Here is a 72,089-nt window from a genome sequence, read left to right as displayed (position 1 = left end):
GGACCCTTCACCTTGCTTCCGCTCCTTCATGCGTGCGAGCCATTGCTTGTCGGTAAGGAGCTTTTCGCCGACGGCAGGGGATTCTACCGGATCGAGACGATTCTCCACCGCCTTAAGCCTCCCAGTCACTTTCTCCAACGTGAGCGTCGAGAGATCAAGAAGAGTCTCAATGGACAAAGCAATCTACGAAAATCTCTTAGGAACTACTCGCAGATATTTTTCTACCACCTTCTGTTCTTCCATCCTTTCTCTGAGCGTGGCGAGGTTGGTGATGAGGCCGGAGAGACGCATTGCGAAATCGTCGATCGTCTCCTCGTAACGGAACGAAATTACCTCGAATTCCTTCCGTAGCTATTGCGTCGAGACCTTGCGGGCACGATTGTCGCCGACACGCATCGATTTGAAGGCGTCCTAAGCCTAATTGGCGCTCATTTTGACAGCGAGTGTGCATATCATCTCTTGGGACACGGCGTGGAGGATGGCCTCCACCGCCATGTCGTCTTCCTGGAAATCCGCATCGTCAAACTCCACTGCGTCTCAAAGGTCGCGAGCTTGCAGCATGACCTTCATGAGCAGGCTCCAATTGGCGTAGTTGTTCCATGTGAGGATTGGGTACGACGCGCCACCAACCTCCTTGACCACACGTTGGACGACCGCATCGCGTCCACCGACATCTCGATGTCGCAATCATCGTGGCGGTGGCGATGGGGAGCTGCGGCGGTTGAAGTGCCTCCGGGGACTCAAAGCCACACCACTCGTAGGAGTTGACATCTTTGGGATTGATTAACCCTAGCTCTGATACCAAGTGTTGAAATCGATCATACAATAGGTGTTGTAACATTATAAGAACACACGCGAGCACACACTGAACACAAGAATTTTGTCGCTGCTAACAACTTTTGATGTATTTAGAAAGCATCTAAATCATACTCTAGGGGGGTCAGCCATATACATATGCACAGAAGTGGCCTACTGTAGCTGTAGCAACTGGCATATTGTCGCTACAGTAACCGCCATACTGTTACAAACAAGGATGCTGATTCTACAGTAACCGGCAGAAAAAAAAAACCTACACACAGGGATTACACTAACATGTTGCACCTAAATTCAGGTTTGAGCTTTCTTGGTTGAACCAGGAATCCTTTGTGGATGAAGTTAATAAAATTTGGTCTGAAGATGTTTCTGGAAGGAACATCTTAGATGTCTTCCTGGCAAAACTCAAAGGTTGGGGTGTAATCTGGCTGGACAGATTAAGAAAAGAAAGATTGTTTTAAGAGAGGAACTTACCACTCTGGAAAGATTAGAGGAAGATGGAAGATGGGCTTCTTGACAGTTGTCAGGCCCTCAAAAAAATCAAATATTATCGCTGAGTTGCAGAAGCTTATTTTTTAGGATGAATTGTTTTGGTTTAGATGCTCCCATGTTATCTGGTTGCTTAAGGGGGGCAATAAGGACTTCCACAAAATTGCTAGTGGTAGAAAAAGGAAAAACACTAATCTGCTATCTCTTCAATGGTGATGAGGCTTTATTACAACATGCAACTAGTTATTATAAGAAGTTGTTTGGTGATTCCTCTAATTTTGTCCTTTCTCTTGAGCCCCAGCTGTGGATTGATCAGGAAAAGCTTAATGGTTTGAATAATGAGGTTCTTGATACCCCTTTTACTGAATCAAAGATAAAAAAAAAAAGCCTTATCTGAGATGGAAAATAATAAAGCTGCAGTCCCTAATGGGTTTCCTGCTGAGTTTTTTAAATTTTGCTAGGATATTGTGAAACAGGACACTCTTAACCTGTTTCATGCATACTTTGAGGGGACTCTTAGTGTAAGTAGGTTTAACTATGGTGTAATCGCTCTTACCCAAAACTTCTGATGCTGTGAAGATTCAACAATTCAGACCCATATGTTTACTGAATTGTGTCTATAAGTGGATCACTAAAGTTTTGACCATTAGAGTAGAGCCTTTTATGGACAAGCTCGTAAGCACATGTCAAAATGTGTTTATCAAAAATAGAAAACATTACGTATGGGATTTTGTCCCTTCATGAAATACTTCATGAAAGTAAGAGGAAGAAGCAAACTGGGATTATCCTGAAACTTGACTTGAAAAAGCTTATGATAAAATAAGCTGAGAATTCATTTTTCAATGTCTGGATTTTAAAGGTTTTAGCTCTAAATGTGTGATGGTACTCTTAGTGTCATTCTTAACAATCAGATTTGTCCTTACTTTAAATTAAAAGCTTTAAAGGGGTGAGACAAGGTGTCATGCCCGATCTTCCCCTTCCCTCCTATCTCTCCTTCTCTCTGCCTCTCTGTTGTGTGGGATCCATCCGTCAACTCCATCCTCTTCCCCCACTGCTCTTTCCTCCTCTGGCACACGCCCGTTTCAATCCCGCTGAGCCCGCGTACAATCAAGCCGATTCATTGCCGAGTAATGCTACCAAAAGGAAACCATCGACCCTCCATCAAAACAAGATCATTGTGGCGAAGGAAATCGACGGGAGAAAAGGAAACCGAGCCGTATTTTTCGCCGCCGCGTCAAGACTCTACTATTTGATTCAATTCACCCTCCTCCCCCTATAAATCTTCGATTCACCCCCTTGGCCGAGTTTCCTTGCACCTTATCGCGCCCAAAGCCCCAAGTTTCTTTGAGTTTCCTCCAACCGTGAGCTTCCGCGTCGTCACCGAACCTCCGCCTAGCCACCTCACCGATGTTGTGCTGCTCCAAGCCTCCCCGGCGCCGTCCGAGTGCGCACCCGTGTTCAACAACCGCATTTCGTCGCCCACAACCGTTCGCCGTCGAGCTCCGAACACCGCACGAAGCTCCATAGGCCACCAAAGCTCGCCGTTGAAGCCCCGCTGTCGCCAAGCCTCCCCAGTCTTCCCTGAAGCCCGACAAGCCATCAAACAGAGTTGCTGCAACCTCTGCTTCCTCTTCCACCGCTCGTCGACGTCGTCCGACCACCTCAGCATCATCTCCGTCGTCTCCGGCCATCCTCCGTCACCCCGAGTCGTCTCTGTCGTCGTCGAATCGCTGGAGAAGAGGTAAGCGCCCCCTCTGCCGTTCAATCATCGATGATCGGCTATGATTAGAAGTAGCTTACCCCTTCGCGTTGAATGATCTCGGTCGTCCGATTGAAATCGTGCGTGTAGGATTTAATGAGTCTCACGCCAAGTCTGCCTAGCATAGTCAGCAGCCACGTGTGCATCCGTGTCCGACGTGGCTAGTCCAGTCAGCGCTTCTAAGCCGAGTCAACAACCCGGTCAGCGATGACGTCAGCGATTGTGCAATAAACTCGATTTTCCTTTAGAAAATTAATTCACGATAATTCTAATATTTCGAAAATAGGTTTTCTTTATTAGGAACATTCCAGAAAATAGAAAATGCTTTATATAATTTTTTAATATGTTTTTAATAGGTTTTCAATTCTGTTTAATTCTGAAAAAATAGTTTTAGGGATAGAATAATGTTTTTGTTTGAAAAAATAGTTTAGAAAATATATATTAATTATGATAATGTTTAAAAATGAATGCTTTGATAAAATAAATGCTTTAAATTTGTTTTTATGCATATAAAAATTAGTTTATTTCCAGAAAAATGCAAATAAATTTCATAACATTGTTTAATCATTTCTATGCTATAAAATAATTCTACAAAATTTTAAATAAATGTTTTAGGCCTTTTAAAAATTAGGTTTAATTCCAAAAAATAGTTTTTGCCATTTCTAGTCGTTTAGAATTTTGTTTGGCTGTAGTTTTCGCTTTGTTGCTCCGATTTGGGCAGTTCTTGCGCTCAAATCTTCCTGAAAGTGTGCCCTAGCTTGCTCCAGTGTTTGTTTTATGTGTTTGCTTTGCTTAGTGTCTGTTCTTAGTGGTGCTTGTTTGTTCGCTTGTAGAGGAGTTTGTTCCGGAAGCGTTCGAGAACATTCAGGATCAAGACTTCGGAGATTTCGAGCAACTCATCGGAGAAGGCAAGTGTCCTTGAACATTTTGCGCCTACTTTTATAAAATTGTGTTTTACAAATTGCATGCTCGTCAAACATGATATCCCATTGTTAGGGTTTACTAGTTTTTCCTCAATCTTGCAACCGTAGATTGGTTTTCATGTTGGGTAGAATGTGCTTAGTTATGCTTACTCATGGGTAGCATAGACGAATTATGTTAATAATGATGAACTTTGGTAAAGGTGCTTCACCTAAGATAGTAGGGTTTAGGCAAGTTGGCATGTTAGTTGGCCTGTGGATGTGTTCCAGGAAGAATTGTTGGTTTTTGGATAATTGATTATTACCCTGTTGTTGTGTTGATGGTGGTCTTGCCTAGACCATGTTAAGGACCGGTTCGTGGAGCGACCACCCATGAAAACAGTACAATCACAAGTCTGATATGGGGCGGGCCTAACTCAGTAATTCGTTTTTCTCTCACCATTGTGAAGATCATTTGGTGGTACGGATGAAAAAATGTACTTTCTGGAACCGTAAGGCGCAAGAGGAGGCTTCTGGGGCGGAGGGTGTACTCCACTTATATACGGCGGTGAAACCTCAACGGGTCATGGCTTCTCGTCTGCTTCAAGTAAGTCGTAATCTTCACCTGCAATATCATCCCATAGCAAACACAAGCGGCAAAGGTGCGGTGACCCATCCAGAATCGGGACATCAACCCCAACCCTCGAATTGGGTCGATGTCCCGGGGTTGTGGAACATGCCTTCGACCCCAATCCTTGTGACTGGTGGGGATCTTAGTTTGGCTAAGGTTTATGTTGATTTATTTCATTGCCAAGTGGGATCCTTCCCATTAAATACCTTGGAGTTCCTATTAGCCCTAGCAGGCTACGTATATCTGATTGGATTAAGGTCGAGGAAAATTTTTACAGAAAAATGGATATCTAGAAAGGCGGTCTTCTATCCATTGGTGGTAGAACTACCCTTATTAATGCTAGTTTGTCTAGTGTTCTTACTTATCACATGTCCATGTTCCTATTACCAAAAACAAGTTATAAATAGAATTGAAAATGCTAGAAGGAAGTTTTTTTTTGGCAAGGTGGTGGTACTAACAGAAAGTACCATTTGATCAAGTGGGTTAAGATTTGTTGACATAAACAAAAATGGGATTTAGGCATTAAGGATTTGCGTGCAATGAATGTTTCCCTACTATGTAAATGGTGGTGGAAACTTGAGATTAGCAAAGGTATGTGGCAAGATATTGTGAAGAGGAAATATTTGAATTCATCATCTGTTGCTGCTGTGAAGCACAAATTTGATGATTCCTCTTGTTGGTCTGATCTTCTCAGAACTAAAATTGTATACCTTAAAAGGGAGGCAAATCATTGTTGGAAATGGAATTACTGCAAGATTCTGGGAGGATCATTGGATTTCATCCAAGCCTCTTTCTAATCTTTTCCCTATCTTATATGGGATCTGTCATGATAAGGAGATTTCACTTTTCTCTGCTTCCAATGTCCAGTGGAATTTATCCTTTAGGAGATTGTTTAACCAGGATCTTCAGAGACAATGGGACACTATTTTAAGTTGGGTCCATAATCTCCATCTCAATGATAAGGATGATATGGTTGTTTGGGCACCTAACAAAACAGGAATGTTTATTGTTAAGTCTGTCTATAATTGGTTAGTGAGAGATTCTCCTATCTATAGTTTTGCTCATATTTGGAAAGCTAAGATTCCTTTGAAAATAAAAAAATTTATTTGCCTCTTGGAGAAAAATGCTTTACTTACCAAGGGCAATATGATTAAAAGAAAATGGTCAGGTGATGGGACTTGTTGTTTCTGTACTCAAAGGGAGATGGCACAACATTTATTCTTCCTGTGCCCCATCTCTAAAGTGGTTTGGGGTGTGGTGGCTACATGTATTGGTGCTAATTCTATACCTAATTCCATTCATCAGTTTCATATGTGGATTTCCATTCACTTGGCCTATGGCAAACTCTTTTATGTGATTGATCTTGCGGTAATCTGTTGCGCCATTTGGAAAGCCAGAAATAAAGCTTGTTTTGAGAGGTAGTGAAATCATATTTCATGCTTGTTGTTTTTTGAAAATTTGGGCAGATTTGCTTAAAGGTATGAGCAAGTAAGATCTACTGAGGAGCGCTCAAGGTCTGCTTCATACAGCGATTCGGCTTCTGTCTTCCCAGCATCAAACACCAAGTTCATCAGCTGGCGGCCTACTGAGGATCCTCCCTGGTGCAGAGCATGAATCTGAAGATTTTATGATCCAGGACGATGAAGATAATGTGATTTAAACTTTGGTTTCTGGTGTTATTCATATTAGTCTTATTTTGATGCTGGGCTAGTTATCAGAACTATCTTGTTTCGATTTGGTTACCTAGTAGCTACTTTGCACTGTACCCTTTAATCCTCTGTTGCTTATCCCTGCTGTAAACAGTCTGCTGTGCAAACTGGATTCCAGTTATTCTATAATGGAAAAGGGGTTTCCCCGTGTTAAAAAACATCTTTATGAAAATCATTAGCTTCAACTTTAACATCTTTATGTACAGATATAACAAAACAAGATTGATAGTGTTATGACAGATGACATTAAAAATATAAAAACTTGCAAGATTTTGAGATTCAAGTCCAACAATCTACAATCTTTTGTCAAAACTTGGAGCCTAAAGTTTTTTTTTGCGCCAATATTTGTGGAACTGTGTACCAACTGCAAGAACTAACACATCCTTACACAGTAATGAAGCTTGGCATCTAGAACATGTGTCCAAATTCTGTGAGAAATCAGTTCAAGGATTGACAAGGTACAAAGGTCTCTTATCAACAGCTATATCGATTACCATCTTCACCAAAATTAATGATGCAGCAAATAAGAGGAATTCACAAGGATATTTAAATTCTATGTCCCGAATAATCGAGGTAGATGTGATAATTTGAGACAACAACAAACCCGCAGGCTTTCTTAAAAAAATATAATGCTACCATTTATTATTTGGATCGCCCACCTTTACTGAAGTATTTTCCCCGATTCTAGCTGGAATCAATTGCAACAATACTCACTGATGTACTTTCTCCAAACATAGCTAGAAATAATTGCAACAGGACATAATAATGTATACTCATGTTCATGTTTGATCACTTCTATGTTCCAATGTTACATAAATATCATTCAGTCATTCAGACGAATTAGTTCATGGTGTTGTGGTCCATTAATATACATGCTTCATAAAATTGACACACATGTACCCACCATGACTGAAAGATAAGCATCAATAAGTGCTTGCTTGCCAAACAGGCTAGCATGGCTTCTCAGGGCAGCAAACCAGAAGCTGCTTCTACAGAAGCTCCAGAACAAACAAGCTCTGAATATACATGCTTTCTGAAAGCCACCAGAGTGCCAAATGGATACTAAATTACCAAGCATAGAAAGGTAATCGAACAATACGTATGGCAAAAAAAGTTCTTAAGAGGTAGCAGAAAACTAGAAAAGAGTTTACCTTTAAAGCCAAAAGAAGCAAAAATGTTTCAACAGAATAAAACCCTCGGTCAACAAAATCCCCAAGGAACAGGTAGTTTGTCTTTGGGCAGTCACCTCCAACTTTGAACAGTTCTTTCATGTCATAAAACTGTCCATGGATGTCTCCACATATCTGAGTGCAAAAGTAATATTATCACACATTATGAACACATGTAGAATATCAATCTAGCAATTGAACATGTATTTTTACTGCACAGATATGAACTAGCAGCTTATAGTTACTAAGAAATCAATGCAAAACTAGCAGTTAACAATTTATGGCCCAAAGGCAAGCATTCGCCATATCCATGGAGTTCTTCAGTTGGAAATAAGCTTCAGCTATTTTTGTTATTGAGTAGCACTTGCAATCAGTATAAGTCTGGCATGAGGTCCGGACACCCTACCCACATTGGACTGATGTAATGATGTTACAGAGCACATCATATACATCCTCCATTTCACAATATAAAGTCATTCTAGTTTTCTAAGTTTGTTAAACATTGTGAGCCATTTTACATCTCCTGTAAAAACTTACCATTCTTTCCAACCAATACTGTTCACTTCATGGCAACAAGTCCATAATTAATGCCTCCTTGTGTGCCAACACATTACACATCTTAAATATGGTTCAATCTGGTTATTTGCATACATCTTAACAATTGCGCTAGCTGCCAAGAGCTAGAATGACTTATATCATGAAATGGAGAAAGTATCAAATAGTGGTTGTATCAACATATTCATCAGATCTCATGAAATCAGTTTGATGTGATTAATAACGCAAGAAGAATGCCAGTTTGTTAAACCTATTTCATGGGGTGCTCTTTTTCCTAGAGAAAAAGAGTGTCACTGCTACACCTTTATTGTGGGAAAACAAATGTTGGTGCAGAAAAAAATCGAAGTAGAGCATACAGGCTACTGTAACATTGTTCACCAATTGCCAACAAAATCTGATTAATTAAGATAACCATTGAGGCTTGGATCTAGAATAAAACTAACACTATATAGGCAAACATTCTGGTTTTCTGGGGGCGAATTATAGTACTAAAACTAAATACAGGTACCATTTACTCATGCAATTACATGAATAGCAAACCCCAATTAAGGAATTGTCACCAAATTAAAGAGAGGGATTACAATTAAGCCCACTGGAATAAGCACTTGACACATCAGTAAATCAATAACTTCGACATCTCAGGAATTTACACCCTTCCATTCATCGAAGCATAGCCGACCATGTACAGCAAGCACATAGAAGACACTACCTACCCAAGCCCAAATCATGTCACCGCCTGCACTTATACACGCAATCCTTGCCAAACTCTGAATATACAACAAGAACAACAAACCGACACGCAACTCCAAATGAACTGAGGTACTCAATGCACAAGTGTAGGCTGCATGACCATTTCAAGCATGCACATCACAGCATCTTCCTAGTACAACCGAGAAGAATAACAACTCTTTCTCCCAACAAAACAAGCTCCACGAGACATCTAACATCCCATCAGCAACCAAACCCTAGAACCGCGATCCGAACACAAATTATCGCAACACGGGCTCAACTAGCTACGAAAACTGCATAATCAAGCCCCTAGCACCCATCAACACAGCTTGCGAATGGCGTCGGTGGCGCAGCCTCCCGCATCAAATCGACGCCGCAACCGAATCGAGACGGAGATGGAGGAAGGGGGGGAGTGGTGTAGCAAGGGTGTCGGAGCGGGCACGTACGGTGACGGGGGCGTCGACGCGTTGGACGTTGCTCTCCTCGACGAGGATCTCCATGGCCTTGAGGCAGAGCGCCTTGACCTCCGCCTCCGCGAGCGGCTCGCACCGCTTGAGCTGCTCGATCTGCCGGTCCAGATCCGACGCCCCCATCGCCGCCGCCGCGGGGCACTCCCTTCCCTCCTTCCAGAAGCTTCCGGAAGCGCTGAGGCGCTCTCCTCGCCCGATGCTTCTCGAAGATTCTAGGGTTCGGGGGAGGGGAGGGGGGGGGGGAGAGGAGGGGCGCGTGCAAGCCGGCCGGCCGGGGTGGCGTGGCGTGGGGGGCCGACGGCTTCGGGGCGGTAAGGATACCTCGGTTTGACGGTTTACGCTTCCCGCTGCGGATGGGAGGAGGGTTTTTTTTTTTCCGGAAGTGCTCCCTTCTCATCACATATCCGATGTATTGAACGGACGATCCGCTCTGACAGTATTATTAGATCGATATAAAAATATTTTTGTATATTTAATGTTTCCAACATTTAAATTTATTGTTTTAGATGTTATGAAAAAAAATTCAGAAATTCTTCGAGAATGTTGCATCTCGGAATCTCTTGTGTGCAGATATGGATCTGAAAAAATTATGTTGTATCTCGGAATATAGGAATTAACTCAAATAGATAATTTTTTCGGATCCGGATTTGTGTGCTTTTTTTTTGCATTTTTTATGTTGCGAACGTTAATTTCAAATGTTGTAGATGTTACTATTTAATGTTGCGATAGGCAGTTGCAACGTTAGATATATTGAATGTCCGGACGCTAGGTTTGCCTTTTTTTCTCTCTCTTGCGCTGTGGAATGGAGCAGTGAGCTTACGGATCACCGTCGGACACTTCCGATTTTTCGCTCTCTTTTTTTTAGAAAATCTTACAAGGTTCATCGCGAAGGACATAAGACCATCTGCAACCATATTCCCTTCGTTTGTTCACTTCTCTGTTCCCTTCTCCATTCTCATTCCCTTGATTTTCTCTTATCTCTAACAGCTTCTTTTCAGGGGAATCGCGAAGGGAAAAAAGAGATAATTCTATCCTGAAGGGAATGATCATGGGAATCCTTTCGTGACGAAAACCGTGAAGAAAAACCGTTGAAGCGCTAAAGGAAACGGAAATCCTTTCACAACAGAATTTTCGCCCTCGAAGAAAAACCGTTAGACGTAACCCAAGACTTTCACTTGCATGTTGTTCGAACTCTGAAATAGTACCCTTGGACAAAGATGTTGATTTTGCAAAATGTTTATTCTGCGTCGTGGGTTTGCTTTATATCTCGAGTGATTTTTTGCTTTTGCTTGTCTAGGTATGCTGGATTTGCGTTGAGATCTATTGATCTTTTTAGTTAGGCCCACAAAGAACGCACAAGCATAGAATTTGGGTGCTATGGTTTGAATTTTATTACTCGGTATTTATTTGTTTTGCAAAACAAATTCAAGTGACCCTTACTACTAATTATCATTACAGTGCGAAAAAAGCTATTTTATAGTTACTTTTCTCTCCTATTTAATCTCCTACTTAAAAAGTAAGTAGTTTTACTTTCTCCCGCGTTAAATTTTTTCTTCTGCTCTTGATTCTTCCGCCCATCCCTTTTGTGTTCGCCTCCGAAATTTCGTCATGCACGTTTCACCACCAAAATTTATGTCACCCCCATGCGCATGATTAGTTTTCACCTTTTAGCATCTCTCGCCTCCCCGTGTCTGCATCCACCGCATCGTCGTCCGTCCGATACCGCTTGTGCCACCTGATCTACCTCATGACCTGGCCTTCTGCCCTTGCTCCAGCGCGCCGCTACCAGCAGCATCGCGCTATCACTCCACCGCCGTCACTGTTGCGCATCACTCCTTGATTCCGCTTAATCCCCAAACCCTCCTCCCCTCCTGCCCTCGCTCCAGCGTGCTGTCACTAGCACCACCGCTCCTACCACTTGCACCTGCATTGATTGATCTCTTGAATCCTCCCCCACCCTTAGCAATCTCCTACGTCCTCCCCTACTCGCATCGATCGATCTCCTGGTCTCCGGCTCCATATCCTGTGTTAGGGAAAGCCAACGCAAAGGAGGAGAAAGGGAGAGGAATCACCAATGATACAGCTACATGGTACATGGCTTCTACATCGTCACCTATGGCCTCCGGATCTAATTGTGTGCATCCCCAACCAAGAGTGGAAGAAATGTGTCCCCTGGATGGAGGATGAGCTCAAGTAAGTCACAACCATATCGGAATCATTGTCATGCTAGAATTGGTGGATCTGATTGTGTCCTTGCGCTAAAAATGGCTAATTTCATTTTGGATCTTAGGTTCTTCTTGATGAGGGCAGAAGAGGTATGTGAGGTGGACTGGGGGATCATCTCACGCAATTACGTGACGACCCAAACAACGACATAGGTGTCCAGCCACATGTAGAAGTACTTCGTTGGGCTCAACTCTGATTGAAAAGATTGGCGGTGAAGGAACGTCTCCCCTCTGCCGTCATCCCTCCACCACCAGTCTTCCGCGATCGTCGGACCGCGTGCCTGAAAATGCAAGCTCGTACCACCTCACCAGATGAACCCCTCCACATCTTGCCCGTGCAAGGTATCATTATCTGATTCTGGAATTCTGGTAGAACCTATTAATTGAGTGGATCAGGTGGGAGAAAATTACGATTTTAGTGATCTATGTGATTAATGTTGCAGTTGCAAGACTAAGCATCATCTTTTTGCTTAGTGGATATATGATTTGCCATGTTTTATGTCGCATACACATGATCTGCTAATGTAGTGCCTCTCTTGTAATGTTCCTTCTATTATGTCCAAACATCTGGCTTAGTCTTGCCCAAGTAAAAGCAATTACTTTATATTTGCCTCTAAATATGTGATGTCATTTGCACATGCCAGATAAAAAGCAAAGCGATTCTTTTTTATATTATTGGTTTAAGTTTTGTAAGGAACGTTTAACCTCTAAACTTACTGTTTTGTAGTACAAAGAATTATGTGATGTTTTCACCATGAAAGCCTTTATCTTTTCAATCTGTGATGGAAGTATATACTCTTTCAAAATTCGGTTGGCAGTTGGACTATTTAGTTGTTCGGCAGAGTGGTGAACTGTGCAGAACTAAATTTCAGTCCTTATTTGTTGGAAAAAGTAGTTTGATACTGTATTATGAACGAACATGTATAAAATTGTTTTGTACTACAAAGTATAAGATGTTTTTTTCACAGCGAAACACTTCATCTTTTCAATCCGGGACTTAAACCTATATGCATTCAGCGGACCATGATTTAGTATTGGATGGTTTATTAAGTGCTTAGCTTCTGCTATAGTTTACCATTTGAGAATATAGTCCTTGATAATACATACATGACTCTGAAGAAGTCATTGAGTTGTTGACTCCATCTGATACAACTTTTACTAACTCCATGTTAAGATTTTATCAAGTTTTTCTTTTCCAAATTTCGTTTCTAGATTTTATCATGGATGCCCAAATTTAGTTTTTCTCGACTTTATGGTAACATTTTTTGTAATTTTGTTATAGGAAAGCTATAGCAGTTACATCTAATTTAGCCTTTAGTTTCTGAATCTCTTTTACCAGTGCACCATTGTTTATTTAATTAGACTCGCAGAATCACAATATAAAGATATCTTTAAAACTAGCTAATCCATGGGTACTTGCAAGCTAGACAAGTGCTACATTAAAGCCTTGTAGAGTTGATTGCAAATTGGTGAGTTAAGGGCACATACTCTGAATCATTATGCTGCTCTGGTGGAATGCATAACCACTAGATGAAGCATTGGAGTATCATGAAGAATCTCATACGACCCAATTTACATACTTATTCTTGGACTCATGATCTTATATCTGCGGACATTTATTCTAATTTCCTCTCTGGATTGCAAGAACAATCGCACACAGTGAGAACTTGTTAGCGGGAGATAGGAAATTTTATAGGCAAAAGACACTACCTTTGATCTTTTATGGTCGAGAGCGTAGTTGAAGAAATGACCTATAATACTTAATCATCATTCTGGTACCAACAACCGGTGGGCTGCCTATAGTGCAACATAAAAGGGGCCTTCTATGCGGATTCTTCTCAAGGTGTGTTTGATGCTATTCTGATGGTTATGGTTCATTCAAAGCAGTCGACACGTGCTTGTAGAGATGGTATGCATCTTGTCTTCCAACTTAATGCTCAAAATTTGATTCACTTAAGTGTGTCTTTCTATTTTTGATATGTATAGTTGTGTTGGCTGATGGGCAAGATCCACACCTTCAACAAGGGCAACTACGCGCCGTGTGACGAGAAGCTCAGGTGGTGAGGATGGCATGGTTCAAAGGAGGAGATCAGAGCAGAGGTGCGTGGTAGCGGCTCTGATCTGGTGGGCGTGTGTGTGGTGGCGAGAGCTGCGCTCAAGCGGCTTCAGCATAACACATGTGCACGCTAGGACCATCCCTTGTATTCAACCTATGAGACATGTTAATGACGAGTTGCATTTTGTGGGAGTTTTGAGAAGCTGCCTAATTTTCATGTGAACAAATATGGTTCATATGCCCATAGCAACACATGGGCATTTAGCTAGTCAAGCAAAACCCTCCTCACTACACATGCTCGAAGGTGGGGATGAGCACAATTATTATTTTTTTGAACAGAAATACAGTGAAAGAAGCCATCATTGCAAGCTTTTATTAAACAAGAAGGAAACAAAATTTCATGGACAAAAGGAAAAAAGAAAAGAAAAGAAAAGAAAGGGGAGAAAGTGGAGCACTATACAAAGGACTGCATCCAGTCTAAAATCGGAGACTTAGGAGGGAGGTTCATCCGGCGCGATTGAACAAAGACAATATCCTTAAAGGATTCTCTCCATCTGAGGAAGCTAGCCGATGACCTTTTAAAGATCATGGCATTTTGTTTTTTCCAAATTTCCCATGTAGCAATAGAAAATACTTCCATGAAGAACTCATGCTGAAAATTATTCCTAGCTTCCTCGATCATGTGAAAGAAGTTTAGCTCCTGAGACCAAGAGAGACCAATTGCTGTCCAACATCTAGTGTTGAAGTCGCAATAAAAAAACAGGTGAAAAGTGGTTTCCTCAATTCCATGATTTCAAAGCTAACACACCCGGTTTTAACGAACAAAACCAGATGCGGCTTATGTGTGCCTAGGATGTTTAACACACATAAGAACGTCACAGTTGAAGTAACAAATGCAATACTTTAAAGAAATAAACGTCGAACTCTTACAGCAATTGATATATATTATTTTCTATATAGATATCTGCAGCGGAACAGAAGCACTGGTGCCCAACAACACCGCAAGCAACCGACCGAGAGACACGTGTCTAGAATATCACAACCTTGTCCTGATAGTCTTCAACATCTTCACCAATAACTCCATAGGCAATCGACGAAGAATACCTCACTAGACTGCATCTTTCATGAGGTCTTCAAATTCTTTCCCAACTGAGTGTTTGGTTATAGCAAGTATGAGCACATATCGTACTCAGCAAGTTGTGAAGTAAATATTATGCATATGAAGGCTTTGACATGGTAAAGCTAGTTTGGCTATTTTGCAATAAACAACATTTAAGTAAAAACCTTTGAAAAGTAGTAGTAATTAAGTATATGATTGTAAACAACCAACCACCTCAAGATTCCACCCATCTTGACTTAACCAATTGACCACCTTAACCAAGATTCTAACCACCAAGGTTGAACACCCAACACCTCAACCATGGCTCCCACCACCAAAGTTGAACTACTAATCACCTCAACCACGATTTTCACCATCGTGACTGACCCACACCTCAACTATGGTTCCCACCACCACAGTGGACCACACTGACCAAACCATCACATTATAATCATGGTAGGTTTTTCGTGCCACTCGTGACCATGAGCATGGCTGAATATTCAGTTCTAACTCTACAGAGGTTTACATACCAACAAGTCATGATTTCATCACTCTCAAGCAGGTGACTAAGTCTCCATTTTGCCCGTGTTAGCAAGACACTTGCACACATCCAAGGTGTGTGGCCAGGAGATCACTACAAAGCCTTTACAAAGCTCCTCTCAGCACATGTCTACTCGCTAAGGTTTCACCGCCGTGTGATTCCACCTCAACAACGGAAGCCCTCTCTTGCGCCTTTTAGATCCCAAGACATTGTCCATTTACCGCTCTTCAGCCTGATCTACAGTATGCTGAGAGTAAAGCGAATTACTTGGCTAAGTCCGTCCCATACTAAGCTTGTTGTTGTACTGTAAATACAGAAAGGTCACCCCATGAACCGGTTCTTAGATTTGAGCACGACTACCACTTTCCCATCACTCACCAGCCTCATCATACCACTTGCTCAAATCCCTATACCATGTTACTACAAAAATTATTCCATCATATTTTATCATTGTTGCATAGGACCATTATCAAGTTCGTGGAACAATTATCATGATTTCCATCCCAAAGCAAGACTAAGCATTATCTACCCTTCCATAACCCAAAACCATACTAAGGTGACAAGGATGATAAGGGAAAACTAGGGTAGCTTAACTCTCGGGATTCCCAACATATTATTCGCATGCAGGTTTATAAAATAAAATATTTAAAAACTAGGATAAGTATGTTCAAGAACACAACTTACCTTCACTCGACTCAATTGGGTCTTTAGAAAAGTTTTGGTCTTGAAGTCCTTCTAGCTCATTCGGAACATTGACTAATCGTGAAAACTACCGACAAACAACATAAAGAAAAACACTAAGAATATCATACCAAACATAATCAAAACACTTTCAAAACACTATGGTTGGATAGGTATGATTTTAGAGAAGAAATTTAGATACAAAATTGCCTAAGTCGGAGTTAGGATGAAAGATAACGGCCTTCGGAAGATGGATTAAGCTAAAAAGGAAAGACTGGTTTACCGGAGTTATCTTCCTATAGGAAAAGGTTTATTACGCAATCGTTGTGTCAGACTTGATAACATCATTGTGCAAGGTTCAAGATGTATAGGGCTGACTAGACTTCACTGACTAGGCCAAAGATGATGATGTGGTGCTAATTTGGCATGCCATGCAAGCATTGTTTTGGATTAAAGAAGATGTGAGCTGAGGTCTATCCTTAACCGCTCATGATGAATCAAATAGCTAGAGGTTGCACTTTTGGGTTAAGGATATTGTCGGTGACTCTGTGTAGCGACGGCAGCTCGGGTTTCATCGGAGACGACGATCAGGCGCATGGCTATTGACATCGATACTGGGCTTCAGTGGCATTTCAGTGAAATGAGGGAAGCATGGCATAGAACACGGAAAGGCTAACTTAGAGGTATGGTTGGTTTTGGATGGGATCATCTGAGGTAGCGGCAAAACAACGATGAAATTTGATAAACCGTTTCAATAGAGACATTTATATATCCCAAGAATACAATGCTATAGCATAGGTTTGGGTAGATCATCCACTTAGAGGAAGATCGATCAACAGAAATGAGATAGGTGACGACTGTGGCATGCTACGATTGGCAGTCGCGTTCTGGACGTGTCGCTGTACAACCAGTGAAAGGCTCTTATGGTCATGTATAAGACTTCATGGGACATGTCGTGACGCATATGGCAGATCCATATGGCTTCCGGATTGACAGAGAACGCGACAACAAACTTGGTGCGCCCGCAGAACGCGTCTAGAAACTGGACAACAGGCATGTCCACAGTATCCCGCAGTTTGGCTGTTATACTGGATGAATCGGTTGGTGAGGGCATGGGCAACAACATGGGTCATGCACTGGTGAAAGGGCATGGCGATTTGACTTCTGGTCGAACGTCGATGCCAATCAGCGACGGCGCGGCTATCCGCGATGGCGACTACCGTGGCGGCACATATCAGGCTTTAGCCGGGGTTAGGGCTTGGCTAGGGACTTATAATGATGGTAAAACAGGGGTAAGGAAGGAGAAGGAGGGGTTCTCACCTTGCTTCGACGATCGAAGAAGGAGGATTCGCGGAGACGACGACATAGCGCATCACGGGCGGCGACGTCGGTGACACCGGCGAATGGGCAGGGCCGCTGTGGCGGCTAGGGTATGGAGGGATGTAAAGGGGGTAGGGGAGGACGTGCAACACCTATGTATAGGGCTAGGGGCAGCTGGTTGTGGTGGAGTCTAAGCTGGACACAAATTGGGTTTGAGTTCGAGTCAGTTAGGATTTTCTTTTTCGTAGCTCTATATTTTGAGGATGATATCTCCACTGTCTGGACTACAAATTGGACATTTTTAGACTCTAAATTATAGTACTCGAAAAGATCTATAACTTTGGTATTCATTATAACTTCTGGAAACGCTATTTTGATTTCCAAAAATTACGTCACAAGATAAACTGTTTGAACTAAAAATAATCTGCGCATCACTAATTTCGGGGGCCATAACTCCTAGCTCCATTATCCAAAAGAGAACTTCCATAGGTTCAAATCAAATCTGTCAACGAGACCTACAACTTTGGTATTGTCAAGATCTGCATTTGAGGCCGTCTTGAACTCCGAAACTGCATCGGAAGATAAGGCTATCTAGGACTCCGCGCATATACACAGATTTCGTGGATCCTTTGTATTAGACCTTCTAGATGACTTGTGTGCCGACCAAGGGCTTAGGATTGGGCAGGATTTGGGCCCAAGGCATATCTAGGGTTTTAGAAAAGAAACTTTTACAGAGAAATTTGAATAGAGTTTAAATTTGAATTGAGCTTGGAGTGAATTCGAGAGAAACCAAAAGATGAGGTTAAATAAGAATGTGAGTAGATAAGGAATTTGAATTTAGATTTGGGTAGAATTTAAGAAATAGGAGATATTTAATTTAAACAAGAATTCAGATAAAATTTGAATTGAACTAGAGAAGGATCAGATTAGGTATGATTAGATAATCAATAATTTTGAATTCCAACCATTAAGATCCATAACCTACCCACTATTGAATTTTGTAAAAAAAAAATTCAAAACTTTTTTCACTCCAAAACACCAAAAAGAAGAAAAAAAAGAATTCTAATATATTTATCTGGCTCCTAGCAAAACTCGGTAACACAGAAACTTAGCTAGCAGAAACTAATCATGTTTACCCTACTTAGCTCCTACAACCAAAAGTTACAGCTCACAGCTCTGCTATCTGTGGTATGAGAAAACAGAGTTAACTTACATTTGATTGTGAGCTGAAACTTGTCTTCTAGTACTGTTAATTTATTTCTATCCTTGCCGCGGGCTAGTGCAGCATTGCACTGTTCCAAACCTGGTGGACGCGATTATGGCGTGGAACCGCTGTAGCATCTAGGCATCTAGTTAAGTGGTAAGTGTTTCGGTGATTAATGACAACCATATCATTGTGACTAATGCGTATGTTTTGAAGAAATTTAAATTCTTTAATCTACAATGATTGAATGATTTTCTTGTTCCCTCATGGAATTCTATTGATCGATTGAAGGACTTTTACATCAAGACTAAGGACCTTCTAGTTCTAAGTGTCACAAGATGATGAAGGATACTTGGATTAGTTATATGTCATTTACTTTGTCTTTTGATCGTACTATAAAGGGGAGCTAAGTGTTGTAGTTTGACCTAGTTGAGTCTAAGAAATAGTTGGATGCACACTTGCGAAAATCTAGCACTAGGTAGCTCAAATAAATCCATAGGTGAGAAGTCGAGAAGTTAGAACTCAAAGTCGATTGAATTAGACGAGTTCCAGGAAGATTGCTCTCACCGGATTGTATGGTGTCAGAGGAATTTTTACTCACCGGACTATCTTTCGTTTCTAAGAAAACGTCAACTTGAACTCACCAGATTGTATGGTGATGAAAGAAATTATACTGGAGCATTTAACAAAAGAATTTTTTCAGAGAAAAGTGAAGTTATATGCGCCGGATTGTCCGGTGAACTGAAGTGTTCAAACACCGAACTATTTAGCAGAAGCACGATACTTTTGGAGAAAATCAGAGTTGAACTGACCGTATTGTCCGGTGTCTTAAAGGAATCATCACCAGACCATTTAGCAGAAACTTCGTATTTTTGATGAAATAGAATATAACTCACCGGATTATCTAGTGATGCTATATGGAAGAACACCTGAGCATTTTGCAACGGCTACTGACAACTGTCAAATCAGCAGTCTGAAAAAGTTAACTCACTGGATTGTCCGGTGTTAACTGAGACGTGTACACTGGACCATCCGATGTTCACAGAAAAAATGAGTGGTTGGCAACTGCTAGATTTGAACCTCTAGCCTATATATACCTCCTCATTTGGTTTCATTCGTCTCTCTTGCAATCCAGAAGTATTCATATACATTGTATATCATCTAAAGGCAAGGGAGAGCACTTGATGTGATTTGCAAGTTCTTAATTGAAGATTAAGGACTCCATTAGTGCTCTAAGAGTAGTGAGTGTGCATCTAGCTGTTGTTTTAGGTTTGATTAGGATCAAGTGGACCAATTAGCTTGTTACTCTTGGTGGTTGGCAACACCTAGCCGGTCGTGGAGATTTGAGGTGTTCTCCATGAGCTCTTGGAGGTCTTGTGGGAGCCCTGGGAAGCTCATGTACTTGGTTTGATGCCTGCCGATCCGGAGATGGAGAAGTGGCAATCACTAGTGAGCACTTGAGTCTCGGTGACTCAAGGGGGAGCGACATACTTGTGTGGATGCTCCAACGAGAATTAGTAGAGAGTGCCAACTATTCGATACCTCGGGGAAAAATTCGGTGTCCTCTTCCCTACTCTTATTACATTCCGCATTTAGCTTCTAGCATTTCCTTCATGCAAGTTTTAATTCCGTACTTTACCTATGTTTTATATGCTTGTATGTGTGTTCTTCTAGCTTGCTATATTGTCTAGTTATTTTCTAGGCTAAGGTTGCTTATTGTTCTAGAAATCGATAGTTGGTATAGTTTTTTAATTAGTGCCCTATTCACCCCCCTTCTAGGGCCATTAGATCCTTTCAGGCCGCCCTATCTCGTGCGAGATGTTCACGCTCCTCCTCCTGTGGGTGACCAAAGTCGCACGGCCGCTCGGCGTCCTATCCGCGCTCTTCTAGGTTCAATCGGCCTCTGTGTTCGCCATCTACCATGATTTCTTCCACGCCCGCACTACTATGATTTCTTCCGGCAGTGAATAAGCGGCAGTGATACTCGATAGTATCATTGTCAGTTTTGGAATCGATAGTAATAGAGTTATTATTGTTGGTTTGTGTTATAAACTAGCAGTGATAATCGGTTCCAAACTAACGTTTTTGGGATCAAATTTTTTTTCCACACTCGATGAAGAACCCCCGCGGTTTCCTGCGGGCTTTTCTGACTTGTGATGACCCCCCACGGCTCCTGTGATCGCTCTCACTCGAATATAGCGAATTACACGCCCGTGTATTTTGTGGGATTCGAACTGGTGACCTCCTCTCTCGCACGGAAGCTTCCTTACTATCTCACCTCATAGTCTTACCTGATGGCTATGTTGAAATTTAATCTTTTGACCTTTCATGTTCAAATCTTTTTGCAATGCATAAGAAATAATAACCTAGGTTGCTTGGTTGTTTATTAAAATAGGTTTTAAACTGATCTACTGGTGAAGCTACTCACTAAAGTTGGAAGATTTTAAAATGTTGTAAAATCTTGGAAAGTAGGGTGTTACAAAAGCACACAATTATAGTCGTTTCCTTCATTCCTGTAGTTCTTCCTTTTGAGCAGGTTTCTGGAGTTGAGACAATCCTTGAAGAGAAGCCACATGAAGACTTTGAACTTTGCAGGACACTTGGAGCTCCAGATCCAAAGAAAGGGCGTTAGAGGGGTCAAGTTTTTAAAAGGCAGCTCATAAAACTTCTTTATTGAATTGGTTTTAGAAACCCAGCAAAAGATCCAGCTGTCAAACTATGAATTATTTTGTTGAATGCTATCCATGTGAACTTGCAACTCCTGTAATTCCTGATACGCTTGATCGGAAAGAGGTGAATGGAAGTGACTATTACTATCTTCTCCAGCTAAGAACTGGGCAATTGAGATGTTTTGGTTGATTGCAAATGTGCAGAGAGTTGCCAACTAATTATTTCGGTATTTGACATTCCAAACGTCATGCCAAAGGAGGATAGTAGATCCATCACCTGGAGCCCCCGAAGCAATTCCCCTGAAATGATCATTGAAATACATGATGTCTTTCCACCAAAAAGACCCTTTCACCATAATTGCGTGTTGGATATGCTCTCCCACATGGTGAGTATTCCATATTAGATTGACCAAGGGAATGTCTGCCTTGTAGTAGAATTTGCGAAGGTGTTTCATCAGTAAGGCCTCATTTTGCATGTATATGATCACCCTCAGGCCACCTTTCTTCTTGGGGGTACAAATCTACTTTGAGTCCACCAAACATTTACCCTTCGGAGATAGGTCACTGCTCTCTAGAGGCAATGTTTTCTAGCCCTGTCAATCATCTCTATAACCTTCTTAGGAAGCCTTAGGGTACAAATAGTGTACATTGGTAAGGTAGAGAGAACATAGTCGATAAGAGTCAGATGACCGGCCATCACAAGAAGAGAGGAAGTAGCAGTAAGCCTTTTTTCCATCTTGTTCATAAGAGGGAAAGGTCCTCAACTCTAGGCCTCGTGGTGCCCAAAGGTAAACCAAGATAAAAGGGTAGTGATCCAACCTTGCAGCCAAAGACCCCAGCCAACTAAAGGACTTTATTAGGGTTGACATTGATTGGAACTAGGCAAGATTTGGGGTAATTTACTTTCAAACCCGTTGACAGAGAGAAAGAGTGCAGGATGCGTTTGAGGCATAGAAGTTCTCGTTGGGAGGCCTTCATGATTAGAATGGTACCATCAACATATTGGACAATAGGGAAATCATATAGATCAGACTCCTGTGGTCGCTAGTGAACCATTAAGAAGATCACAATGAGAAAGAAGATATTCTCTTTCGAATGACTATGTTGTGTACATGAATGAAGATATGAACATCATATGGAAGGTGGATGATCCTACCTCATTTAAGGAGGCCATGATAGGCGAGCATTCATCCAAGTGGCGTGAGGCTATGAAGGATGAGATGGAGTCAATTAGTTTTAATAAGGTCTGAGACCTAGTAGAAACTCCTGACGAAGTCAAACCAGTGGGCTGTAAGTGGGTCTACAAAACAAAATATGACTCTAAGAGAAATATTGAAAAGTTCAAGGTAAGACTCGTCGCTAAAGGCTTTCCTCAGAGAGAGAGGGGATCAATTAGAACGATAAATTTTCTCCTATCTCGAAGAAGACTCATTTAGGATTGTCATGGCGCTTGTTGCTCATTATGATTTAGAGTTACACCAGATGGATGTTAAAACTGCATTCCTTAATGGTAACTTGCACGAGAATGTACATGGCTTAATTGGAAGGTTTTTTCATGAAAGATAAGGAACACATGAGGTGTAGACTTAGGAAATCAATTTATGGACTAAAGCAGGTGTCCAGGCAATACTACCTTAAGTTTGATGAAGTCGTAAGAAAATTCAGCTTCAAAGAAAATGAAGTGGACAATTGTATTTATATTAAGGTTAAAGGGGGCAAATTTGTTATTCTGGTACTTTATGTGTATAAGATTTTACTGGATAGTAGCGATAAAGACATGCTATATGAGACTAAGCAATTTTTGTCATACAAATTCGATATGAACAATCTTGGTGAAGCCTCTTATATTTTAGGCATTGAGATTCACTGGGACAGGCTCAAAGGTGTATTAGATGTATCCCAGAGGTCTTACATTGATAGAGTGCTCAAAATGTATAATATGTATAATTTTTCTGCATCACCTGCTCCTGTTGTTAAAGGTGGATAAGTTTGGTTCATTCCAATCCCTGAGGAATCAATTCGAAGCTGATTAGATGAAGACGATTCCTTATGCTTTAGCAATCGGAAGCATTATGTGCGCTCAGGTCTGCACTTATCCCGACTTAGCTTATATAACGGGGATGTTAGGCAGATATCAATCTAATCTAGGATTAGAGTACTGGAAAGCTATCAAAAAGACCTTGCATTATTTGCAAGGCACTAAGTATTTTATGCTCACATATAAGAGGTCTGATAATCTTGAGGTTAAGGGTTATTCGAACGCTGACTTTGTAGGGTCTATGGACAAAAAAGTCAACTTCAAAATATATTTTTTAGCCTCTTGGGAGGAGCTATTTCCTGGAAAAGCTCCAAACAATTCCTCACTGCATCTTCTACCATGCAATTTGAACTTGTGGCATAATCCTTTCAGAGAATGCAGCATCGCCTTCTGCCCCAAAGTCAGATTCATCATCCTAAATAACATGGACAACTGAAAGTCAAATAGAATAAACAATGTGAAATTTTTGATGAACTAAAACGATAAGAATTTTTTGAATCAAGGGATATGACATCAATTTTAGCATCTGCACATTTTATCCATACTTGTGGCTCTGAACTCGTAAATTTTGCATGTTGAGTTACTCCATCAATGCTCCAGTCTGCAACTCTACCCAAAGGGGTCGTGACAGGGAAAAGAACCTCAACACATTCCTGCCATCCTTGCCTTCCTTGGATTGCAGCAATTTCTACCGGTATTCCACCATTCTGTTAAGAGGGAGATCAAGGAGAAATTTGACAAATAAACATCGTAGAAGATCCCAGTCGATCTCCTCATCATCGTTGAAAATATCGATGATCTCGATAGGCATGGTACCCTAAACTGGGGGCTAAGCAGGAGCGGCAGGCAACTGTCCACCCCGCAGGGACGGAAGCAGGATGGCCACCGGCGCCACCATCAGCAGCCGAGACAGCCCAGCCCTAGTAGAAGCAGTCGAGATCATTGACATTTCCAAAGAGGAAGAGGAGGAAGACGATGTCCTATTCAAAGTCAATTTTGAGTGCTCGGTTGTGGGGCTGTGGTAAATCCAGCCGGATGAGCCCAGCTTATATCCAGGCCAAGCAGCCACGTACGCCCAGGAGATGAAGCGGAACCAATGGGGCATCGCTCCATGGCATCCCTCATTAATCTCTTAGGGCCCGTGGCCATATCCCGGTCATTCCACCAACACATGGCAATATCCCACAACAATGCCTCGTTTTCTCGCACAAACATCCCATCACATTAACGACCTAGACTCCATTCGGCGTATGCCAGGGGCATGGGCACAAGACCCTAAACGAACCCACATATTATCTAGTCAGAACATGCCAGCGACACATCCCATCTTACCATCATCAAACAGGAAAATGTGGGGAGTCCCCTGATCCCACACGTAATCCCCCACTCTGACAAACTCAAATAGCAAGAAGACCCATCACCAAAGAAGTTTGAAGAATCTAGATCAACCTCAGCACGGACCCCGAAGTGCATCACCTCCACCGATGCCCCTCGACCTCGGGTCCCGATACCACATACACCAACTCCAACAGCCTAAAGATGCAGCCAGTCTCCAAGATAATATCATGGAAGAAAGGGCACCCCATGCAGCCGACCTCACGCGAGGTCATAGGCGATTAATGCTGGTGGAAGTGGTGCTTATCCTGACACTCCAGTGCAATAAAAGTTGTCCTGACACCCCCGGCAGAGCAGCGCTGGGCCGCATTTGGCGACCGGCTCACCCCTCAGGGGGCAGGCACCACAATGGTTACCACGGTAGATATTTATCTTCTATGTAGGGTAAAAAGTAGTTATCCAAGATAAGACCCAGTAATTCAGCCAGGTCCTAGATATTTGTACATCATGATAACTTGTACACTAAGCTACGTACCACCTTATAAATAGGGGGTCGTGGTCATCTGGGCAGGGACATGACACAAGGAGAATGCTCAATACAACACAGAGGGCAACACACAGGACACAGAGGTGTACAAACACAAAGTCACGCAGTGATACTCCCCCCAGACCGATCTATTTTTGTACTATCAATACATTTGTGGTGTTCTTTCCTCTCAAACTTCGTCTCCAAGCTTGAGTCTCCTCCTTAGTAGAAACTCTCGTCGTACTTGTTAGGGCAAGACGATCTCTTGCTCCAACAGTTCCATTGTGCTTGTGTCTATTCTATTTTTGGCTTGCTTGAGCAAATTCTATGAACGTGTTCGAGCCAGCAACTATAACAAATATTGTAAACTGCTATTCAGCTTTGCTAATATGATTTCATTAATTGTTATTTTTTGCTACTAAATATTGTTTATCTAAGCTATACCTTCTCTTGATCAGAACACTTTTGCTTGTGCAACTACCTCATTCACACCTGATAAAGTATCACGAACCACCAGTTGTTCCAACTGCTGTGATTGGTAAGAACACTTACATGAGTGTGATACGACACTTGAGAGTGTGACTTCACCTTCACCTCCACAACCTAGTAGTCAATAGGGATAATACATTTGTTGTGTCCTGTTTGCTACTAACCATGACAGGTAAAGCATCGGATGTGCAAGTGTGTTTTCAGGGAATAACTCACAATGGTGTTGGATGAGCACCACCATGCTATTAATGATGACATTGATAAGAAGCTTGTGGAAACAAATACTACACTACAATGACTCAACGATAGTATTGCAATGCTCAATGCATGCTTTGATAGGTTGGCTAATCAGCCATCGAACAATAGGCCTGAGTATCCTCATGGTGCAATCCATGAACAAGAGAAGTCCGTTGCGGATGATGAAATTTTGAGTAAGAACAAGACGCCTTTGATGCATGACAACGGAACTGATTAAACTTCAACCATCAAGGTATGTCAAATAATAATTTTCAGCAATATAACCCACGTGTTAATGATGACCCATTTGCTAAGGCTAAGTTGAGTATATCACTTTTTTGTGGATGCTTATAATGCTGAAAAGTATTTAGATGATGATCGAATAAAAGTTTAATGCTCATTTTGTTTTTAAGTGCATAGAATTAGGCAAGCTACTAGTGAATTTAAAGACTTTGCAATCATTTGATGGAATAGAGTATGCATCGATGGATTAGCGTCTACTACATAGAATGCTTTAAAAGTTGCTATACGTAATAGATTTGTTTCACCCTCTTTTAAATATGATTTGCGTAAGAATTTGCTGCGCTTAAAGAAAGATGATCGATCCATAGAAGAATATATGAAGAGCTATAAATTAGTATATTACGTTGTGATATTTGTGAGGATAAAGAGGCTGCAATAGCACACTTTTATGAAGGGTTAAGACATTAAATTCAGGACATATATGATTACAAAGAATACGATGGTGTTCCTAGATTGTTCCAGCTTACATGTTTGGCAGAAAAAGAGTTGCAGGGACGATAACAGAGGTCAAAGAACAATTTTGAAAGCTCAACTACTTCAAAATCAACGCCGAGACAAGTCAAAATAGGCCCACATTTAGCTACACAGTTAGATTCCCCCTTCTCGATTAGGGTGCATTCAGTAGCACCTTCAACACCATCTCACACTCTCGAGATAAGCAAATCTACCAGTGTGCAAGCTATGGCCAAGAGCTCTTTTTCGGTTGCTTCTACATGCCGTTCGACCAAGATTGTTTGCCATTGATGCAAGGGAACGAGCTATGTTATGAAGAATTGCCCAAATCAGCCAGCTTACACTGCAACAAAAGACGGTGGATATGTAAGTACTAGTGATATAGTGGATGATTAAGCACTTGCAACTAACCATGCATGTGATGAGTTCAAACATGAGGCAGATATTGACAACGAGGAAGTGTTCAGTGCCGCTGCCATGAAAAATTTTAGGACCCTCATTGTGTAGTTTGTGTTAAGAACTCAAATCAAGCAAAAAAACTACAACACCATAATTTATTTTAGATGTTCCTCTTAATCAAGGATTACCATATCTAAGTCATTATAGATGGAGTTAGCTGCAATAACTTTGTAAGTTCAGATTTAATCAAGAAGCTTGCCTTCCTAACAAGAACACATCCTCATCCTTACCATATTCAATGGTTCAAGAACAGTGGTATGGTGAAGGTAATGCAAACTGCTAGGATGTATTTTTCTATTGGTTCATACCATGAATGTGCTAATTTCGATGTAGTACCTATTCAAGTATACTCACTTTTGTTAGGACGATCATAGGAGTTTGATAACACATCATGGTAGAAGTAAGAAGTACACCCTTATACATAAGGGAAAGAAAATAACTTTTATACCTTTAACCCCTACTGAAATCGTAAACTATGAAAAAGAGATAGCAGAAAATAAGAAAAAAGAGTGTGAACATGAATCTGAAAATCAGGAAGTGTGTTATGTCTACCACTAAATCTGACTTTGCTAAAATTTATGATAATGAGCTGCCATGCTATGTTTTGAAATACAAAAATATCTTAGATTCAACTGAGGATATATCTAGCTCTTTATCTCATGCTGTTGCTAACCTTTTGCACGATAACAAAATCAACAAAGCGATGGGTGAAGAGAAGGAGTACAAGGAGAAAGAAGAGACATCTGCTGCACCATGCATGTTACAAAAAGGTACAAATACTAAAGCATATATATCAGCTGAGAAAGAGAACAAAAGTATTGAAAAAAGTTGCTACAATCACTTAAGGTGAGAACTGTTTTGATATGCAGAAATTGTCCACCAATAATGCTAATGTAGAGCAAATGTTAGTAAAACCGATTCTTTATTTATCTTTGTCAAAAGATGATATGTTTGTTGATCCTTGAGATAAAGAAGAGTTGTGTGGTAATGTTTCACTTATATTACCATCACAACTTATGAATGAACATGTTAATTCTGTTTTACAAATGAATACTTGTTCTGAAATTAAACATGTTCAATGCATTGTTTTGAGCAAGAAGAGCTAAAATTGCTATATTCTCTAAATACTTTAGGTTATATTGAATTTGATGTTCACTACTTTAGGTTAAATTGAATTTGATGTTTTTTATGATCTGAATAGTTTAGAGGAGAATTTAAAACTTAAGTCTGACTTGCCATGCTTGTCACATAATACTTTTCATGTTACTAGCAAATACAATGATAAATTAGAGTATATGGTGTACTGAGTTTATATTTGTTCAAATATGAAACCTTCTATTTTTGTACCACCAAGTGATCATTTAGAGGACTTTAGTAGCACCATTAATGTCATATCAAGTTTTTCTAGTTATATTTGCAACCCACTGAATAATTCACAAGAATAGAAGTGTTGTTGATTGCTCCCATACACTGCAACCATTACTTCAAGTTGCTTTGTACAAAAGATGCAAATTTATACTAAGTTGTGATGTAGTATCACTTCTTTTAAAGAAGGGGAGCAAGAAGTGACACATGCAAATATTAAACCAATGTTGTCCACTGTGGCTAATTATGATCAGGTACAATCATTTCAGAGAGAATCACAATTGTTTGATAAAGAACTTATGATATTACATAATAAAAATTCCTTGTGCTTTTTGTTTTGTGTAGAACTTTATTGTCAAGATAATGCTATTCGCATACCAAGGATGGTTTGTTGTAAAGAAGGGGAGTATGATGAGGGCATGGTTCCTTTGGATACACATAAAGTGAATCTATTCCTCATTATTCATATTTTCTTTGTAAAGAATTGAATACTACTAAGTTTTTATATTATTTTGTTGCTTAAGAACATAGGAGAAGCACCACAACTTTACCTAGATGTCATCACTCGAAGACAAAGTTTACTCAGACTGAAAGTCGAGCTCTAGTCGAACTCTAAATTCTACTCAGAGTCACATGACATCATGTCAGTAAAACGGACATAACTCTCGCATACGAAGTCTGTTTGAGGCGTTCTTGCACTTGCTGGAAAGCTTATGACGAGACTTTTCCAATGGATCTTGTCTCAACCAAATATTCCTTATAGCTAAGTAAAAGTCAATAAAATAAGGTGCTGCATCACTGTTTTGGGTCTTATCGGGTCTTGTAATCATCTTGGGGTCAGAGTTCAGGTTATGTACACCTCTATCCAGAGGCTGCATAACCCTAGGTTGATCTCCTTACATCACCCATATATATGTACAATAACAGTTGTAGTTTAAGCTCAGGTTTTACTTAGATTATTCTATTTTCGATAGTTTCATCATATATTGATTTGTAGAACCCCAACTCAAATACTTCATTAGTAATCAGCAATATTCAGATTGCATCTACATATTCTTGCTTGTGCTCTTGATTCGCTTGCAAGAAAAGCCTTCCTAGCAAGGTCAACCACGTCTTGACACGGTTGATAACTGTAACAATGGAGTATTTGTGTAACGGTTGCGACGGTTCTTGATCAGATCTGGTCAGAGCCTTTGAATCATCAACATTGAAGCTCCACCAAATCGATATATCATATTACCTTTTGAAAGATCGGGCACATCCCAATCATGACTCGATAAGTCCAAAATGGTGACATGACACCTTATTTTATCAACTCTCATTAATATATAAGGAATCTAAGGGTGAAACTAAATCCGTTAGAAAGGGCTCGTCATAAGCTTTCTAGAAAGTCCAAGAACACTTCAATTAGACTCCGTATACAAAAGTTATGCCTATTTTATTGACGTCCTATCTTGAGAGTACTCCAAACCAAATTTGGAGTCTGACTTAAGCTCGACTATGAGTCCGAGTAAATTTGGCCTTCGAGGGGTGACGTCCAAGTGAATGTTTGGATAGAGAGTAACGAGTTCACCTTGTGCATATCTGAAGAAGCGATGTTATCATCACCTTCTGTTATCCTATTTGTGCTCCTCGCTCCTTTTCCTCCACCCCCCCCCCCCAAAAAAAACCCTCCTCCCAAAATCCCTTAGCCGCCATGGGCTGGAAGAAGGTTGATAAGGACATCTCCACCACTGACAAGATGGCGAGCGTGACTCTATCCTGGCAGGAGTACGAGATCATCGAGGAGGCTTTGACCAAGGTGGATATCAATGAGGTGATCCCTCCTCGGGCTCTAATCCCCTACTTGTCGGCGGTGGGGCAGACGATGCCAAGCACAGATACCACCTAGATGATGATGTTCCTTGACGTCTTCAGCTATGGATTTCACTTCCCCTCTTCCAGTTTTATCCTTGACGTGCTTGACTTCTATGTCATGGTGCTTATCCACCTCAAGCACAACTCCATTATCATGTTGAGCATCTTCGTCCATTTGTGTGAGGCATTCCTGGGCTTTCGCCTATCCTTCGACCTCTTTATGTACTTCTACCTACTGAAGGGGTTCCAAAATAATGTCATCTGCGATGTCGAATTCTAGCTTCGGGAGGGTAAGTCAGTGGAGTACATCAACTTTGTCACCAAGTGCTCCTAGTCGGGGTGGCATAGGAAGTGCTTATACAAGCAACCCAGTCCAGCAAGACTCCCTTACCGGGATTTTGCACCACTGTCGAGGCCTGCCTGAATAAAAAACCGATATCTAAAGGAGAGGAAGTTGATGGCGTATGACATCGTAGAGACTTCATCAGGCATCGCCTGAGTCCATTGAAGTCGAGGATCACAGGATCATGGCAATTTCTAGCTGAGTTAAATCCAGCCCAATAAGGTGAGATAGGTACCTCCTGATTCAGAGTAGTTGCTTTTGAAAGAATTGCGAGCTTAGCCCTTATGATTTGCTTGTCACCTTTCGTAGTCCTCTCGCTGGAGGTGACCGAAAAGAAAACCAAGCTTTTATTTGACGCAATGCCCTCGTCCAACGACCTGGACGTCCCTGTCCTCATTGTGGAGATGGGACCCAAAACCCAAAGGAGAATCATGTCGGTAAGTCTCAGGAACCTTCTCATTTTTATTATTTTGCTTTCTTTCTGAGAAGTCGTAACCATAACGATGGCCATCGCAGACTTGCACAGCTTCCCGAGCTTGGGAAAAATGACCCGGAGGCTGAGAACACGGGAGCCCCAGCTGTGGACACGGATGAGGTTATCATCACGAGGAGCACGTGACCGAGCAGGAGTGGTGCTGGTTGTACGTTGCCAGTCACAACCCTTGCTAGCGATGTGGCACTGGAGGGGGACAACTATGCGGAGGTCGAGTCACTGGTTGGTGATTCTAGGCTGCTGACGCTAACATCTCCATCCCCCTCTACTCTTGTCAACCTGGTGCCAGCCCTGCCCGCTGGGGATCCGATCCCTATGATGGCCTCTGGGGGTCCAGTTGCGATGTGAGCACTCAGAGTAGTGGCCCCAACTCTGGTAAGTTGAGCTTTTATGAAGAACCTTGGAAACTAGTTTATTCTTGATTTTGGTCACGTTTAGGCGTCGGCTTAGGACAACAGGAAAGCCATCATCCCCATGGGTTCATTGAGTGGTGCTCCGTCAGACCCGACAGGATTAGGGACCAGGGTAGGCACCCCTGAGAAGATCCTAGAGAGGTCAGCACCCATCTTGATCTCGGTGAAGCCCTCCCAAGCTCAAATGTGGCCAAGGTATACATAAATATTGTGAACACCTTTCCTATGTTGGCAAGAGCACTTTATTCAGACACTTCTTTTTGCAGACTCGAAGCATTGCCCACAGCCCCAAGCCCTGACCCCCTCATTCTCCAAGCACCACCTCCTCTAAAGGAGATGAGAGCAAGCCTAGCGAGCCACCAGCATCGATTACTGTTGGGGGTCATTGTTAAGGACCCCCAACGGACCCATGGCTTTGCTGGCCCATGCCCATGGGCCCACGGCTCCCGAAGGCCGCTTTCTGACTTCCAGGCTTCGGAGTAACTACTTCCCAGAGCCATGCCTCTCGAAGCCTCCATCTCCTAGAGCCATGCCTCCCGAAGCTCCATCTCCTGGAGCCATGCCACTCGAAACTTCATCTCCCAGAGCCATGCCTCCCCCCGGAGCCCCGGTCTCTGGGGCTCGGGTAGGCTTTCCAAAGGCTACAGGGTAGGCTATCGGGCCCCAAGGAAGATATGCGGGGAGAGGAACACCGTTCATCCTTTGCCTGCAAGGAAGTGATTGGCATTAATTAACTAGGCTAGTTGGCGCCGTCCTGACACCCCAATACAATGGAGGTTATCCTAACATCACAGCGTCAGGCCACAATTGGCGACCAGCTCACCCCTCTGGGTACAGGCACCCCAATAGTTACCATGGTAGATATTTATCTCCTATGTATGATAAAAAGTAGTTATCCAGAATATTTTACACATAGTGGTAACTTGTACACTAAGCTACGTCCAACCCTATAAATAAGGGGCTATGGTCGTCTGAGCAAAGAAACACGCTCAACAAAGCACGGATGAGCACAATCACAAGTCTTCCTGTGATACTCATTCTAGCCTAGTCCATATTTTTACTATCAATACATTTGTGGTGTTCATTCCTCTCAAACTTCATCTCCAAGCTTGCATCTTCAGCCTTGGCAGACTCATCAACGATCTTCATGAGATCTTTGACTATCTCAGGTTCCTAGATGGTGATGTCTTCAATGCACCTTCAGCTCTTGATCCCCGAGTAAAACGTCTGTATACCATCATAGTCACTGACCTTAGGGATATTGTTCCTGACTAGTTAATTGCCCGTGCGTTACAATGGAATCCAAAAATTTGCATAAGATAATACTATTTTTTCTAAAGGACAAGATAATACTATTGATTGGGTGAAACATGTGGAAAAAGAACACCACACAACAGATTAAACTGCTTCATCATACTTCACCCTACCACACCTCGACAGGCTCCGTATTGTATCTCCATTAACCATACGCAAAGCCAGGATCACATCAGTATCCTTGCAGGTCTTCTTGTTAGCTCCCCCAATTTCGTCGACTGAGCTCAAAAACGTCAACAAAATGTTTCTTGTGACACAAAACTTCCCAACTATTGATTTCCCCATAGGAACTGGGAGTTACTCCACAGCCCATTCTGAAAACATAGATTATTTCTTAACTTCCAAATACTCCACATCACAGCTGAATCAATTGTATTGACTACACCATATTTCCTGTCACTTAGGCATAACTTAGCAACAGATTCAAAATTAACACCCAATCTACACCTAATTGTTTTGTCATTTCTAACCACATTTGTCTTGCAACTACACATTCAAAGAAGAGATGGTGATCAGTCTCTCTCTCTCTCTCTGAATAAAACAAATAGGATTCATCATCTACATGTCTTCTTTTGCCTAAGTTATCTCTAGTCAAAAACTTATTTTTGGACAACAGCCTTGGAGGTATGTGAATGCTCCGAAGTGCAGAAAACTTAATTGATTGTATTCACATACCTTGTTGTGCATATCTTAGGCAAGGAGAGTGATCATGTCAAAACGTTAATGGAGGCGAAGTCTGGCGATGCAGTGCGCTCATGTGGTGCAGAAGTAAGGAGAAAGTCCTGCATGAAGCAGACAGCCTAACGATGGCTTGAACACAAGAACTGGCGGCAGCCCGGGCATGCAAAAAGGTAATGATTCTTGAAGAAATTTTCTTGGTAGTTGTACAATCGTGCAAAAATGTTAAAATTTAAGAATTCATTAAATTAATGCTCTACCCTATAGCCGCTTTGGAGCATCACTAAACTCGTTCTTTCTTAAAAGTAACTCAAGTGTGATAATTAGCATATACTTGAAATGTATGCTACGAAATTCGTAAGAAGTGCATAACAGAGTAGCACAAGAAAAACTCACATATCATTTATTACTGAAACCCATTTTATTTCCTTCTGGGACCTTCCCAAAAGGAAATGAATAACACCTATTATTTTGTTTCCCTACCTAAGATAATACAACTGGCATAAAAGGGCTAAGAAACTTGCAGTATACATATCTGTACTGCAGTTATGTAATATAATGTAACTATTTCCTTGCTTTCATTTTAATCATGTATTCTTTATGCAAAGACTGCACCAATCCGTTTCAATTTTATTGCCAACATATAATTACTCTGAGTCCATGACATATGGCTTATCAAGATGGCAACTTGTTCTCAAACAAAGTAATACGTTTCTGAAAGCCTAAAATACTGATTGAAAAATAAACCACTGATTCCTCCATCGAATGCCTTGTCTAGTAATTGAAAAATAATCCACTAATTCCTTTTCTGTACAGTTTTGTCCATGCCGACTTGGAAAGCATGAAACTGATACATTCACTCTAAATTAGATGCAAAAGTGTCTAGGCCAAGGTGGAGGTAGGCAAAAGTATAATACAGAAATGCTCATAAGTTTGAAACAATTGTTTGTCTGCACTGCCAGTGCAGAAGCACGGAAACAAGTATTCTCTTATGGAGAATCTAGTCTCTACTATTAAAAAAGAACATAGGAAGAGAAATAACTCACATCTTAGGAGACTAAAGTTACCTGAAATTTTAGTCTTCTGTGCTGCAGGGCTTCTTCCTTTTTCTTGTGTTGAAGCTTATATTAGAACTTTGACTGAACTTGAAACCTCCAATGTATACTCTTTAGTTTTGCATTCAAGTTGCAGGCGTGAAAATACAACTGTCTGACTGAACAATTGCCTAACAATAAATAAGACAAAGCTGATGACTAGGGGTAAATTCACATGAGAAACAGAGTAAAGGATATTATGTAATATACTAAAAAGAAACCAAAAATAATGATGACGAGTAAGAACTAAAGATACTGGAAACAAATTCAACCCCTTGTGCAGTGGAAAGGATTGGCAAACCACTGATTACATTACATCGTCAGCGACATATGAAAATATCCAACAACGGGTAGTGTTCCAAAATTTTAGATGCCACGATTTCCAGTTAATTTAGACTATAATTCACTGAGGTGCACGGCAGTATCACTGGCCACCATAAGTGAAATACAACCAGGAACAACAACTTATGGTCGTGGCTGACCCTATCATAGATCCAACAATTGCTAATTCATGGGTTACAATGTCACAACCAAGATAGAGGAAGAGTAATATACCTTGGAAAATTGCTCTCAAATGTTGTAGTCCGACAACTTCCGTATGAAGAACGTGTGATCCATGGACTCCCCAATCATGTCCTCGTCCTTCTTGCCCTTGGCCTTCTTCCCACCAATCAGCCTCACGAGGTTGCCCACCGCCGTGCTCCTCACCGGCACATCAATCAGAATCGCTGATACAGCCCCAATCTTAGCCCTGGCTCCAATCTTGGGGTGGAGGATCGAGATGTTGTCACCAACGACGACGATTTCCCAGATGACGACACCAGTGGCTTGGTCAAGAGGAGGATTTCCTTCCTAACAAGGTGGCGGGGTGGATGTCGACGGCGAGTTCGTCAGTGACGTGGGATTGGAACACAATCGTGAGGGGACGGTGCTGTTGCGCCCAGAGGACGTGCGCGGCGCAGACTGCCTCGATGGTTAGGCAGCGCGAGAAGTCAACGCATTTTGCCGGAGACGATGGTGTGGCCATGGTTGTTGATGGCAGATCCATTGAAATGGGGGTCGATGATGAGTGATCTGGCAGATGGGCTGTCAGCTGTGCCTGATTCGGCAACAGAGAGGTCGGTGGAGAAGAGAACGTCACCGGAGGGATCGGTGGCAGCGGATCCAGAGGGTAGAGTGTGAGGGTGATGGGCATTGAAATACGGATGGCGAATGGCAGCGATGCCTCAAGCGTGAGGAGAACATGGCGTGAATGCAACTAGGAGGTGGCCGGATCTATTGAAGGATGGGAAGAACCAGGAAGGGAGTGGGCAGAGACTGAGGAAGGGTAGACGGTGGCACATCGACGGCGTGGAGTGTGGCACCCTCACCAACACGTGCTCCATGGGGGCATGTGCGTGCATGGGCCTAGCGTCGCCTGTAGCTTCGATTTGGAGGGTGGAGATTCGGTGGACGGGTGTCAACAGCGGTTCTGGCCGTGGTGGTGGTGGATGCCAAGGTAGAGGCAGTGTCGAGGCAAGCTACCATGGTGTCGCCGGTGCACCGAAACCCTCCATGTGGTGTGTACATGGCCCATCCACCTTTCGCAGCGGTGGCAACTTGTCCGATGTTGACTGGGTCAACACCATTGTCACCCGAAGGGTTAGGGGGAGAACGGGAAGGAAGCAACACCGCTAACAGATGGATGTGCGATGGCGGCATGGAAAGTGGCTACTGCAACAAGCCGCTCAACCATGGTGGCTAGGGTGGAGACTGCGATTGGGTGGGGGTAGACTTGGCTCGTGGACTCCGTTGGAGTCGCATGTGGGAGAGTGTGGCGGCGGCTTGGCTGGGCCCATCTAGGAGGAAACAAAGTTGGCTGGTGGTGGAGGGAAGAGGGAGGGGGAGGGGGATGGTGACGGTGTCGTGGGAACAGGGCTGCTTGGCCCCAGTCTGATCTGAGAGGGGAATGGAGATGCCTGGTGTTGGGAGGGGGAGGGGAGTGGCGATGGTGGCGTGGCTAGCAGTACAAAAATGTCGGGTGGTCCCACTTCGACGTCGGGAGGAGAGCAGAGGATGGAGGCAGAACATTTGGGTGCGTGAAGGCTTTAAAAAGCACTCCAATGGAGTCCGCGGTAGAGATATTATTCAAGTGTTGTATGGAAGATATTATTAAAGTGTTGTACAAATTTATGTAAGGTTTTATTTCCCATCCGTTCTCAACGGTAGAGATCATTTTTCATGCCGGCATGAACGAATGTATCTTGGAAGTTGGCTTGGAATACATAACAAAGCAGCTCTTAGGAATAGAATGTTCCCTGTGATAGGTTGGTCAACTATGTCCTGGCAGCCCCTTTGAGAGTTGTAGGGAGGTAAATTATCATTACCTTCTCATCCCCACCATCCGCTTGGATGACCGTGATATAGATCTGGAGAAACTCAACGGGATTCATGCTTTTGTTGTATTTATTGATCGTCCTGGGGAGAATTGATGTCTTACGTTCCATAAATTTGGAGAGAAGACCAGACATCTACTGATGGTGTTGTGCTTGGTTCCACTAGCCTTGGGTGTTTTTTTCCACAACGCTCGAGGATCAGCCCTAATTTGATCGGTGTCGGGATGTCTCCCGATCGGATTACCGAGGGGGTAGATGAAGCCCCTTTGGAGCTCCTTGGCCATCTTTGCTATCCATCGATGACCTCACACAAGTCATTGATCGGATGACCTTTGACTGGTGAGACTCGGCGGCGGTTATTCGCTCAGTTGCCATCTCGGGAAGCCTTTTTTCGGGGGGTTACATCTCCGTGAATCTGGTACATCTCACGACAGGGGATTATGTGACCAACCCCGATTATCATTGTTTTTGGCTAGGGCTAGATGAGAATTCTTGGCCTGGATGATGACCTCTATCATCAAGTCGATCGCTGAGTTCATTCAGTCCTTACTGGCCCGTGTCGCCAGATCTATGATTGGAAGACTCATAAGGGCCTCTTGTAGTAGAAGGATCATCTTAGTGGTCGTAGATCTAAAGTGTTCAGCTCCTTGCTGATGGTTGGGAAATGGTAAAACTGGCACTTCATTAAGGTTCTAGGGAGGTGTGCTCATCTAGTGCTGACCATCACCCACACCCGGAGCTGGAGGGCCCTGCTTGTTTGTAGGATCATCATCATGATTGCCCAGACTGTCACCCCTATCTCCGATGGTGAAGACTTCTTGGGGGTAATCTCCACTAGACAAAGTGTCCAGATCCATCATGGATTTTTCATAGGATTGCTTCGGATTGCTGTCTTGACAATCTATGTTGTCAAAAGCTGCGTGGGTAAATCCTAACTTGATGTGAATTGGGCATTCACAATTCTCTTGGCAGCCGAGTAGTTCAAACTCGATACCATAATCTTTGGTGCATTGATTCATAAAATGACTTACCTCATCGCTTGAATCATCATTGAAAAGTTCTTCGTCAGAATTCACCCGATCGATCACCAGGTCACCGGGAAGATGAGTAAAGTTCTTGTAGAACCCCTCCTCTGAAAAATCTGTTCTTGGCGAAGGCTTGGGCGAAGCCAACGACATGTTTCGTGTAGATTATTCAACACCTATTGTCATGATTCCCACAGACGGTGCCAGTTGTCTATGCTTGTTGAACCGCCGATCTTATGAATTTGTAGAATAAAGAGGGGATGCCTTGAGTAGATGAATTGCAGCATAAAACAGGAGGGTTTTTATATAGGTTCAGTCCTCTCTAAGGATAATAACTCTATGCCATGTTTGTCTTATATTGATTTGAGCCTGTTACAAGGGGTTATGTGGCTAGCCTAGATGGACCTAAACATAGTCGGTGACTTAATTGCTTGGTTTCATGTGTCTTTTGGTTTGTAATCGCTTGTTCAACTTGTGCAACTTCTAATGGCTTGTCCTCCGTTGGGGCCACAGACTCCGTATATATAGGTGGGCGTATGTCCTCTAGAGTCTTCCTTACTGTTCTTGGAGATAAACTTCCATGTTTACCTGATACACTGGGTACTTACAGATCTTTCTTTCATCCAGGGATCCCCTTCCCGAAAATAGAGATATGCCCTAAGAATTGCAGGAAATCCTAGGATACCCAGATATAGTAGTTATATAGTAGTCATCGTCACTTACTTAAGGGCTTGCGTGAATACACAAAGGTATTAGAAATCCCGATTAGATGATCCGAGAATTCCCAGATACTTGGCTAGACGTACAATCCTATCCGGGGACTCAAGTTACCACTCAAAGATGTGGTCTGTTAAATTGTTTCTCTTTGATGGACCAGGTTCTTGATTTGTCTAAGCCTCATTTCACTTACTAAAGGGAGGCTTGAAGATGAGTAATATAAAACAAATGTATATTTGTATCTTATACAAATCCAGATCCCCTAGGGTTTCCTATACTCTCGGGGCATACGTCCCTGCCTGGGAAAGGAATCCTTAAACATATGAAACTGTCCACAGGTGCCAAGGTAGCTCGTAAACATGGATGTTTATGTGTAAGGATAGCCAAATTCTACTCGAAAAGGAGTTTAGAGGCCACATAGTGACCCCCATTTATATACGGAGCCAAGGGACCCTGCGGAGGATAGGTCATCATCAGAAGCCAATTCAAGTAACCACAAGCCTATAGAAGCCTCAAGCCTTCTGTACTCATGATCTACGTCCGCATCTCGTCGAGACTACACACAAGAATCCCTCGACTAGGTTTAGATCTATCTATGCTAGCCAAGACCCCCTTATAATTTATCTTAAGGATCAATACAAGACAACAAGACGTAGGGTTATTATCCTTCGAGAGGCCTAAACCTGTATAAATCTCTATATTTTTGTGTATGATTTGGTTACAAGGAGTATCATGTATATCCTTCACGTATTCGTAAGATTGGCAGTTTACAAATCATCAACAGGGATAATAATGATTCATAGAATAGCAAAATATTGATTGATGATCATGTTTCACGGATCATAGATATAGAAATATGAAATAAATAATGTTGATACATCATAGAGAACATGGTGTTAATGAACCCACCTTGAGATACTACTAAGATTGTTGTAGTATGCATCATCAGTTGTAATCTAAAATGGTGTATCTGTAGGATCCTTAGACCTGAGATCGTCATTGATTCCCAGAATGTGTAGTAGCACACTTTGGGGGTGCCAAATGCTACTTATAACTGGGTAATCGTAAAGGTAGTTTTCAGATTTGCCATGAAAAATATCGTTGGATGTGAGGGATCTAGATGGAATTTGCCCCTCAAATATAACAAGAGAGATATTTCTGGGCCCCTTAATATTGTTGGATTAGAAAGTGCATGGCCATGCTGATATAATTAAAGATTTAATCATAAGTTTAATAATCACTACAAGATTGAGTGAATGGTTGAGCTATCACAAGGATGACTTGTGTCATACCTTGAGCTTGACTGGTATCGTGAGTCAAAGAGATTGGTGCATGTGTATATCAAGGTTTAGATGATATGATCTTTATGTATACTTAGGAGTCAATATGCCCTGCTAGGGACCGTTGATGATTTTGGTTAGTAAAAAGGTTTTTGAGTTGTGTCGTTTATACGTGAACCTAAAAGGTCACACACTTAATGGGTTAGAACAACATATACGGATTGGATCCATTAGTGAGTTTGATTGGAATATGATCCATGAGGAATTAATGTCCTAATGGATCACCAACGTGGAAGCCCATTTGTACGATCTATATAATGAGAGGCGTGGGCTGAGTGCACACACAGTTCAATCACTCCAAACCCAAGTCACGCTCGCTCCACCTGACCTCCTGAAACCCTAGTCATGTGCGTAATGCTAGCACACTAGCGATCAGCGTCCACCCTAAAACATGTGGATACCGTAGAGGTGATGCTACTACTGCAGCACTGATCGGCTCTGTGATTAGAACTCGAGGCTGTTGCTGATTCAACAATAGCTCGATTCTGAGTTGGAAGTCAGAACACTTCCGACTAGGAAGTCGATGACGACTAGGAAGTCGATCATCTACATCTGCTCAAGGAGGAGATTGCGTGGAAGAGATGACCATTCTATTGAGGTTGGCTTCCTCCTGATGCACACAATATCAGACCAGTTCTGCTCAAACTCTTCTTCCACTATTCTGCGTGTTTAGTGGTAACAATCCATGATCCTCTACTCTCATTGTTCCCTATTTGAACGTGGTGGAATATTTTGTTTTATGCTAGTGTAGCCTACCCTTTCCCAACATAGTAGTTTGAAAAGGATTTTTGGATTTTAGTAAATATTTTAAATATTGATATATTTTATATATTTATTTAATTATTTTTATTTAAAATACAAATGGTTCAGACACTGATAGGTAGGATCCACAATCAACAGTCATGTTGTCTGAGTCAATGTGCAGCACTCATCTATAGATTGAGTTCACAGGGCTATGGACCGAGGGTGGTTTCAGTGTGTGGTCCACGATGGACCGGCACCCGTTGATGAAGGGTTGATGTGGCATGGGCCAACACGGCAGAGTTCATTTGGTAGGCACACGTAAAGAGAGAGAGATAAGGACGAGGGGGGATCTATGCTCAGTGAAGAGATAGAGAGAGGGGATAAGGAGCTGGTGATCAAGGAGATGGGACTGCAGACCTAGATTTGCTAGTTGTGGTGACCTAGTAGGCGGTGAAGGAAGAGATTGACGATGGTGGAGGTATGTGGGCATGTGTGTGGCTGAGAGCTCAAGTCGGTTCTAGGGAGGAGAGAGGGAAGTGAGAGAAAGTGAGGGAGGTGTTGGTCTTACTAGTGACAAGAGGCGGCCAGCTTGGTGACCATCCTCGGGGAAGATGGGTCGAGGTGGCTGGATTTAGGGAAGAACAGAGAGAGGAAGAGGGGATGCCATCGGGGAGCGAGGGAGTTTGGAGAGAAGTGGTGTAGTGCAGGTGGAGAAGGCGGGTGGTCCATTTGTAGGGGAGCGAGGTCAATCCCGCGATAGATTCTCATCGGACTCAATGGATGAGGTAGTGGCACAGCGGTGATGATGCGAGCTCCGAGTGGCCACAATGGAGGGCATGGTTACAGAGTTTGCACGATTTTTTGTGAGGTGACGTGATGTGATGCAGCCACTATGGCTGGTGTCAGCGATGTGCGTTCATGGGATGGGAGAGTGACAGAGAGGTAGTTAGCGGAGACAGAGGAGAACGACGAGCAACGGGATGGCGCCAGTGCTGGTGAGTGACGTTCACATTAACGACATGATTTGAGAGAGGGAAATGAGGAAGAGAGAGGGGAGAGAGATTGTGTTTAAGTTTATATGTTTCGAAATACAGGTTGGTACACCAACGTTGACGAAGCCCATAATTGATGGTGTGTTTGGTTTAAAGTAAAATGGTGATGGATCATCTGATTCTGGCTTCGAACCTAAACCATTTGTTTGGTTTGTGAAATCAAATGAGATGATACATTATCATTTCATCCCTCACAAGCACAGGTTACTGTAATGGTGAATGGTGTTATCGCACAAAAATTTATAGGATGGTCTTAGACTACTATATGCTAAAAGAACAAGACAATAATACAAACTTGATATTGAAAAATGTCTTCACCTACTTATATATGGGCCCTTAAACATGTACAACTGTAATATATCTTATGCTGTCTCTTAGTCTTTACGTAAGGTTAGAAAATTCTTAAGAGATAATTCATACGGATCCCAGGAGTGCCCATGCGGCCTGCCATCCATTCCAAGACTTCTGATTGGAGACTACGTACTTCGTGAAACAAGTTATCGAATAAAACGTTGGTGTTTCCGCTCCACAGGATTTTGCTACGTGGTCCAGGAATTATCCTTTCCAGAATGTGAACAGAAATGTACACAAGGGACAATATATCTACAAGCTAAGCCAAAGGAGATGTTCGAATGTTGTAAAACACACAAAACCAAATTTCAAGTAATCATACCAAATTAGAAGTACTACTGGAAAAATTATTTTTACAGACGGTTCAAAAACTCTGTGCGGGACAGTTTTTCAAACTGTCTGTGGAAAAGAGTGTACAGACGGGTTTTGAACCGTCTGTACAAAAGTTTTGTATAGATGGCTCCAATCACTAGCTATCTGTACTATTGAATATCACAGACGGCTCGAAGTTTCGAACCGTTTGTGATATAGTAACAGTACAGATGGCTCGTTATTGGAGCCATCTGTACTATGAGACAGTACATATGATTCCAATTCTGAGTCGTTTGTACTATATAGCAGATGCCGTTATAAAAAGCATTTGTACAGACGGTTATATTCCTAAAACTGTCTGTACTGTCATATATACATTACATAATCCATATATTACTAAATGTAGTTGATATATCAATAACAAAATACACACAACAGTATGTCATACACATAGCAGATCATTTGCATTCAAACTCCATACACATTGTAAATTGAGCATCTTCATTCAATATCACAAAGTCAATATTCCTCAGGCTGGTACCTCGCCACAAACTCTGCCGATAGATCCGCCAAGTACCCATAAGCAATATTATTGGGTACAAAATCCTGCTTCACTGTCACACCCGGTTTTTACGGATAAAACCAAGTGCAGTTTATGTGTGCCCAGAAGTTTAATACACATAAGGACGTCATAGGTGAAGTGGCAAAAGCAATACTTTAATTAAATAAACGTTCACTTCTTACAAATAAAAGACTTCACCTAAACAATCTCAAATATTAACCTAAACGACAGCATCTAAAAGACGGCAGCGGGACGAAAATATTGGTGACCAAACACTCCACAGGCACCGACTGGAAGACACGCTCCTTAGAACACTAGGTCATCGTCTTGGAAATCCTCAAAGTCTTCCACTGAGCAGCATATGTTTTTGTAGGAGAAAACAAGGGTGAGCACATAAAGTACTCAACAAGTGTGGGAAAATAATGACATGCAGGCTTATATCAAGAATAGGCTAACACATGGTATAATTGCGTAAATACGAGTAATCAAAACACATTTGGACTCAAAAACATTAAGCAATTATTAAATGAATGTAACCCAAACAATCCAACATCTAGCATACAAGGCTCCCCACCTTGCATACCACAACCGTCTAGTACTCCATGTACTATAACCAAAACCACACCATCTAGTACTCCATGTACCAGAACCATAACCATAACCATCCACCCTCTAATCATGTGAGGATCCAAGTCTCTCATATCCGTGAGCACGGCTGTTATAACAGTTTTACACTCTGCAGAGCTTGTCCAGCTTTCCCCACGAGTCAGTAAATTCCATGTTGTCGTGTTTGCAAGACACTTAACACACGCCAGTGGTGTGCCGCCAAAAATCACTGTATGACACTTTCCACTAACCAGAGACTAATCCAGTATGTCTCTGCCCACTAGGTTTCACCGCCAGGCTTTACGCAAGCTAAGCTCCTACCTAGAAGCCCCCTTTTGTGCTGACCCAACACACACTGGACAGACTCTAATCAGTATGTCACGCTTTACCCGTATCAGCCTCGTGGTTGGTACGCTATTTCTTGGGTTATCGCTCCACGAACTGGTCCTTACTTAGGTTACTTGAGCAAACACTAAACCAACATTATAACTATGACAACCATCAACACCACTTTGCTCAAGGCCTAAGGTTCCATGTTGCTAGACCATTAACACATTAACCATCATTATTGCATATGTTCATTAGTCAAGATTATGACACTTCTCAACATCCCAAAAGCATGACTAAGCAATCTACCCATAAAAGATACCTAACCATAAACCATCTAGGTTCCAAGGGATGATAGGGGAAAATCTAGAGAAAAACCCTAACATAGGTGACTACCCATCATATTGACAGACATTACATGCAATTTTGTAAAACAAAACATTGAAAAACATAGGTTCAATATGATCAAGGACACTTGCCTTCTCCTTGCTGCTGCTCAGTGTATTCTTGCTCCTGGACGTTGTCAGCTAATCGCACAATAACCGGCAAATAAACAAACAATATACACTAAGAACAGAGCACAAAACAAAAAAAACAACAAGATAAAAACTGATTAGAAAGAAAGAGCACTGAAAAACAAACCTATCGGCGCAAGAATCGCTTAAAACGGAGCTACGATGAAAAAGTTAGGGCTAAAACAAATCTAGGGTTAAATCTGGAAAAGAAAAGGGCTTATTTTTAATTAAACAGAAAGTTCAGGGACCTTTTTGTAAAAATAGGGGACCTAATCGTATTTATGGAAAAGTGTAGGGACTTAACTATAAAAAGATAGGTCTCTTTTTGTTATTTAAGAAAAGTCTAGGGGCTAAATTGCAAAATTACCAATTAAAGGAATTATCTGTAATTATTTTTCTATTGGAAAACAACTTTTTATTGTGTGGCAACTGACTGGCTCTGACTAGGCATGACACATGGGCTGAGCAGCTGATGTGTCGCACACGTGGAAGGGTGACGAGGCATGGGACGCTGACTGGTTTAAGGGTGACACGTGGCGAACTACTACTGGCCATTGAAGGGGTATAGATGCGATCTAATCTCGGCCGTGGGTTTCAGATCCGATGACTGAGGGTGGATCAGGCGGCTGGAGAGGAGCGACGGCGGTGACCGAGGGGTAGCGGCGGCACTTTCACCGGAGAAAGCTGCTGACCTCGTCACCAGCCTCGGAGCACGACGACAAGCGACGGATTACGACGGGAAGGAGATGGCGAACTCGTTTTGAGGCTTACTGAAAGCGGCGCGGCATAGGAGAGGCTTACCGAAAGCAGCGCGGCACAGGAGCGGCAGATTATGACGGGAAGGAGATGGCCGGTGCGTGCTCGTGTCCAAGTCGGAGTCCGACCGAAGGAAGGAGAAGGGCCTAAATTCAGCATGAATGTAAAATAATCAATTATATCCTATGTCAAATATAGTTTCTTTTATATAAAATAGGATTTTACTGTTTTAAATTATTTAAACTCATTTTAAATTTCAGCAAATTTTAAGAAATTTCTAAATGTGGAAAAATTAGGGTGTTACATTCACATATGTGTAATACAGCTCGCTCTTGAAGGTCTTCCATGCCTTGCTCATCTTGGCTATTGCTATCTTTCCATGTCCTCCAAGGAGCATCCTTCAGGGAAGTCAAATTAGGTTTTAATTGTTTCCCACAAGAAGTTTTTCTCACTCTGCGGTACGACCTTTCAGTTTGGGTATGTTATCTTGACCCTTGTCCGTCCAAGTGAGGCGCATGCTCTACGGAATGCCGCCTGAGCTTGTTGAGGCTATGTTGGCACGCCCGTCTCATTGACGTGAGTTATGGTGTAGTGACCCGTGGGCATTTGGTATTTGGCTCAGCCACCTCGCTTTCGCTTCTGTGCCTGAGTTTCTTTTGTTTACTCATGAGAAGTGGCCTCCGCATCTTGTTGAGCTGTAACCCCCTCTTATTGTTAAGGAGAAGAGACCGGAGGCAGTTCAAGTTCATCTCCAGATGCCATCTTCAAAATAGAAAAAGTCACATGCTTATTAGGAACTTGTTATAATGATAGAAGATTATTCACAGAAATAGAGGAAAGAAAAGGAATCAAGGTATGTGTTTTAACTAGGTCCATCTCTTTTGTAATGTTCCACTTCCAACTTATCAGGCATAACTAGGTCACTTCTAGCAGCTGTATCATGGATAGGTCTTGCTGAGGCTAAAGCACATCTCTCTCTAGTCTCCAGGAGTTGTATCATGAAAAGAGGGATTCTAGCAGGTGTATCATGAAAAGAGGGATTGTGGATTTTCCCATTATAATTAAGATGGCCTATATTCTATAGATGCATTCAATCTTCATTCATTTAGATCTTAAAAAAAGGAAGCTATGGTATGTTTCTTATCTATCATTCTAAATCTTTGTGCTGATTAAGAATTTAACGTTACAATAATGATTCCAATTTACATTTATATGTTCATTTTAGCGTTCAATATTGTTTCACAAGATAAGCCAGATGCATGACGTTGCTCCTCTTTACCAAGAACAAACATTTATACATTGGAAAAGTCTTAGCCACCATGATTGTTTGAGACTTTAAGCCTATCAGGCTACCATGAAACACTAGTTTACTTGATCATATCTATTCGGAATTCTATACACATGATATGGAAACAACAGAACTGTAAAACAACAGTGACATCAATAGACATCATGTGTACCTCAAGGAGCTGACAGTAAGCATTAAACATGTATAAAATTACTCTCAGATTATGTATAACAATTGGTCCCAAGACATTAGGTGTCCCACCCCCTAATTGTTCTGTTGAACTCATCATCGATTGGGTTATTATCTAAGTTCTCAACCAGCAAATAGAGCTTGAACACAGATCAAAAGATTAATGGACAGTGCTGCTGTGATCAACAAAGGGCATAAACATGAACAAACTTAGATAACTCAAATTGACAGTAGCTAAAGGAACCGAATCAGTATCAATATCATATAGAAACAAAATTAACAAGCCTCCTCTGAACCATAGCAGCTCTGAACCACAAGCTTAAATGCTATCGTACTTAGATAAAACGGCCAATCTCAATTCAACTACTCATCACAGAGCAATAACCGCAAGCAACTCACGGCACGAAGGCCGACGGACCACAACAAGCTAACACGGCATGAAGGCCGGTGGAACACAACTAGCCACATCTCTCCAGCAAGGCACGAAGGCCGGCGGACAACAGCAAGCCAACACGACATGAAGGCTGGCGGACCACAGCAAGCCAACATGGCACGAAGGCCGGTTGACCATAGCAAGCCACACCTCTCCAACAAGGCACAAAGGCCGACGGACCACAGCAAGCCAACACGACATGAAGGCCGGTGGACCACAGCAAGAAAACACGATACGAAGGCCGACGGACCACAGCAAACCAACACAGCACGAAGGCTGGTGGACCACAACAAGCCAACACGGCACGAAGGTCAGAAGAACTCACCGGGGAGTAGCACGTTCAGGGAGCACTCGCCAGGAGGAGGGCTATCGAGGAGGAGGGCCGTCAGGGAGGAGGGTTGTTGGGGAGGAGGGCCGTCGGGGAGGACTCACCGAGGAGGAGGGCCGACGGGGAGGAGCACGGTCGTTGTCCCTGGCCGGGAGGAGGGCTATCAGGGAGGACTCACCGGGGAGGAGGGCCATCAGGGAGGACTCGCCGGGGAGGAGGGCCGATGGGGAGGAGCACAGTCGCTATCACCTGCTGGGAGGAGCACGAGAGGCGGGTAGGGTTTCTTGGAGAACTTGGTCCGGCACGGGTTGGACAGAACGGTATATATAGTGGCTTAAGTACAGACGGTTCTATAGTAAAAGCCATCTGTACTAATATATTACAGATGGGTTATAATTTTAACTTGTCTGTACTAATATATTAGTATAGACGGCTTTTACTATAGAACTATTTGTACTATTAATTTTCCAGAATATTTAAAACTTGCAAAATTCATAAATACAAATGAGACAAAAATTTTATGTAAATTTATGATTAAATATGTACTATCACATGGTGTATGTATCATTCGGCTTTGCATCCAGGGAACAACGGTTTTTTTGAGTCCTTTATCAAGCACATGAATTTGTTAAAGTCTCTCTGAGTACTCAAGTTCATGTCTACATCGCACAGCCTCTGATCCAACTTATCATCGTCACCTGCAACACCATAATCATCATCATCTGCACCAAATGCCTCATCATCTTCTCTTCTTACATTGACTTCTTGTTCTTCGACGATACCAACTTCTTCATGTAACACATTATGATCTTCACCATATTTGGTCCAACGCGTGTAGTCTAGTTTGAAGCCTCTAATAATCAAGTACGTTTGGATCTGTAGGGCTGCGTTCTGTCTAAGAAATGATCTTTTGTTTCTACAATCGTAACAAGGATAATATATAAATTCAACACCCTTCTCCAATCGATCCTCCTCGGCAGCTGCCAGAAAAGTTGTCACACCATCAAGGTACCCTTGGTTCGTACGAGAACCGTACATCTAGCCATAATCCATCTATAATGTATGAAGTAAATTAATGTCAAATCAACCTAATAAAAAAGAGTAACCAAGTTTTTCGTAAAAAAAAATGGAGCTACCATACATGAATGAACCATACAAATGACAATTAATTAAAAAATAATTAATATTTACCATTATATTATATATATGAATACCTAAAAATAAGGGCAAACATTAATTCAAAACTTATCGTTAAATACTATATAGTTATAGATAATTTTATGTTTAAATATCAAAAATCCAAAATTTATCTGCAACACTAGATTAAAGCTAGTTATTTATAGTATCACATAATTAAATCTTCATCTATACTTTGAGCTTCATATATACCTAGAATAACTAATATATTCTAGATCATCATGAAAAAAATCTAAGTCTAGATATAGATATATTTGATCTCTCAAGACTAAATTAGAACACAAATCTACATCATCTAATGAATAGAACAAAACGATGTCATTATAGAAAAAATCTAGATCTTGATCTAGCTAGCTCTCCAAACCAAAATCTGGACTATCTAGACCAAAATAGAATATAATGCTTACCTTGGAGAAACCAATACCAATAAATCTTCAAAATTTCACTGAAATCTAACAAATTTTTGGGTCAAAATCGCCCTTTCCTCCAAAAGCTACGCGCTATTGTTCGGCGCCACTACTCTGCTTTGATTTAGAGGTAGGGGATGATGCACTGTTCTAATAGTACATATGGCTTCATGTTTGGAGCCGTCTGTAATAAAGTGTCCCACCTCCTCCGGTCATTTTCTTAGACGGCTCTAAATACGAGCCTTTTATATTAATTATACGGACAGTTTCTGTTTGTAGCCAATTGTGATATCCTTTTTATTACAGATGGCTCCAAATACGAGCCGTCTGTATTAATATTACAGACGGCTCCAATTTGGAGCCATCTATGATATTGATTTTATTACAGACAGCTCGTAATTAGAGCTATCTGTAGTATTAATACAAACGGTTCTCAATAGAAACCATTTGTACTAAAAGCATCCTACCACTTCTAGAGGGATCTTGTCATTATCACATACAGTTCTCATTTAGAGCCATCTGTGATAATCTTTACATAGATGACTTATAAAACCGTTTATATAGGGGTGTCCAACTAAATTATTTCTGTAGTAGTGAAGATATATACTGTAACAACGACAATCAATAAATATACATGAATTCCCGTAGGCTAGTAAGTCCCATGGAACAGAATTACATGTATAGCCGCACAACCACAAGCAGACACACGTACAACATGGATGAAGAAGTACAATACTATATAGGAGTATGATAGTAAGTCGTCTTGTATGACGACTTGTGACGAGTAACTTAAAGGGGTTATTAAGAATGGAAAGGGATAGTTGAAAAGAACGCCGACCACATGTTGTGATCCTCCCGGCCAGCTGGCATACATAGGGGAGGGGCCTGCTTACATTCAGTACTGTTTCTCACACGGAGTTGTTGGAATGACATTGCTGGTGCAGCCGAGGTTGCAGGTTAAGGCACACGGTTGGCGAAGCCGCGCCTTGCATTGCTCCGCTGTTGCCGGCACCATGCTGGAGACGCCCCTGCATGCCGCGTCAACGAAGAGTGTGCACGCAACACCACAATCCCTTGAACAGTCACCCACGGTGTCGGCCATCGCCGGCGGGCCCGTGGACAGCAGGAGCAGCAGCACGACGCAGACGGCCGCGGCGGACATCTTTAGCGTGGCGGCTCCGAAAGATGCCATTGACAATTTGTTCTGGATGTATTAATTGCTAGTTGGCTAGAGGAATAGATAGAGCACAGGACAAGACGATGATCAAGGTCAGATGCAAATGGACTAGCGGCTAAACCGATCCATGCCCATATGTTGGGGGCAGCTGTGATTCTATTTATAGGCCGAAAATGCGTGGTACAAAATTGGAATATACAAGTAGTAGTAGCTGGGCACCAATGCACCATGCCTGTTACTAGTTGACTTACAGGAATATACAACTAACGCGTGCTCCATGCATTTCCGGGATCATGGATGATCCATTCATTGTGTATAAAATTAGTGAACAGCTGTAGAATGGTATACTCTGTCCAAACCACGTATGGCAGTGTTGTGGCAAATACGGACGTACACTTAACAAGGAAATCCTTGCATTCACTACTACAGGGAGGCTATGCGCAGTCCGTTCGGATCCCTTTCATCATTTGCATGTTCAAAGAAAAACAATGCAAGATATAACAAGAATACAAGATAAAAAAGGAATATCAATGATGATTTTGTGACCTATATTTCAGGATAACACTTGGGGTAACAATATGCACGTACTTTGTACCACCTAAATGTAATTACCTCCAAATATCACCCAAAATCTCATTGGAACACCAACTATCATCATTGGCAGTGGATTCCCAACATAAAATCCTATCTTGAAACATTCATCCATTGAATCTAAAATTCATAACAGAAAGTCAACGGGTCCTTTTCACATGTTTATTTCAAATAGTTCATCTTGGAATCCTTATCATAACACTCACCTAACGGATTGATGACCTCCCTCGTTACGAAGTGAGTCATCTCTGCTCGTATTTTGTCGAGTTCAGACTTGTGAAGCACACTTTGAGATATGGTCCTAAGCTGTGGAATGAAACACATGAGACGGTGAACTAATATCATATTTGGTGCAGTGATAAACCTCTATGCTTCCTTTATATACAACCCTTATATACTGTCAAACATAGTATATATCCACATAGCACGGTATCAGGTGGCTACTGGTGGCATTAAAAAATATTATAACATAATCATCGTTTGAGTAGTCTTTAACATTAGAAATTGTAACATACATGCATAAGAATTGCGTAAATACCAAAAGATGAGTATGGTGAGACATTTTTTCTTGGATGGGTTGTGTCTCTCCTCTTTTGCGATGTAATTCTCGAAAACCCTATCGATAACATCGATTTTACCATTGGTGATGTTAGGGGAAATAGATCAGCCTGCGGACAATGATTAAGTATCGCTATCAAATGTCCCTTCAGAGCTTTCAGTCTCCGGACTCTCAGCAGGAGGCCTAGCCACCGGAGGCAATGGACCCCTCAGACCCACCCCTCCGGTGGCTATGTGGCCTTCTCGAAACTCGAAGATGCAGTAGGTCTCCGGAGTTAATATCGGAGAAAAGAAAGGACACCCCTGCAACCAACCTAACATGAAGTGAGGGGCAATTAATGCCGGTGCAAGTGGTGCTTATCTTGATACTTCAGTGCAATGGAGGTTATCCTGACAGCATTGGCAGTGTGGCCTAGGCCGTAATTGGCAACTGGCTCACCCCTCAGGGTTGCTTGTACCGTAATATTTGTCTTCTATGAGGGTTAAAAGTAGTTATCCAGGATAAGGCTAGGTAATTCGGCCAGGTTCTAGATATTTGTACATGGTGATAACTTGTACACCAAGCTACGAACAACCCTATAAAAGGGGGGCCATGGTTATCTGGGGGAGGGAGAAGAACAAATAGATACAAACACAAAGACATATAGTGATACTCCCCCTAGCCAATCTGTTCTACTATCAATACATTTGCACTACCTCTTCCTCTCAAACTATGTCTCCAAGCCCGAGTCTCCTCCTTAGAAGAAACTCTTGCCGTACTTGTTAGTGCAAGACAACCTTTTGCTCCAACAGTGGCACCGTCCGTGGGGATTGAACACAGAAGTGCTAAGAGAGGTTAGGACACCACTAGAAAAAACCACCAAAGCGCTAGCTTCAGCAGCCATATCCACCGTTGCGAACATGCAACCACATGCGTGGCTGCCATAGCCAGGCACACTGTGTGCACCTGCTAGCACTGCAGCCATGTGGGACGGCATTCCTCCGGCCTCTGCCAACCCAGAACCTTGGATCGGTACAGAGGCCTTCTAGCATCTGCATGGCAAAGGCCTCGCCGCACAAGAGAGGTCACGGCCGAGGACGTAGCAAGGTAGGCCGCCTTCCAGCGGTTCTGGGCGGTCGAACCCAGGGGTATTCCCACCTAGGCTTGGTCCCAAAGTATTTCTTTTGACAGCACCCGGGATGCCTGGGAGAGCAAACACCTTCGAAGGGTCTATTTGCCCAGCGTCCTCCTCATGCCCCTCAGGCGAAAGATGGTTCTGAGGAGGCGCAGGGCTCTGAAGTGTGTAGACCCCACTAGCGCCCCCGACGCAGCTCTCATGGCACCAATAGCGCACAGGGAACTCCGAGTCCACCCCATCTAGGGAGGCGTAGTCAGAGCTGCTCCGGCTCCGAGAGCCGGTTTCATCGGACCTCTTTTGTCCTCCTAAGGGGAAAGAGGCCCCGAGGAAACCATGGGCTTTGGGCACGCAACCCTCGGCAACGACCTTGATGACAACCGCTAGCTCCAGTACCCCCGAAGACATATGGGTGCATCCTGCATGGGCCGGAGCACGGCCACAATACCGACGATTGCCGAACCCTCACGATCTTCTGGGAGGAATATTTGGGAAGACAAGAAGGATACCTGGCCACAGAGGGAGCCAGTGAAGGACGACACAAGGGTCATAAGCTTGAGGCAAGCTCCTGGGCAAATCTCTGGCCCTCTGACCACACGCCATTGCCAACAACTTTGCCACTGATGGTACAATATCCCATTGACAAGGACTGAGTTACAGAACACCTTTGCCATACTCCGGACAGAATGCGTCCTGAGTCGGGCAGCAGCTAAGGGCCGAGGGGGTTGTAGAGTGCCTCTCCTGGCCTAGCCTTTGGCTTCACCTCCAATACGTTGTCGCCAGGCTCCATGCAGATTGCCTTAGGAGCCAGGCCGCGGCTAAGGGCCGAGGGGGTCACAGAGATCCTCCCCCGGTCTAGCCTTCAGCTTCGTCTCCGTACACTGTCGCCAGGCTCTGATGTAGTGCATCTAGAGCTGGGTAGTGGCTAAGGGCCGACGGGGTCGCAGAGCACCTCTCCTGGCTTAGCCTTCGGCTTCGCCTCCAACACGCCATCGCCAGGCTCCGAATGAAGTACCTCTGGAGCTAGGCAGCGGCTAAAGGTCAAGGGAGTCGCGGACCTCCCTTTCGGACTAGCATCGGCCTCACCCTAGATACACCACTACCAGGCTCTGGCCAAGATACCTCCAGAGCCAGGCAGTGACTAAGGACTCGAAAGATCGAGGACCACCTATGGAGCTTGTCCCCAAAGTTCCAGATGGACTGCTTCAAATCAGAAATCTGGAATAAATTTGGAAGAAGTCCCTACCAACGCTGGACAGGAAGAGTATGTTGTGCTAAAACTTACCGAGGATCGAGAACGACGAGGTCGCTAAGTACGGTGAGACATTTTTTCTTGGATGGGTTGTGTCTCTCCTCTTTTGCGATGTAATTCTCAAAAACCCTATCGATAAAAACAATTTTACCATTGGTAATGTTGGGGGAAATAGATCAGCTTGTGGACAATGGTTAAGGATGTCTATCAAAGGTCCCTCCGGAGCCTTCGGTCTTTGGACTCTCAGCAGGAGGCCTGGCCTCTGGAGGCTATGGACCCCTTCGGACCCACCCCTTCAGTGGCTATGTGGCCTTCTCGAAGCTTGAAGATGCAGTAGGTCTCTGAAGATAATATCAGGGAAGAAAGGACACCCCTTGCAACCAACCTAACATGAAGTGATGGTCAATTAATGCCAGTGTAAGTGGTGCTTATCTTGATACTTCAGTGCAATGGAGGTCACCCTGACACCCCTTGCAGTGCGGCGCTAAGCTGCAATTGGCGACCGACTCACCCCTTAGGGTTGCTTGTACTGCAATAGTTGCTATGGTAGATATTTGTTTTCTATTTAGGGTTAAAAGTAGTTATCCAGGATAATGTCAGGTAATTCCGACAGGTCCTAAATATTTGTATATGGTGATAACTTATACACCAAGCTACGTACAACCCTATAAAAGGGGGGCCATGGTCATCTGGGGAGAGGGAGAAGAACAGATACAAACACAAAGACATATAGTGATACTCCCCCTAGCCAATCTTTTCTACTATCAATACATTTGCACTGCCCTTTCCTCTCAAACTTCGTCTCCAAGTCTGAGTCTCCTCCTTATAAGAAACTCTCACTATACTTGTTAGCACAAGACGATCTCTTGCTCCAACAGGTGATATCCCAAGTGAGTCCAGAGGACCTAAGTACATCCATGTTGTGTGTACTCGAGCTTTAAGAAGACTTATGTGGTGCTGGGGTGAAATCTAGTGCCACATCCCAAACTATCAAGCCATGGACCTTAAGGCTCTTGATGTGGTTGACGAATGCCAGCATAAACTCAGATTCGCCTGAACTCCTCTATACTTGAGGGCACCCGGGGCAGGGCACTCAGAGTAGAACCATTGCATGTGCCATCCCATCCATGATGACTTTGTTGTGATGTTTACATACTCGTTGGTGAGGCCTTCATGGAGGCGAAAACTGGAGAACCTACTACTCCACCAATTGAAAGATACTTCAACTTATAGTAGTAGCAGAAGAGCAGCAAGATAGCCTTCACCCCTATGAAAGCCTCGTAGAGGTGGGCAAAGATGCTCAATTCTTTGATAGAATTGGGGTCTAGGTTGATGAGCTTCATACCGTAGAAGTCAAGGATTTCCTTGAGAAAATCTAAGGTGGCCATGCGGAAGAAGCATCGAAAGAAGGCCTCGAACACCACAATCTCTCTGATGTTTGGGTTTAGAATCCCTCTCCCTCCGCTGATTTCCAAGGGATCAAACTCTCTGCAGTGAGATTGTAACATCATTGGGGTCACCCGCAAATTGCTGGAAGTCGCTATTAGAGAATTTGGGGCTAGAGGTTGAAGGAAGCGAAAAAGCTTGAAGGTTGAAGGCAAGAGTTTGAGTGGTGCGAGAGCACGATGGATATAATCTTCGGATCCTATCCTATTTATAAGGAGAGGAGGTTTCGTGACTATTCCATAAAGGGCGCTGATGTTATTGCTCCAAGTTAACGGTGTTTGTGGCATTTCGAATTCCAAACACCTTGCTAGGTACCTTTCAGACGTCATAATTGTTTCAACTCCCCTCAGAAGAAGTCGTGTGCATTTAATGCAATATTCCCAGAGGATGTAGAAAAAGAGGAGGTGACCTTTGGGCTTCTAGATTTGAAAGTAATTTTCTGATCTGGTAGGCCTAGAACTCTATTCGATCGAAGAAATACCTCGATTAGTGAAGGTTCCATTCAGCTATAGATAATTCATGACTAGGAAGAACATTCTTCATCTAGGACCATTCCTGACTAGGTGAATTCTAATATGGTTAAATTCTTGATGCAATTCAAGTGCCCTTTTCTGATTAGAGTTGAGGAGGGGGGGGGGGGCTAGATCATGAGGATTTCTACCATACACGTGTCCTTAACCCATACGGTAGGTTTTATAATTGCTATGAGGTAAATAAGGTATGTGCCGATATTTGAGCCACTTCATTGTGTTCTATAAAAAAATCATCCCCAAATTAGGAAGGTATCTTCCAGTTATCCGGAAGAAAAATAATCTAGAAAGGTTACGCTCAGATTTTCTGAGTATGATACAACTCCTCAGCCACAACTATATAAGGAGGGGGAGGTGTTATGTCAAGGAGACCGAATTCGAAGATCGATATCCAGATCCCGATCTGATCCCAGAGCCAAGATCCAATGCCAGAGATCTCGGGGAAGATCGAATTCCAACCAGGAGTCGAATAAACTATACAGAGCAAGCCTAGTCGAGTAGGAGCACAAACAATCCATTGAGATCCACAACAGAGTCATACTAAGAAGACATTTATCCGAAAAGAGCTTCAGAACTTATAATGCCAGAAAGTCACTGATAGTCTTAGGATTTGATCTAAACAAATCCCAATTGTAATTGTCTTTTTTTAGATTAATCAAGGTAGAACAAGATGTGGGGCTATTATTCTAAAAGAGGCCTGAATTTGTATAAAAATTTATGTATCTATCTTTGATACGCATGTTAAGACCACAAGTATCCCAACTTCATACAAGTATTCGCATAATTGATTTTACCAATCATCGATAGTAGTGATACTATAACCTATCACTGTCGGTTTTTCTGGTCGAACATTTGTGCCGACTAAACCGAGTAAACCAGTGATAGTATTTTTACTGTCGGTTTTTATAAAACTGACAATGTTAGCGAATTGGGGTTTTTGTAGTAATTAATAAGAGTGCGGATTGGGGTTTTTGTAGTAATTAATAAGAGGTGATGAGTGTATGAGATAAGAAAAAAAACATGCGTTTTAAGGCCTCCTCCTAAAAATTGATTTTTTATACCTTACTTACACTCAATACTACAGAACACCACATATCTAGTGCCCCATCAGTGTCGGTTCAAGAGTAATCGACACTGAAGACGTATCAGTGTCGGTTCTTAAAATCTCCCGCGCGAACAGCTGAGGAGATAAAAACCGGCACTGATAGTGACTATATCAGTGTCGGTTCTAACCATGAATCGGCACTGATAATCAGTATCAGTGCCGTTTCTAGCCACGAATCGGGTACTGATAGTGATTATCAGTACTGGTTCTAGTTACGAACTACCACTGATGATCGTTACTGTCATAGCTCATCTTAAAAAATTCATAACTTTTTCACACGAAGTCGGATGGGGAAAAATTTATATGAAAATTATAGCTCTCGATGATATCTACAACTTTGTAGTTGAAAACTTTTTAATTTGAGATCATTCAAATGCCCAAATAATTATAATAAAGTTACAGCAGTGATCGATGATAGCTCGCATTAAAAAATTCATAACTTTTTTACATTAAGTTGGATGGCGAAAAAACTGTATATGGAAATTGTAGCTCTCGACGAGATCTACAACTTTGTAGTTGATAACTTTTTTATTTGAGATCATATCCAAATGGCTATTCAAACATTCGGTTATAAGATGTCAAAAAAATTTATTTTACTATTATACTCACGGACGGACGATATCTGAGATGGTTAGAGGGGTCATACGTGCGCATAGGCTGTGAGGTCTTGAGTTCGAGTCTTAGTTGCCACATGCGAGCCAATATCACATGATTTTGTGAATATTGGGGGCAGTCGGGTGGGCAGCCTCTGGTCGGGTGTCTCTCTGGTCACGAAAAAAAATCGAAACATTTTTCGGCCCAAAAAATATTGAATCGACCGACTATCAATGCCAGTTGGTAACTCCAACCGGTACTGATAGTTATTTTCAGTGTCGGTTTCATACCCGGCGCTGATAGTCAGTGATTATTAGTACCGAGTAATCAATGTCGGTTCGAAACCCGCCACTGATGATGATTTTGACTGGCACTGATGAGGTGTTTTGGTGTAGTGAGTTAGTTTATATTAGAATTACAATTATGTTACATAGGAGTTACAATCACCTTTTTTTAATTTTTCAATAATAATGGTATAATAAAATTCGGGTGTTAGAGCACCCAATAACACCTAATTTTTTGTTAGTACCAAACTTGGATCTAATCTGAGCCGTATACCTCAAGATTTGATAGCTGAAAAGTCGGGTATTGATAGCCCCTAAAACATCTCGGCGTTGTATCGACGCTTCTATAATTATATAATCACACCTGTTGCATGTATATATTTTGTACATACCACTTGATATGTAGTCCCTCCCTCTTGAGTCAGCACATACCAGGCGATCGTTGTCAAGTTAATTGCCCCCAAACGTGCATAATGCGGTACATGATCGAGGGCACGAAGCACGAGTTCAATTATGTATAGAGTCAACAAGGAACAAGGTGCACGCCACACATAAAATACGGTTTCGTAATCATTACTTAGCTGTCTGGCTAGCGTTCGAACATACATTTGCTACCTAGCTACAAATGAGTAGCATCAGCTGCCCCAGCCTATGATCGAGCATCGGCTAAGCATCCAGCAACCCATCCATCGATTTATCGCATCCGATATGGTGCATGCCCACTACGCTTAGATCTCCTGCTCTATCGATATCTCTCTTCCTCCACCTTAGTTGCGTTGCCAGCCAGTTACCTAGCAACATCGATGGCTTCCTTGGGTACCTCCACGCTGAGAAAGATAGGCATCAACGCCGTCTGCATCGTCCATAGGCTCGGCCTGCTCCTCCTCCTCTGGCCGTCGTCGTCGTCCATTTGCCCGGCTACTGTGGCTGCCGAGCCACCAGGTTGAGTCAATGATTGTGGTAGTGACACCGATTATTGCACTAAACGTGCGTCCGAGGCATGCAAAGACGGCGACTGGGCGCGCAGCGGGAAGGAAACAGAAGCGTGTTGCAAAGAGCGGTTAATGTACACATGCTGCTGCCCCCAAACATACCACAATAGCTGATCGTCACCACCGACTGCCAGTCGCGTCGAGCATACATGGATGTGCATGCCAGTGTGTTGCTGCTTCCAAATTATTAATTACTACATAATAATAACGTGTGATGAGCACATGCGAGCAGGCCCCCTCCCTATAGGAGATGGCACACGCGCGAGCTGCCGTCCACGCAAACCACGGACAGCCCTCCACCTTTACTTTTTTGAAACTTTTTCCCTCCCCATCTTTCCTTTTTTGAAAGCTTCACTGTAAAAAAAGATATATAAGTGTCGATTGAAAAATAGTTTCACTGCTGATTTTTTCACTGACTCTCTTTTTTTAGATTATCTTTTTTTAGATTAGGGAATATTTTATTATTCCAGCCTCTGCATTAGACATGCACACAGCCATCCATTATTACATCGTTGCAGCCAAAAGATTAAAAAAAAGGCCAACAAATGGCACTACTAAAACGAAACCAAATATAAGTACGGACATGATCAGAAAAGCAACTTCACGGACCAATCCTCCTAGTAAACATCCACCCATGCTTGACGAAGATCTCCATTATCGTGGTCTCCAGGATTCGGCACGCCCACTTCATTTGTTGTCTTGCTTCCTCCTCTTGAAGCAAGGACCACTGTCTGATCCAGTGTGTTCCCCTGAAGATTACCTGCATGTAAGTATTTGGCTTTGATTTATCAAAAACAATTTCATTCCTGGTTAGCCAAATAACCCAACATAAAGCACTTGCCCCAACTAAAATTTGGGATTTCAACTTTTGGTTTATATTGCATAACCAGTCACCGAAGATATGTGAAATACTTTTTGGGGGAGAAATACCAAAAGCAACCTGTACCGCTCTCCAAATGAACTTAGCAAACGGGCAATCGAAAAACAGATGTTGGATAGTCTCATTGCTGTTACAAAAACAACATTGGACACTACCATGCCAATTTCGCTTAAGAAGGTTGTCTTTTGTTAGCGTAACCCCTCTAATTAAATACCAGAGGAAAACCTTTATTTTTAAAGGGATTTTTAATTTCCACAAGTAACGGTAGATTCCATGGAAGCCTTGATTCATCAAAGAATTGTACATAGATTTAACCGTAAAAGTTCCAGACAGTTTTGCAGACCATTTGAACACATCATCTTGATCATTAAGGCGCACTAAAGCCAGTTTTGAAACCAGAAAATTCCAGTCATCTAAGTTACACCCTACTAGAGCCCTGCGAAAGGTCATATTAAACGGCTCTGATTTCAACACGTCTGCAACTGTCACATTTTTCTTTCTAGCTATTCTGTATAAATGTGGGTACATATCTCTAATACTTGATCTTCCAAGCCAAGTATCTTCCCAGAATCTGATTTGAAAACCATTATTTAGATGAAACGATCCCAATCTCAAGAATTGATCTTTGACCTTCATAAGGCCCGACCAAAAGTGAGAATCGCCAGGTTTCCATTTCACCTCACCTATCGTTTTATTCTTTAAATATTTTCTTCTCAACAATTGTTGCCACATCCCATCTTCATTTATCAGCTTGAAGAGCCATTTGCTAAGCAAGCATTTATTCTGAACATCAATATTCTTTATACCCAAGCCACCCTGGTCTTTAGGTCTACATAAGATGCCCCATTTCACCAGGCGGTACTTTTTCTTATGTTCAGTGCTTTGCCAAAAGAAGCGTGATCTAAAGTAATCCAAATTCTTAAGAATTCCGCGAGGGATCTCAAAAAAGGACAACATATACATCACAATGCTACTCAAATTTGAGTTAATCAGAACTAAGCGACCTCCAATAGTCAGAAGTTTACCTTTCCAACTACTCAATTTCTTCTGAAATCTATCCTCTATTATCCGCCAATCTTTATTACTTAACTTCCTGTGATGCATAGGGATGCCAAGATATCTAAAGGGGTAATTCCCCATCTCACACCCAAACAAATGCGAATATTCCTCCACAGACTCTTTAGCATCCCCGTAACAGAACAACTCACTTTTATGGAAATTGATTTTCAAGCCAGAAAGCTCTTCAAATGCACAAAGTAGAAGCTTCATATTCTTAGCTTGATCAATATCATGTTCCATAAAAAGAACAGTGTCATCTGCATATTGCAAAATGGAGAGGCCATCGTCAATTAAGTGAGGCACAACTCCCCTTATTTGACCTGCGTCTTTGGCTCTACCAATCAGAACAGCCAGCATATCTACTACTATATTAAAGAGAATCGGTGATATGGGGTCCCCCTGCCTTAGCCCTTTCTTTGTTTGAAAATATCTTCCAATATCGTTATTGACCTTGACTGCAACACTCCCCCCTGTTACAAACTGCTCAATCCAAGAACACCAAACAGGAGAAAAACCTTTCATACGTAACGTTTGTTGCAGGAAAGGCCATTTAACTTTATCATACGCTTTCTCGAAATCTAGTTTCAAAATCACTCCACTAAGCTTCTTCCTATGCATCTCATGAATGGTTTCGTGAAGTATAGCTACTCCTTCCAGAATATTCCTTCCTGGCAAAAACGTAGTCTGAGAAGGTCTTATAATTTTCTCTGAAACTTCAACTATTCTATTTGTAGCCACTTTAGTGAAGATTTTGAAAGAAACATTCAAAAGGCAGATTGGTCTGTACTGTTGTATAATGGCCGCATCCTTGACCTTGGGAAGTAGAGTAATTATTCCAAAATTAAGTCGGAAAAGAGGTAAATCACCCTCATGAAAGTCATCAAATAAGGCCATCAAATCAGCCTTGATTACTTCCCAGAACACTTGATAGAACTCCGCAGGAAACCCATCTGGGCCTGGAGCTTTGTTGTGTTCCATTCCGTAAATCGCCTCTTTGACTTCTTTTTCGGAAAAACCTTCCACAAGCATATCATTCTCTATATCAGAGATCTGAGGTATGTCCACTTTGCGATTCTCCAACATCAAAAACTGATTACTCACAGGTGGACCAAAAAGATCTCTATAATAAGAAGTGATATGTTCCTTAATTTCATCTTGCCTGGTAAAAGTTCGACCATCATGTTCAATCTGAAAAATACGAGTCTTACGATACTTGCCGTTAGCAATCAACTGAAAATACCTCGAATTTCTATCACCCTCAAAAAGCTGCTTCGTTTTAGAGCGTTGGAACCAAGCTATCTCTTCTTCTCTCAACAACTGGGCTAAACTTGCTTTAAAGCAACGAAGCATATCAGACTCTTCCGGAGATAAAAGAATTTTCTCCGCCTTCCTGTCCAAAACATCTATCTTTTTCGAGAGCTCCTCCTTCAGTCTTTTATCTTTTCCACGATTGTTCTTTGCCCACCCTCTAAGATATTGCCTAAGTCTTCGGATCTTATATTGCCATCGTTCAATCGCATTAGTCCCCTTATATTCCTTTGTCCATACCTCCCTTACTTGTTCGAAAAAACCTTCTTTCATCAGCCAACACAACTCAAACCTAAACAATTGCCTGTTACCGCGATGAGAAGCATCTCTTGAGTCAAGTAGCAAAGGAGTGTGGTCTGAAATATCCCTAGAAAGCGCCTGAACGGTGCATAAAGGATATTTTTGTTCCCACTCTGTGCTCACTAAAATTCTATCAAGCTTCTCATAAGTTGGATTCTCCAAAGAATTAGCCCAAGTGAATTGTCTCCCTGATAATACGATTTCTCTTAAATCTAAACTTTCAATAATGGCATTAAACAAAAACGGCCATCTATCATCATATTTATCATTGCTTTTCTCTACAGGGCTTCTAATGATATTAAAATCACCTCCAACCATAATCGGTAAAGTTAAATTGCTACAAGCATGTACTAGCTCCGTTAAAAATAATTCTTTGTATTCTGGTTGGGCTGCTCCATAAACAGCCATCAGAATCCATTGGAATCCATCATCTTTACATTTGAGATGGAATTTAACATGAAATTCTCCCTCAAAAATATCTATAACCTCAAATAAGGAAAGATTTACTCCCATTAGAATTCCACCAGATCTTCCACGGGGCGATGACCAATGCCAACCGAAATCTCTATCACCACAAAAATGATTAAGATCCGTCTGCACAAAGTCATTCCTATGTGTTTCTAAAACCGCAATGAAATCCAAATTTTGTTCCAGAGAAGTATCATACAAGAAACGGTATTTTGCCAGGTCCCTCAGACCCCTGCTATTCCAGAAAATACCTTTCATATCGAACTAAAAAATGATTTTTAAGTTTTGGACCTAATTTTAACCTTCTTCTTCTTTGCAACGTACACTTTCTTTTTAGACGTGACTTTCTGCCAACCACAACCTATGTGAGCACTGTCATCGTCCATCACTTCCTCCGTTAAACCACTACATAAGTGGCCAAGAGTAGAATTATAAATTTCAGCTTCTCCTTCATTGTCCGAAAACCCTTGGTCTGAACCTATATCTAGATTAAGTTTGGCTAAAGAAGCATTATTTAACCGTTGCAGCTCAGAGCTCTTTAAATCATTAATAGCCGAAGTAATATCTGATTTCTTATCTCCCAAAGAAAAGCCTAGCATACTAAAAAATGCAGAAATGTGACTGTCCGAAAGAGATAGAATGGAATTATCAAACATACCTTCCGTGTCCGGTATCTCCAAGTTGCGGATTGCCACCAATCTTGCCGCCCGTTCCACCGAGTCTTCATCCACCGTCGATGCCCTCCTCTTGCTCCAACGAACTGGAGTATTTGAAGAGACGCGCTTTGAAGGTGTAGAAGCACCCGGCGAGACCGAAGAGAATTGATCTTTTGTCGCTGCCAAAGGCAGTGATGCTGCCGCTGCGTCCTCTGTACCCGCACCCTTGCCCAAGTCAGAACCAATCGGCAACATGTCAGTTTTACCAAAGCCAAAATCAGCATCCTCTGCTACAATCCGATCAGCTATCTCCTTCAAATTTGCATCCACCACAATATCCATTATAGCATCAACTTTGTTTCGAACCCATTCATCAAAACAAAGAGTGCCTGGTTTACGATCTTTACTGACATTCAAATCAAAACATCCAGCTGCTTCAAGGATTGGAACCAAAGCACTAGAGGCCGGAAACAAAGAACATTCGGATTTCTCCAAAGGAAGAGAACTAGCAGTAACAATAGTATTTCCTGCGGTAGCAACAATTTCTTCCTGAGCTGAAAGAAGCCTTGAGGACAATACCAAATTTCCGGCTCCAGATTGCTCCAAGGGAAGAGAAATAGCTGCTGTGCTTTTATTACCTGAACTTGCTCCTTCGCCTTCCTCAGCCGAAAGCGACTTAGAAGGCAAACTCAACTTTGCAGAAGCATTCTTGCTTCTCTTTGGGCCTCTGTCCTCCATGACATCATCTTCATCTAGAAGATCGTCTTCTTCATCATCGTCCATACGGTCATTGCCATCACCATTCACCCCACGTCCCCCTGCTGTAACACTATCGCCCTTCTCCACCATGAAATAAATGGAATAGAGACAACTTCCAAAGACTACTTCAAGGGTATCCGGAATGAGAGATGGATCAAGTACAGCAATGAGAATGCGAGCCATATCATTATTCCTAGTGAATACCATATCCACCTTCTGAGTTGCACCTAGGACAGTACCCACCGACCATAAGATTGGGAAGGTTCTCAACTCCTTCGGTATTCCTCCAACCTGCACCCAAATCATAGGTAACTGAAATTTTGCTTCATCATCTGCGCCCCATTCATCAAATTGAAGCTGCACCCCTGCAGGGTATTTGACAGTCAAGATCCCAAACTCTACCATTCTATGCCTCTCCACTTCATTAGGAAAAGCTATCAGAAAAGCATCAATCCCCTGTTCCTTCACCTCCCAAGCCCATTTAACGGGTACCAGCCGTTCTAATTCCGCAATGACCTGAGGCACAGACATGCTCCCTCCTTTCACAGAAGCCAAAGCCCATGCCACTTCAGATTTATTTTTACGCATCTCCTTCTCAGGTACCGGGATGTGAAAGAAACCTAATCCTTTTACACCATATCCAACCGAATGCGCTACGGGCTTTGTCGCTTTGAGCAGTGGGCACTTATGAGTAACATGTGTCTTGCTTTCACAAATCTCACAAAAAAGGGGCATTGGACACTCCGCCACCAAGTGACCTCTGCGAGAACAACGGGAACAAAAGAGCTTAAATTTTTGTCCACTCATCTGTGAAGTTTGGGCACCTTCTACCTTCAAGCCTTCAACTGCCTGAACAGCCACCTGAGGAGGCCCTGATTGTTGCTGCACCAAATTCAGCACCGGGGCTGAAGCTATCTGCTGTGTATCGCCTGGTTTATAATCCAAGGAAACATCCATAGCAGCCTGATCATCTGGAGAGTCGACTATTATCAGTACTTGGTATTGATAGTACCAACTCTTTACTTGGTATTGATAGTCGACTATTATCAGTACCGGTTCACTACCCGATAGTAATGCTATTTTCAGAGAATAAAAAAAAGGAAAATTGGCTGCAGCGGGAGTGGCATCCGAGCTGGTTCGAAATTGAACCCGGCTCGGAAGCCGCTCCTGCCACCACTGCCATTGATTCTCATCGCTCGTATCAAAGCTGATTCAACATCAGCTAATCCTTCATCGGTGCAACAATCCTTTATCTCCTCCTGCTGTTAAGAACGAGAAAAAAAACAATCCTTCATCTCCTCCTACCGTTGTACAAATTACAGATCTCTCATCGGTGCAACCTCTTCTCATTTCTTTAGACAAAAACCAAGACGAAAGGAAGAACCAATCCAAGAAAGGAGATAGGAAAAAAGAAGAAACAAGAACCACCACTCCTTTAGCGAATCAGAGCAGAGTAATAACGCATTGCGGCCTCCTTCTTTCTGCCTTGCATGAGCCAGAGGATGCCCTCGAAGACCTTGACGTCACAGGGGATCGGGAGCGTGCCCTCATGGCGGAACACGAACAGCTCCGTGAACGCCCAGTGGCCCTGGTACTCAGCGGGGATCATGAATCATCGCATCTCCTCGCCCGCCAAGCGTGTCATTGTCGAGGGACGGGGACGGAGATGGCACACGCGCCGCTGCCACTACCATCGGTGGAGGCGCTAGGCCAAAAGACCACCGCTCCCCTCACTGCCGTTGCCTCCGCTCCCCTCGCCGTCCACTCCTACGGTAGACGCGCCCCTCGCCATCGAGAAAAAGGCATCTTTGGAGGACTGTGTGAGCGCTGTTCCTTTGAGCTCATGATTGTGAGTGAGGGAGGGAGAGAGGAAGAGATATCGTGGAGAGAGAGAGAGGGAGGAGACGAAGAGATAAGAGCAGAGCGAGCCAAACGGACGCGAGCCAAAACACTATTTAAGAGAAGTTTCAGGTCCGTCTGTATTAGTGGCAGGGAGTGGCATGAAATGGCACTGAAACCGGTCATGAGAGGTGTGCCGGACATGAGCCCTCATCCAAAACTGAAATTTATTAAAATTTTGGGTTCAATCAAATTTCAGTACCGGTTGGTATATAGAATTGGCATTGAAAAGGACTATTAGTGAGGGCTTATGAGCGAAAAGTTTATTGAGATAAAATTTTGAATCTGAACCCTATATCAGTGCAAGTTTATGTTTATGAACCGGCACTAAAGTATCAGTATCAGTTCGTAAATAAAACCGGCACTGATAATAAGTATCAGTGCCGTCAGAATATTACAAACCGACATTGATACTTTATCAAAAGAAGGGAAGTTACAGAAGGAAGCAGTGAAGTACCGGTTTGTACTTAATCGGTACTAATAGGGCGGTACAGATGACCTATTCTATTATAGTGCTTTCTAAAAAACTTTTTTGTTAAAACTTTTCAAAGATAAGTTTTCGCTCAAACTTTTGAGACAAAACTTTTGAGAAAAAGTTTAGCTCACAACTTTTGAGAAAAAGATCGTGAGAAAAAATTTTCAGAAAAAAGTTGACATGAAAAGTTTATATTGAATCATTAGTGGGCTCGGTGAGCCGCCTCGGTTGATTGCACGTGAGTTGAGCTGCTCGCGTGTAACTGCGGAACAGGAATTTCGCTCTATATATGCCGGCCGCCTGGGAGGAAGCATGCTTTGCATGCATGATCAACGTAGTTTCGGTTGTAATTTCTTTTGGTTTTGGTCGTCCTTGGATCGGTATGGAGTACCGAGACATCACGGTTAATTACTACCATAATATTGCACTTCTCTTCTCCACGAAGGAAGTTGTACGTGCCAGCCGGCCGCTTGTGGTTCTGCACCTATCTATACATATACTAATCACAGATTCTCAGTAAATTCTCACAATAATCAATAAAAACATCTGACCATGTATTCATCGACGGGACCGAGTTACGACGGTCTAGATCAATTGATCTACCGCATCCGACAGTCCAAAGCCATAAAATGTTGTCGAAAAAACTACCCACGCCATGCCATCGGTAAGTAGCGTACCGGTTCGCTTCTAACGAGAAAAAACGAGTCTCTGTCCCCTTCCATCTCTTCCCCCATCTCATACGCGAGGCAACCTCCTGCACGGACGAACATTGTTAGAGCCTTCAGTAGCGCCAGGGACAAGGCCCTCCCGAGGAACATCGAGACCAACAAGCGCCCACTTCCCCATCCTGTTCCCAGCCTCCACGCGGTTAGACTACTCTCAATGCTAATTTCTTAGACATCAATTAGATGCTCATCTAAGCAAGAAGATGATATGACAAACAATTTAGAGATGAGAGATAAAGAGCTTATTTTTTACGAAAGAAACTAGCTCTTTGAGTAATCTTAAATGATTGTGAGATAATAAGTTATTTTAGGAGACCTTTAGAAATAAGCATCACACTTGTATATATTGGAAGTCTGTTTCTTAACATCGATTTTGTCGTGGCCCAGCTGACAGGTTGGGGGCCCATCTGGCAGGAGACGGGTACAAAAGGGAAGCCGGACAATAGCTAGAGTCACTATGTAAGAAATCAACACAGAAGATACCATATTAGTGATGGTCACTCAAAAACTATCACTAAGGTTCTATTAGTAATAGATCCAATGACAACTTGTCACTAAAGTGACCCTGGGCCGAGACTCGGCTAAGACCCGTCACTAATAACACGTCACAAGTGATGGGAGAGGAAATCACCCGTCACTAAAGACCGCAGTGATGGCTCACATGAAAGCCGATCAATAATGACTCATTAATGATGGGTAGAGAAGACACACGTCACTAAAGATAGCCTCTCATCAGTGACGGTTGACAACCAGGATCTGTTACTAATGTGAAAGTCATTAGTGACGGGTGATAGCATCACTAATGACTAGTATATTTATATAACTTGAACCATAGCGCCCGACCTCTCCTCTCTCGATTTTGCCTAACTCTCGAGCGCCTTCGTCCTCCCGACGCCGCTGCCCTCATCCTCCCAACGCCCACCACCGCACCCTCCTCCTCCCACCACATGCTCGCCGCCACCTCCTTCTTCTCGACGCCGACACCTCCTCCTCATCACTCAGCGCCCTCTCCTCCTCAAGACCCGACACCCCTCCTCCTCGACGTCGACGCTTACTCCTCCTCATCCGACACCCCTCCTCCTCGACATTGACTCCTCCTCCTCCTCGACGCTGATGCTTCCTCCTCCTTGGTGTACACTACTAGAGAAAACATTTGTATAGATGGTTTGGAAACCCCATGTAGGACATTTTTTCAAACCGTCTGTGAAAAAGAGTGTACAAATTTGATTTTGTACAGACGGGTTTTGAACCATCTGTACAAAAGATTTGTACAGACGGCTTATTACTGGAGCCGTCTGTACTAGGGGAATATCTCATATGACTCAAAACTTCGAGCCGTCTGTGATATTACATGGCAAAGACGGCTCATTATCGGAGCCATCTGTGATATTCCCCGAGTACAGACAGCTCCAGTAACAAGTCATCTGTACTATGGAACAGAAGCCATTATAAAAAATATTTTGTACAGATGGTTGTATTCCTAGAATCGTCTGTACATTTATATATACAATACCGAATTTATATATTACTGAATGTAACTGACAGATCATACACACAATAGTAAAATGTCATATACATATCATTCAAACAACAACAGATTTATCATTTGTATTCAAACTCCATACACATAGTAGACATTAGTTCAACATCACAATATCACACATATCATTCAATGTCATACATATAAATAGAAGTAAACTGTTAATATTACAAAGCCTCACAACATTTGCAAAGCATTCTTCATTCTTGAGTCAATCCCGTGCTTGACAATATATAAACCAACAAACTAGCTTCAGCACACTGGATTAACAGGAGGTAATGAGTTCATTTGCTTCATTTTCTATATCATTAGCCATAAAGTTATAATGCATCTTCAATATATTGAACTACCCAGCTTCTATTGAGATTACAATCCTTGGCTCTTAAAGTTGCCACGATCATGAAATTCGCCGCTCTCCTTGATGATCTCCGCATGTATGAAATGGATGAGCCATTTTTTTAAAATACATGATATTGTCATTCGCGAGATTATTTGTAGGAAATTTATATGTCTGTAGAAGAAAATTAAAATAGTTAGGCATAAATATGAAAAATATATTTTAATATACTTTAATTACACTAACCGGCGGATATACTGGTGGACTAAAGCAAGTAATTTACAGCATATACTGGGAACATAGAACCCATAGAGGTTGGTGCCCTGCGGCTGCCTGTGACACTACAGAGATTTATACATGGGAAATTTAGTTCTACAAAATGCATATTATAACGGTAAATTGATGTGCGACGGAGGAATTATTACCGGGAACTAATGTTGGTGGGTCGCTGAGGGTTTATCTCTCCGTACAATCCTGTTCATCGAAACATACTTCGTGAACACCCTTGTTAACAAGTTTGTCAGATCTGAATACCTCTCTGGGTCGTAGTACATCGAGTCGAGGTATACACAGTGTTGATTGTGTGTATAGATACAAACTAGCATCTAATGGTCTCGGTAGTTGTATGGTAAAAGAATAAGGTCCTTCGATCCACAGAAAATGACCATGGCCTCCTTGATGTATTTCTCGACCTCCCCCAAAGACCAAGTGATCGTTGACCCACATACGACCTGTGGGTTGAGGAATCCAATTCTCGAATTCTCTCTCCTAGCTTCTTGGATCATAAGTCTACACATAAGAGTAATGTAGATGAACGAGCGTATCAATGAGTTAGGCGGTTCATTAAGCATAGACAGCGATTAATAACACTTACAGTGCCCAACATCTCATTAGACCGACATGCAGCTTACCATGATGGTAGAGGAGGAATAAATCCTTGAAGGTCATGAGGAATGTTCCAGGTGGTTGCAGAAAATGTTGCCGCTGGTACTTGGCACTGAAACCATGAGAAGAAAGATATTTCTCCTTATGGATCCTCTTCATGTATAGCTTGTGCAGAATCATACTTGCCTAGCCTAATTGCTCTAATGCTTTCTTGCTCAGTAATGGCTGGCCTGTCATGTAGGTATTTGATAGAAGTTATTCTTCTACCTCCTTTCTCTTGTCATTCTGTTTGCTCGCTCTGCGCTTTCTGGGAGGTGCCATTTTGGTAGACTATTGGCTAGATTTTCTGGAAATTTTTGTTGCTCAAGTGGTGAAGAAGGAGGTTTGACCTTTGGCGGAGCACGACAAAAAGAGAAGTCACTATCGACGCATACTGGAGATAGAGGCTGCAGAGGTGGTGGAGGGGCAACAAGTATTATGAACTTCTTTAGCCACTGGATGAAGGAGTGGAAAGCCTCCCCAAGTGTCCCGACATCGCCCTATGGGGGAATAGGAAGTGGAAGGGACATGCAATTCTTGTACACCATATCCATTGACACTATAGCGTAACCAGGCTGTAGCGGGAGTCCATGAATGATCTGTTCCCCACCACATGGGAACGTCAAGCCTGTGCCAACCTCAATGATGTTATCGGAGCCAATAGTAGTGGGCAGTAGGAGCTTGCACTTGGTGGCTGCTTCTATATCGTCGACAGGGTATCTCTCACTAGGGACCTCTTTTGGAATGTCATTAACGGGGGGGGGGGGGAGGGGGTCACTGTCAAATTCACCGATAGGGAAGTCATGTTGATCGAACATGTTATCTGGAGTGTTATCTAGTGCAGATATGCAGCTGCTCTGGTACTGAGCCAGTGGAGATTCAAGTGTCATGGCTGCATCCTACTGCCTCATAGCCCGTACTTGCTCCTTGACCCGTTGTTCCATCCTTTCTACAAGCATATCTATCTATTCTTTCATCCTTGCTTCGACCTCGACAATCTCCATTCTCATCCGATCACGCTTGGCTGCTTCATGCTCAGATTTGTTTCTCTTTTGGCTCCTATATGAATCGAAATCATTAGGGAATCCCAACTTCCATGGAACGAAAACACCTATGCCACGTGTGCGACCCAGATGCTCTTTGTTCCCCAAACTCGAGGTTAGTATGTCTTTTTCTCGAGATAGTTGGAATGATCCTTGACTGGATTCTTCCAAAAGTTGCAGAATCCTTTGAGCCACTTGCTCGGTTTCTTGCTTCCTGAAGATGATGGAACCATCGGTTGAGTGTACAGCCCTTCCTCGGAACCAGTTTTGGGCCTGCCTCTACGGGATTTGTGAAAATGGTGTGGAGCGGTTCTCCGAGCTACCTGCTCGTCCTCCTTGTCCCAGTCCAACTCCTTGCGCACATGCCCATCAGTGCTGAGCCTGTGGGGTGCATGTTTCATGATTGGCATGCCTTGTTAGCCTGACTCTTCTGCTGAAATTCCTCTGACTGGCACCTCGTCACAAACTTTGCCAATTGATCCGCCAAGTACCCATAAGCAATATTATTGGGGACGGGATCCTGCTTCACATATGTATTATACAACTCACTCTTGAAGGTCTTCCATGCCTTGCCCATCTTGGCTATTGCCTGTCTTTCCACGTGCTCCAAAGAGCATCCTTCAGGGAAGTCAAATTGGGCTTTAATTGTTTCCCACAAGAAGATTTTCTCGTTCTGTGGCACAACCTTCCAGTTTGGGTAGGTTATCCTAACCCTTGTTCGTCTAAGTGAGGTGCATGCTCTATGGAATGCCGCCTGAGCTTGTTAAGAATGTGTTGGCACGCCTGCCTCATTTTTGTCTCGACCACCTCGCTTTCGCTTCTACGCCTAAGTTTCTTCTGTTTGCTCTTGAGAAGTGGCCTCTGCATCTTGTTGAGCAGTGATCCCCTCTTGTTGTTCAGGAGAAGAGGTCGGAGGCAGTTCAAGTTCATCTCCAGGCGCCATCTTCGAAATAGGAAAAGTCACATGCTTATTAGGAACTTGTTATAATGGTAGAAGATTATTCACAAAAATAGAGGAAAGAAAAAGAATCAAGGTATGTGTTTTTAAAGTCACAACATGTAAATGGTAGATGACTATTCTGTTGAGTTGCTCGTGACAACACTTCTTTTGTGGTGATAAATTGCCTACTTTA

At 42.5% G+C, this 72,089-nt stretch overlaps 2 protein-coding genes and 1 long non-coding RNA gene across 4 annotated transcripts in view; all 3 read right to left on the bottom strand.

The window, feature by feature from the left end:
* LOC133896771 (serine/threonine-protein phosphatase PP-X isozyme 2) overlaps positions 1-9,617 on the bottom strand; it is a 15,897-nt gene extending 6,280 nt beyond the window's left edge. For both annotated transcript variants that reach the window (XR_009905829.1, XM_062337386.1), the window contains exons 1-2: positions 9,200-9,617; positions 7,452-7,604 (exon numbers count right to left, since the gene is read on the bottom strand). Coding sequence is in view for 1 of the 2 variants with exons in the window: in XM_062337386.1 (XP_062193370.1) it covers positions 7,452-7,604; positions 9,200-9,346 (300 nt within the window). In the remaining variant the exon portion in view is untranslated. The remainder of the gene's footprint in view (positions 1-7,451; positions 7,605-9,199) is intronic.
* Positions 9,618-26,349: 16,732 nt separating this feature from the next.
* Positions 26,350-35,790, bottom strand: LOC133897549 (uncharacterized). The gene is made up of 4 exons (XR_009905928.1): positions 34,971-35,790; positions 34,389-34,546; positions 33,319-33,425; positions 26,350-26,742 (listed from the first exon to the last, which is right to left on the bottom strand). It is a non-coding gene; the product is annotated as an uncharacterized LOC133897549 (long non-coding RNA).
* Positions 35,791-59,177: 23,387 nt separating this feature from the next.
* On the bottom strand, positions 59,178-65,622 carry LOC133896859 (uncharacterized). The gene is made up of 5 exons (XM_062337503.1): positions 65,475-65,622; positions 63,257-64,984; positions 62,142-62,750; positions 60,017-61,925; positions 59,178-59,344 (listed from the first exon to the last, which is right to left on the bottom strand). Exons 1-5 carry the CDS (start codon positions 65,620-65,622, stop codon positions 59,185-59,187), a joined length of 4,554 nt encoding a protein of 1,517 aa, XP_062193487.1. The 3' UTR covers positions 59,178-59,184.
* Between the last annotated feature and the right edge of the window lie 6,467 nt (positions 65,623-72,089).

This window comes from Phragmites australis, chromosome 17 (assembly GCF_958298935.1).
Source record: "Phragmites australis chromosome 17, lpPhrAust1.1, whole genome shotgun sequence".
Classification (NCBI taxonomy): Eukaryota; Viridiplantae; Streptophyta; class Magnoliopsida; order Poales; family Poaceae; genus Phragmites; species Phragmites australis.
Note: the sequence above shows the minus strand (reverse complement) of the source record. Positions and strands in the feature narration are given on the sequence as shown.

Excerpts from the sequence above, each read along its gene's own strand:
- LOC133896859 (XM_062337503.1), bottom strand. The coding sequence starts at position 65,622 with ATGATCCCCGCTGAGTACCAGGGCCACTGGGCGTTCACGGAGCTGTTC. Across the intron at positions 61,926-62,141 it reads AAGAGATGCTTCTCATCGCG|ATGTTTTGGACAGGAAGGCG; the intron begins GTAACAGGCAAT and ends CGAAAAAGATAG. Across the intron at positions 59,345-60,016 it reads AGATTCTGGGAAGATACTTG|GGTAATCTTCAGGGGAACAC; the intron begins GCTTGGAAGATC and ends TACTTACATGCA.